Raw genomic sequence first — 72,089 nt, 5'->3', positions numbered from 1 at the left:
TTAGAACAGCTTAGTAATAATGAAAATGTTTTGTGTAAATATAAAAATATCAAAATTTTTGGAGCAGTTACATATTCTAAAATATGTAACTGTTGCTATGTACCTGAAGATGGCTTCAAGAAAGAAGAAATATTTTTTGGTTGCCTTAAATTATCAGTGTACTTGTAAGTTTTGATATGTTTGTGGATAAATATAAATATCCATTGATTTATATATTATTATTCTGGAAGAAAGATAAAATGGAAAGCAATGATATATTGCTACTTGATAAAATAGAATGTTCTCTCTTATATTTAATCCAGATACTAAAAATTATCCAAAAACTTATAAAAACGATGGAGTCAGACTATTTCACTTCTTACGTAATTGTAAAATACACAAAAAAAAGTACATTTTTCTTTCTTCTCTGACTTATGGATATCTTCTAACTTCAAAAAAATTCTTTAAACATTGTATCAAGAATGAATAAAAAAGAATTAAAGTTAAAAAAGGGTAAAAAGGAGATCAACTTGCAAAGAAAACTTTTATTTACATTAATAAACCTCCTAAATGCATTTCGCCTGTGGAAGGCCTCTTCAGTTGGTCCAATCGTACACAGTTCATGCTCCGACAAAAACTTAAGAGAAAACACTTATATAATTTACAAAGAACTCCCAGCATTCCGCTGTTAACATTCAAATCCGTATTCAAATTTACATTTAAAACCATCTCAAAAACACTTCAGTTGAGAAAATCTAGCAAAAACGATATTTGTAAAGATGTGTGGAAAATACAGAGGTTAATAATAAAATCAGTTATCAGGAAGAAAGGTAAATCAATTAGTTTTATATCTAAACAGATTAAAAACCTTAAAAAAGAACTTAATAAAAACAAGTTAACTTTAATATCACCTAAAAATAAAAATTATATAAGAAATAAAAATATTAAGTTGTCTAAATTATTTGATTATCCGTCAGAGGAAGAAAAATTGGAATGGCAGTGAAATTTGGTACTAGCTAGTCCTTGTGAGGTTGGTGCTCTGTTAAGCGCATGCGCCAATGCCTATAATCTGGCTGCTTGGAAGCTGATCCGGTTTCCACAATACAGCGCTTCCATTCCGCCACTGATATTCGAATATACAATAGTAATCTTATCGTTTATTTCACATGTAGTATAGAAATGTGTGATAAGATACATAATGCAATTATAATAAAATTTTAATTTTAATTAATTCAAACTACGTTAAAATATGAAAATTTATATTTTGGAAAATACAAGGAAAGCGGCGCTTCCACAGCTTCCAATGACTGCACGCCACTGTCGGAAAATATAATATTTAGAACCAAAGTCTATAAACGCTTTTCTTCCTTTGTGTTATTTTTAGAGTAGCGCAAATAAAATCTATTATAGAATTTTATATTTCTGAGTTTTTTAAGTTTAAATAAAACACCAACGATTCTTTTTAAAGCAATCTTTTAGGTAACAAATGTTTAATACATATGTAAATTATATGAATATGTTTCAATATAATCACAATTTTTGTTTTCATTTCTAGTAGGTTACCCAATGAAAAGCTGTTACGCAAATCACGTGATGAATCCAATAGTTTATTATTTTAATCTTAAACACATTGATTGTATTGTCGTATTAAGACAATTGCCTTTCTGTTTGGAATTCTCGACAGGTGTTAGCCACGGAACCACGCTCATTTGCACTAATCTCTTGTTAAACGTGTATCGATGACTCCCCAAAGAGCTTAATCTCTCCAAACTGTCAATTAAAGGCTTTATAATAATTAACGGGTCTCTCGAGAGGTAAAAGAAGTAAACTAAACGGTAAAACACTTAATAATACGGTTAATTGAAATTATTCCAATTATTAAAAGCTACATTTTTGTTTCTGTATCGTGCCCCATTAATTAATTATTATTTTAATATTCTATTAATGAAACAATACAATTATTCTTAATTACCACTATTAAATTTCCTAAAGTTATATAGTATTTACACTGAATAATACATGTTATAATCAGAGATTTAAAATATTGTGTGTTTAAAAATGACTTTTTCCTTCTTTAATCAACCTTAAATAAACATATAACTATTAAAGACATTTAATGGATATATTTATATATAGTATTTATATACACAGTATTTATATATAATCTAAAGAATCTGAATAAGGCTGCTTTTTGTAGGATTCATTTCTTTTAATCTCACTTCTCCTTATTACATTTTTCCAGCATTTTATTTCATTTTATTTCCTTCGTTTATACCGAAATAGCAAAAAATAAAATCATACTTTAAAATGATTAATATACAGTGCGTGATCGGTTAACGAACACTTTTGCGAAAGATTTTTATGTTCGGATAACGAATACCTGACAGAACAAACACAAGAAGAAGCGACGTAAAATAATGAATACCGATTGGTCTTCCCTTGTCTTCGGGCAACAATTCGAAACTTTTCGGAACGCGGGAGACGTCGACATCGACGATCAACCCGGTATATACTGATCGGATAGCATTCATCCGAACTTTGAAACTCTCTCTTCCAGCGTTTTATTTTTCTGGCAGAAACAATTTTTTTATCGTATTCGCGAGACTGTCGGGCGGGCACTCGTTAAGTTTTGCGTGAGTTTTTATTTCCGAAAGACTGAGAATATAATAGCAAAGGTATAGAGTGTGCAGAAGATGTCTGATGTCGCTGGGCAGTATGGCTCGAACAGGTTTATAGTAGGCCGTAGTTCAGTCTTATCTAAGAAAAATACAGCCTAATCAAGAAAACTGAAGCAGCTAAAGGAGTAACAGAAATCACATCTGAGAAATAAAGAACATTGAAAAGCTCATAATGGAACCTGAAACTGATCTGACGACAGAAGAACACCAAGAAACACGGCGAGATGTTTTCTTCTGAAAAAGAGTATTTATACCGACATCTGCTATTAAAAATCTTTTGAAGAAATGGCAAGATGTCAGATCAACGGTCTTAGAATGGCATCAAAACCAAGTTGAGGTTAATAGGCTTAGGGATCTCTACAGTTACAATGCTATTAATTACTTCTGAAAAATCCTGAAGAAGAGAAAAGAGCAATCGACATTAGACAGATTCTTTAACCCCCACAAACGGAAAAAACATGACTAATAAAAATGCAAGACTGTGTATATATGTATTTTTAATATTACATATAAACAAACGTAGTAAAAAAGTATATATTTTTTTATTTTTTGGGGGTCTCCAGAACGAATTAATCAAATTCCCATAAAAACTTATGGTAAATCGATAATCGGTTAAGGAACAATTCGGATAGCGAACAGTCTTGAAACAAATTATGTTCGTTAACCGATCACTCACTGTAATTTAAAGGGATATTCATCATTTAATACGTTAACAATCGTTTATAAAGTTCATTATGTGATCTCATAATGGAAAAGAGAAGCGTTTAGTTACGAATCTTGTAATAAAACAATCGAGCTTCTAAAAGAAGTAAAATTTTTATTGAATTTATTATTCATTAATAAATCCTTTAATGCGTCACGAAAGTATGGATTCATTACATTCATACTTTTATTTAAATTATATATATATATTTAAAATTCGGGTTTAAACTGAGAGAAAATTTAATTGGTAATTAAACTTTTTATTTACATAATAGAAATGATTAAAGCGAGAAGCGATAAATGGTACTATTTAATCTTTTACACTTTGTTTCCATTTTTAGACCGGTTCATTAACACCTGTACCCAAAATGGGTATGTGAAATATAATTGCGAGGGGTTCCGAACGAATTAAAATATTTTGGAAATATTTTTATCGATATTAAGTTATTAGAAATTCTTTCAGACTCATCATTTTCCTAATTAATTAATACACCATTTTAAAAATTTAAATATGCCAATTGCTATTATAGGGGCTCTACGTGATCCTCTTTCCAAGTCGATCACAACTCTTTCTTACACGTTCATTTTATAATTATTCTTCACATAAACAGCATTAGTTTTTGCCTGTAATTTTAAAAATGATCTTCAAATGTCAGTAAAAGAAGCAAGCCTCAAATAAATACACACACCAAAGTAACAGCAGTGTTAATTTTTAATTTTTCCTCAACCGTTTTCGGTCAAATTCACCATCCATCTTCAGGAGCTTTGATAGAACGACGAGATTGCCGTATATTCCGTTGCCATATCCTATCAAATCAAACAAATTAGGTAGTAAAAAGGGGATGATATTGAAATTAGACTTTGGGAATTGGAAGTTACAGTGTCCGTGGAAAGAATCAACTTTGGTATTAACCAATGAGCAAGGGCGCCCGTACATTGGGGCACCTGCCGCCCACTTTTCATAATCCCCCGAGGGAGGCCCAAATCACACTAGACTTCTAGCCTATTCTTCAAATATAAAATAAACTAATGAACGATATTTGCCAGTTGACCTAAAGCCCATTCCTTGTTTTCAAGGCCAAGTTAGCCCGAGTTCAACCAGTGCCACTTTATAGAAGCGCTGATCCAACGTTGAATCATGAGTTTGAAGTTCCTTGCGTAATGTACGATGACCTTTTTTATAGTTTGTGCCTCCCTTTTCATAGTCTGCAGGGGCCACTGCCAATGAGCATCGGTCATTGATCCCTTAGTTGTGGCAAGTTACTTCCCCTTTCTTCCTCCTTTGTTAAACACGTCACCGCCGTTATAAACAGGTCTAAAAGCCTTTACGTTCTGGTATCAGAATACGAGGAAGTTCGCTATAGTAGTCATTAAATGCACGCTATTAAAAAAATTAATGCAATTAACGAAAATTTAAATTAAAAAAAATCTTAATAAATTTTATCTAATTATGAAAAATGAAAAATCCAAATGAGTAATAGTTGAAAAAATCTTTATTATAAAATCTGTGCTGTGTAAAATAGCTGCAGGATAATATATCCCACTAGTGCTAAAAGTATGGCAATGCAAATAAATGATAAGCATAAATCAATTTCTTAACATTTATGTCCAGTTTCACCTGATAAACAATTAGATTATTCGTCTCTTCATTCGAGAAAAAACATCATGTAACAATCTCTTAAAATATTACGGAACAATACAAATACATTAATTTTATCTTAATAATAAAATACATTAAACATACAAATTATGGCAAATAAGATAAAATGCATTGTAAACATAACATTGTATAAAAATAAATACATCACATCTTTTTCTTTTTTTTAAAAATATTCAAACAAGAAAATGACAAATACTTTCAACGTTAACACACAAATACATTTAAATTGGAATAACTAAGATTTTTCACTCTTAAATGAGTGACTTTAAATCATTTCGTGCTTTTGTATTTGTTGTCTCCACCCCAATAATGATAAAGGAACTGTAGTATAAACACATTCATTAAACAAACAACAATATAATTCAAAGTGCAACATGTAATAACACATTGTTTTACGAATGTATTTTGTTCAGATAAAAAAGTTATTATTGACAATACTGTTAGTGATTTTTTTTTTTTTACATAAGTCATTATATTTTTGTTCTTTTGACTATTCTAAAATGATCCCAATCAGGGAAAAATGGGCTTGTAACTACATCACATTTTAACATGTACTACATAATGAATATACAGATAATGAAATTCTTAGAAGAATTCTATCATATTTTCATTATTGTCCTCTTGTCTACTTAAATTTAAATTCTATTTAATTTAAATAACTCTCATTTTGTTATTTTTACAAACGGTACAATATTAAATTTATCAATTTTTCTTTTATTAACAACAAATAATCATTAAAATAAAGAATTTTTCAAATAAAATGGAGTGAAGTGAAAAATACAAGTATTGGTTTTGATAAGAAATATAATTTTTTAAATCATTTTAATAAATAAATATATCTGTAAGTTAAATCAAAATCACAATTTGCCTTATTTTCTAACAAATATGAAACTTGGCAATCTTAATGTACTCTTATAGGAATTTGGACAAAATGTACAGGACGGTATAAATTCGTCTTTCAAATTAATTTAAACTTAAATATACTTTCTCGCATAAGTAAACCGAAAATAAAGAAATCGTGAAATAAAAATTAGATTAAAATCAAATTAAAAATAAATCTACCATCAAAACTTTGAATCATCTTGAGCTGGAACCATACTCTAAAGCTGTCCTTTAATGTGAAACATTCTTTCGATTGAAACTTTTAGTTTCCGCAACTTTAAATTCAATTTTCTAACGTTCCCGTTCTCTGCATGAATCTAATTCATGTCATTTGACAAAATGATTTTGTTTTTAGCCAAATTACTGATAACTTCATAAAATGGAGAGATTCATCTCGATAAGCTATCAAATGTTTCACATTAAAAACAGAACTTTTCTTTCAATATATCACTATTTATAATGTTGTACTATATTTATCACTTTAATTATTCTTTGAATGTTAACTCATTGAAATCTGAATAGTAAATATTTTGCTTTAATTTGGCAAATGCAATATTGTATTCTAATTTTTGGACAAGATTTACTTTGAATCTTTACTAAAAGCATAATACTTCAAGTCAACATAAAAATGAATTTAACTTAATTAAAAGAAATTATTTAATAAAATAAACATTACTTTATGCATAAAGAGAATATGAAATATTCTACATTTAATTTCTTAATAGGTTCTTAAAAATAAAGAAATGCTTACAAAATGTTATTAATTTAATGTAATTTTGATTTGAAAGCAAATGTTTTTGATTCTGGAGATCCAATCAATACATTCTAAGGATCCTCATACAAAGTTTAATGAAATAACATTTTTCATTATTCCTTGCTAAATGATTCCTAATTAAATTTATTAAAATGACTAAAACTAAATTATATTTTGAAATTTATTTTGCTTTGCGATATCAAATTATTTTATAACATTGACGGATATAAGACCACTTTATAATATGTAGTAAATATTAGATTAGTATTGATAATCTGGAGATTGTATTGTATGATATCTAAGCGCTGCTAAATTTGTCTGACTGCTCGTTATTATTGTTATTATTGATGTGTAATTTACAGTGACGAAAACGTCACATTTATTAATTGCACACAAAAGACAAGTTAGCCAATGTAACAAGTATATTTATGTATTGTTTAGATATCATACCATACAATAATCTTATTTGAAGACAGTTTTGTAACTAAGCTATTAGAGGCTAGAAAACTACTCACAAGTATCATATTGAAGAATTTTTCAATGTTTTTATCAAAATTAATATAACTATTTAAATTATGGATATATCTAAGCAAAGTGAAGTTTATTTGATATGTAGCATGCTTGAAAACTGTTAGTATTTTAGAGTTGTTATAATAAAAGCATGCTACGTCGAGTAATCTATTTTCCAGTCGGAAACAAAGTAATTTTCAATGCTTTAAATTAGTTTAATCATTGTATTATAAAATGCTAACTAGTTATAAAATGCATTGAAATAAAAAAAACATCAAATAATTATGCAGTATGAAAGAAAAATATATTTGTTGACACATTTAACATGATGAAAAATAAAAGAATCTGGAGTAAAAATATAAGTTATTCTTTTTGTTAGTAAAAAAAATGTCATTAACAAAGGGACTATCTATTAATTATGTATATAGTAAAGGAGGAAGAGGGTCGCAAATAGTATATTGTTACACATGTATATAAACAGCACATAAAGGGAGGAGGAAGAGGTCAAAGCATTGTCTATATAGACTTGTTTTAATGGCATATAAATTTGTTATTATAAGTCTACTTACTAGTCATGTTAATAAACTATCGAAATATTTACAGAACTTTTAAAAAGTCATTTCTTCAATGTCAGTGGGTCAATAAACTATTGTACAGATACTGTACGTGTAATTAAAGGGGAGAGAGTTTGTCCAAAAAAAAAAAAAAAATCACTGCACACAACAGGAGGTCAAAAGTGCCTCAAAAACTGTGTACACAATTAATGGATGGCCCCAAAGCTATAGTAGTATTTTCATTCCACATTCTTCAATTTTTATCAAATGATAATTAGACCTTTGAAATAAATACTAGTATTCTATTAAATTAATATTACAATAAAAAGCGTATATATACATATTCTTAAATGTACTCTTTTGAAATCTATTTTCATCTCATCAAACTATTTTTACTACAATACTTGAATGGACTGATAATATTTTTATCAAACAACACTGATAAATTAAAAATAAATATTACTGAAGAAAGAACAGAAAGTAGTTCAAATGTCTCATTAAAATTAAATTATTACTCTTTCATTTTTTCTGTTTTATTGTAATGTATTTCATTGCTTTTTCTGAACAAATAGTAATTACAAATCTAATTCTTAATGATAATTTTGTAAGTTTAAATTTAAAAAAAAAAAATTCTTTAAAAACTAATTATTTACAAAATTTTAAAATGGTAAAAGCTTCTAATTACATCTCATGACCTAATATTAATTATAATCAGCCTCTCACTAATTTAAATTAATTTCCTTCAAAGAAGCTTTTGTTATTGTCACATTTTAATTTCGTAACTCATAAAATAATATATTTTTGTATTTTTTTGGTTCAATAAATAATTTAATAATAAAAATATTATTATAAAAACATGTTAATAATGCATATTTGAGTATTGATGTACGTGTAAATCTATAATTAATATCTACAATTAAAATCAAATTAGTGCATGTGTTGTTTTCTATAGACAAAGTAATAATTTTACATCTATATTAAAGATTTTCTAAATGCGAAATGTTTTCATACACTTTTAACATACATATTTTAAAGCAAAAACAGTTTTGGAAATCTGTAAAATCTATTGTAAAAAATAAAAATGTTTTTATTTAAGTACTTATTTCAATTTGTCTGTATTCTGTTTTACCGTAATATTCTGGATAGACGGACTAATAAGATTAAAATTAAAATACTATAGATATTTCCTTTTTTCTTCTATTTTATTGTAACAAATTTAAAATATCGAGTCATCTTTCAACTCCTTATTACTTTAACTTAAAAAAATCTAAAACAAGCTCTTGATTAAAAACATTACATAATGAATTGTAAATGAATGAATGAGATTTTTCTTAGTTTCATACATTTTCTCATGAATTAAACATATTTAATAACTTATTAAAGTTGAAATGTTGCCAACATTTATATTATGTAGGCAATGACGACATTTAAAGACTGAAATTCTTTTAAGAACTTTTACTTCTATATTGTCACTGCCCACATAATATAAACATTCAACAATGACAACCTAATGACCAAGGCAGTTAAGGTGTCAATCTACTGTTCTGGGAATCCTGGATTAAATCTGGGAACCAGGTAGCTGAAAATCTCTAGGAATTTTTCATGAGTGGTCCATCCTGGATATGTTGGCTCTTTTCTTTCTCTCACCATCCGGTTTCCTTCATTGTGGGCCTGGCCAAGTCCACAATACTGGGCACTAAGAGGGTCTGGTCACAGAAACAAATCCTCTCAGTGCCTACAGGGTGAAAAGAGTAAAAAAGAAAGAAAGAAAGAAAAATAAAATCGGCAACTTTTCAACTTTAATAAGTTTAATTATTTTAACGATTCATAAATAAAGGACATGAAGCTGAAATAAATCTTGAAAACATTCATTTGTCTAATATAAGAAATCATTAACCAGACTTTAAAATTATCTAAAACACATTTTTAATATAACCTAATTCCTATATTTTTATTTTTAATTATATATATACAATATATATAATATATTGTAGACGTACTATTTTATATGAAAATAACCTACGCTATATTTATTTAATATATAATTAAGTACAAAAATTTTAGTGAATATGTTAAATTTTAGACTTCTTATTTAATAAAAACATCACAAACTATTTTACCTTTTCTATTTTTTTTTTAATTTTATTTAAAAAAAGTCATATCTGAATTGGAAAAATCCTACACTTAGGTCGTAACTATAAAAAATAAATTTCTAAAGACTAATTTTAACTCTATTTAAAATTAGAAAATAAAAACAATTATTAATTGACACTTATTCAGTACAACCTTTTAAGTCATTAGATTATTATTTATTTAAAAGACTATCTGTAATAAAAAAAATTAAAAGTTTAACATAATGATTATTCCAATCAGTGGCATAGTGAGGGTATGATCAATGTGGTCCTGTCATTATTGCCAATTAACTAAAGGTACCAATGTTTTTAAAATTTTATTTATTAAATATCAGTAATAATAATATGCAGCTTGAGAAAAACAATGTGATAAAAGCTACTTGATATATATTTACATATGATATAATCATATACAGGGTGGGTCAGCGAAAACGAAACGGCAGAGTGTTCGTGTTCGTCCAAGCAAAGCGCTCGGACAGGTCGATTTTACTCTCGAGGGGACATCTTTTGCAATAAAGTTTTTGCGATTCTGAATACTAACAGACAACAAAAAATTTTAAAAATTCATTTATTTTGTATTAACTAAACAAACATTTATTTCGAAAAAGAATGTTTGTTTAGTTAATATTCAGAATCGCAAAAACTTTATTGCAAAAGATGTCCCCTCGAGAGTAAAATCGACCTGTCCGAGCGCTTTGCTTGGACGAACACGAACACTCTGCCGTTTCGTTTTCGCTGGCCCACCCTGTATATCAAGAAGTATTTTACATTTTACTACATATGAAAGAGCTTTTTACATTCAACCATAAGCACAGTCCCAGATTTAGGGTTTTAGGCAACCTGAACAAGGGCCCAGTAGTCCCATTTATAAATCTGGCACCATGTGAGCATTAAATTTTGTCACTATGCCACAGAGTTCAATCAATATGCTGAAAAACTGTTTTTAAATATGTAAATGCCACTCAGATTAATTGTCAAAGGTAAAATAAATAAATAAACAAAACAAAAATGACTAGAATACAAATTCATTCACAAAAAACTCTTTAAAGTATTAAATAATTACTACAAAATATAACATAAAAAATAAATGTAAATGTTTTTATATGAATTTTAATTCTGTAATTTATCTTAGCATCTTAAAAACAGTATTTTAATGATGTCCTTTCGGTGAACATAGTCAGGAAATGGTTTAAAAATAAAAAAACGTTCTATAAATTTGCAATTTAAAACAAAGCTTATTGAAATTAACACATTCAATGCCAATTTATCATCATCAAAAATTTATGCCACCTGTTTGAAACATGATTAATGATTCATTTAAAATAAGCCAATTATTTACTTTGATGCATATAGTTTTAGATATCTTTATTTATATTAATTATTTAATATGTCCAATAATTTGATAAATATATTAATTTTTTACAATATCAATAATTAGAGTTCCATATTTCATACGTCAACTCTTGAACTCATTCTTTAATCATTTTATTCAATAAAAAGATATTCACAAATAACATTTTATAGAATAATTATTGAAAATGATATATTTCCTTTACTTAATAATACTTTTCAGAAAATAATACCTCCTAAATTCTTATTAAAAAATTATTTAGGTTACATTAAATTATCAGTATTTTATGTAAGGTCAGTCCAAACATGATTATGTATACACAAAAGTGTGTAGATGAACAAGGACCCCACTGTCAGCATGTTCTGTAAGTTTCTCTATGTTAATATGCATATACATCTTTTAAACTTTTTGAAGTGTTCTTTATAACTTATACAAATTCAATTTATAATCTCAATCTAGCATATCAATCACTCAGAGTTTTACAAATGTAGTTGTAAGTCTTATTTGTCACATAGTTGCTAGCACTAAACACTAAAAATCACTGATAGCATCATTAGTTTTATTAATTTAGTTTTATTTTTAAAATTAAATCCAGTATACATCAGTCCACTCGTCAATGTTTATAATTTAATTTTCTTTTTTTTTTTTATAAATTAATATGAAATAGTGAATAAAAAGTTCAAGTAACAGGCAGCAAAGAAATTCAAGCACTGTATGTGTTAAAATCATGTTAAGTCATAAGTCCTTTACATGACATAAATTTAATTTTTATGGAAATTTTACTTTAGAAGTTCAAGGAACATAGAAAATAAATGAGAATTTTGTGTATCAGAAATAAAATTAACAGTATCATGTCAAGAATTAAAACTAAAAATTGAAGAATTAAAATCATAAATACTAAATGTTGTTTTTAAATTTTAATATCAGTGTAATAAATAATATATGTATATATTATTTAATTTGTTAAATGATAATATTAAATTAAGTAATTGCTGTTAAATACCATATTTTATGGCATATAAAACACACCCCATTTCATCACTGAATATTTAGAGAAAAAGGATCTAGCGTAACAAGGCAATAAGATTCTATAAATCACTGATAGCATCACTAGTGTTATTAATTTAGTTTTATTTTTAAAATGAATTCTATGGCATTATTATTATATGGAATGGTGCACAGACAGGACATGAGAATATCTGGCAAACAGAGTAATTATGAATTTACAAACAAGGTTTATAAGAAAAGACAATCAAGATTAAGGGACTCAGACTTCCTCCCTAACACATGTAAATGATACAGGGAGAGGAAACAAGACAGCACAATCCACTCTTTTTGCTTTCTTCAGTTTAGTTTATTATAATTGAGTTTAAGTAAAAAATATTAACTGATTGTAAATGATAGAACTTTGAATTTTAATTTGAAAATGTTCAAATGTCCAATTCTAAAACTATCAGAATCAAATGTGTTCTGTATTCTAAATTCTGTTTAAGTCTAACATTTATCCTATAAACAGATTTTCTTTTTTTTGCTTTCATTTTAATGAAAAGTTAGTAAAAAATTAAACCTATCTTAGAAAATTCATTTTAATTCACTAAAGTCATTTACACTTAAAATTTTTCTACATTAATACATTCAAAAGCTGCTCAGCTATAGCAAAAATCATATTACAATTAAAATCCCTGGTAACCATGAATATTGGTACATGCAATTTGGAGAATTTGTTAGCTTATGGGAGATTGCAACTTTACATGTAAGGTGCAGGGTAATGTTTTGAGTCTTTTTTTGAATGTATATGGAATGTATTTCTTTAAAAATAAAAAATATTCACAAAAATTCTATGCCAAGCATATTCTAATAATTTTCCATCAATTTTTCTATTAAAATTTTTAAATGTTTAATCTATTAATTTGATAAACTTTACATATAATATTTGGCAAATATATGACATTTTATAGTTTATTTATATATGTTATAAATAATGGCATATAAGATTGCCAAATTACTTATATACAAAGTTATTAAGTTTTGATATTGCCATTCTACACTCTAAAATACAATTATTTCAACATTTCATATAAATTGAAATTTTCTTTCGTTATCTAGTTTTGTTCCTAATCAATAAACATTAACTGCTAACAAAATATTATTGTTCAACTTACTATATATATATATATATATATATATATATACCTTCCTGAATAGAAAGTAAATTTTTTTCTATTTTATAATGTTTTTAAATTAGCAATATAATGATTTTAATGAACAATCGGTTTTTAAAAATTATTACTTTATTTTTGTAAAATATATGATGTCCTTTAAATATTCAGCAAAACTTTGAGAATACATCACTAAAATCACCATCACCATATTAAAAAGATGAAAATATAACACATGGAAAATGTTTTCATGAAATATTGTGATACTGCCATTCATTATAGCAAAATATTCTTTTAATCAGAAACCAATGTATGACTTTAATGTATCAGATTGGTTGTTGTTTATATATAATCAAAAACCTTTAATTAGATTGGCTTTAAAAAAACAAAGAAAAGATAATTAATATAACATAGGTTACAAAAATTTGGATTTCATAGAAAGTATTCAATGTGACCAAATGATAAACTTCTCTTGGAATTGTTAACAGTCCTACTGATATTTTCTTTCCTTTACTATGTTGAAAACATGTATAGAAAAACTGGAAACAAATATACCAATCACACTACACCTTACACACTTTTCCAGTTCCATCACTAGTTTAATCAATGATTAAACTAATGATTGTTTTAATATGTTTTTAACCTGCAGCAAACCTCTGAATGGGGTCGAAAACATTTTCTTTGATTAAACCAGTGCTGTAAAAGTGTGTAAGGTATAGTGTGATTGCTATGCCGTGTTTGCCTAAATATGTGGGGAAAACAAACCTTACACAAAAAAGGAAACATCTTTAGATTCATGTTCATGTGAAAGGTCTTCCTTCTGTTAGTACAAAAAATGTATTCTCAAAGTTTTGTTGGACATTTCAATGATATTTTACATTAAAATTTTACACTTTAATGTGTTCACAAATTGCCAAATTTTTATAGTATATGATAAAGATCAGAAAATGTCGTGAGATTTTGCCAAAAATTGCTTCTTTTTTTTTAATTCACATATAAAAGATTCTTATATTTTGCTTATATATAATAAATTATTCAATTCATTTAATCATTTTTATTTTCAGTATTAAATTCTTAAACTTTCTTATGAACTACTGTAATATTAAAATAAGACATCAATTATGAATTGTAATTGATAAAATATATTTTAATTTGTCAACTCTATTGGCAATAAAGTTAGTATTTAAAAACTTTGATTTTTGAGCATATTTTACGATAGGAATCTTTTAGTTTAAACAGATTTTATTTTGAACCTGTCAAATAACTGATGTAAAGATATAAAAAACTTAATAAAAAATAGATATTCTTTTCTCTAAATTAATAATTATTGCTGCATAATTTTAAACAACAATCAAAGTCTGATTTTATATAATCTTATAATAAAATACTACTATTTGGTATATAACAATAATCATTTATTATTAGTTTTAAATATAAAAGAATTTGTATTAATTTTATTGCTAGAGCTTAATGAATTCTTATTTTTAAATTATATTTATATATGAATATATCTTAAATATTCAAAACTATTAAACAAATATGAAAGTCATATTTAACTTAACGATTTATTAACATTTATATTAAGATAGAAATGAAAATAAAAGAATAGTTTTAAATTGAATTAAAAGTATAAAATAAAAATAATTCCATCATAAAAATTTTATTAAAGAATGATTTATCACTGAGGGCTGGTTGCAAGAATTACCATTTAAACTACAGAATAACTATCTGTGGAATAAATTTAATCTTGCCTCTAATCTAAAACTACACTTATTGCATGAGTTACTTTGACTTGACAGATAGCTATTGGCAGTTAGCAGAAAAATTCTTACTGCACAGTCATGTTACCAAGAGCAAGAGTAAATGAGATGGGAGAGAGAAAAATGAGTAAGCAAAAAGTGTGAAATGGATTGATGTAGATGAAAATATATATTAATAGATTTGGAAGATACTATCTTCAATATTTTAATGCATGTACTCTATAACAAGAAATGATTAATTATAAAGTTATGATTTATTTAACTCTGACAATTAATGTAGAACTAGAGCTTTTTAAATCGAAATTGATTCTTGAAACTTACACTTACTGTAAAATGTTTTAAGATCAATCTTTTCTAAAAATATTCTGCCAATATCGGGATAAACTTCATTTAAATAGTTTAAACAAATGTTATCCATATCAAAATCAGGGCTGATCAGGCATCTTGTCTTTTCATTAATCTACAGAATAAATTTTATACATACAAAATCAATCAATTAACTTTTCCAGCAATTTACTCCAAATATTTAGACTTGTGCAATGCATTGAGGGTAATCCTGTAAAGTGCATTTAATCTTGAGATCAAAACTCATGCAACCGGCCCTAAAGGATACAAATGTATAAAAAGTGACCATGTTAACTTCTAGCATGATTTACTAACAGCAGTAAAAATGCTTTTAAAACATTGATATAGAATCCTAATCAATTTCATGAAAAATAAAATAATTCAAATGCATTTATATAAAATTTTTCATTTATCTAAGATGTAAACTATAAGTAGTTATTTGAAATTATAAAGCAATTTAAGATTAGTTTTAATAATTAACAGTGAAACTCTTATTGTGAAATTGATTTTTATGAAAAGAAATTATGATCTCAAAATGGCTATCTAAAATGTTTAAAGTTTATACAATTACCAAATTCATTTCTTATATTATTTCCAAAAAGCAATGATATACATGCTTAAGGACAATATATAATTTGGTAAAGAAACTACTAAAAAATTCTAATTCAATATTAATACAACCTTTTATTGAGTGTGCAGTAAAGTGTATGTATTTTAAACTAAGTAGTTAATAAAAAATGTGAGAATTTTTTTCCAAATTAGATTATCATTCTGCTTCGTTACATCAATAATTAAATCAAAATTTTTTGCTCTGTAAAACAATTCAATTATCACTTTAATAAGCTATAGATTTCTGAATTATAAATATCACCACGTCAAAAATTTATTTAATGATGTTAACTATAAATAGTGAAATTTTTCTATATATCTATGTAATATGTAACAAGTTGAAGTTTTATGGATAATTTTATATATGACAGAGAAATTAAATATTAGCAAGCAAAAACTTAGACAAGAATAACTAATGTATTAAATATTCATTAAAAGAAATATTTTCTTTGTATTTTGTATTGAAATAGAAAATAACTTATTTACTTAAAAAACTATAAAATTAAAATTTAAGTTTATAAATTTAGAATTAATTTTTTAATTTTTGAAAAAATTATATTAACAAAAAATCATTACAAATAGTTTTTAGGCTTTAAAGAAATTAATTTTTCATATTGAAAATAATAAAATTTAGTATATAAATTATATATTAGAAAATATTATTTTATTCTGCAATAGAATTTAAAAAAAAAAAAAAACAAAACACAACACTAGTGTTTACTAAGCCTAGAATTAAATATTAATATACATTTAACATAAACTTATATTTTAGTATGTAATGTTTATTTTATAAATTAACCAATAATTTTTATATTATTTAAGATTCTTCATAGTTAACAGTATAACTTCTGTTTAGTTTTGTTAATCTATAAAATCTATCATAAAAATGTATATTTGAATCATATAATCAATGAGAAAGTTAGAATTAATATTAGAATATGTAGACATTAATTCTAACTCTATATTGATAATTGTATATCGGCATAATTAAATAAAGCTTCAACTTGTTTACGAGCTGTTTTTGCAGAACTGCTGACATATACTAATCCTGTAGATCCTGTTTCTGTTGCAATTGCTTTTGCTTTTTCTTGACAAATTTTAATACAGTTTTCTCCACTGTACTCCAATGAGAATACTGGTCCTAAAATACAATACAAATAAAAAAAATTAAATCATATATTTAAGTGCTTTTTTACATTTTATGTATTTTATATGTATTCATTTTTAATATTAAATATGAATTATAAAAGCCCGATTTAAGTGCAGCATATGCAGCTGACATTGTGTTGCACACAAAATGTGTTGTTGATGGCTTAAACATTTACAACAGTGGTTTTCAATCAGGGTGCTGCAATGATATTCAGGAATGCCATGAAATAGCATTGAGCAGTACAATAACAACACTGCAATGATAACATGTATTACAAAATAATTTGTTTCCATTACCTTTCATCACTTGATTTCAATTTGAGACAAACCATTCTTATTAAAACATAACTCCAATAATACACATTTTTTTCCTATTGCATTAGCTGTATAGTAAATTATGTTGTAACCAAAAGTTCTTGTTGTTAAATATGGTTATATTCAATTAGTATAAAAAGAGCTACCATATAAACTTTATATATTTGTAACTTTTAATCCAAAATGGTTGTAGCTGTCTGTTTTATCTAAATTTTCAGTTATCTCAAGTAGCATCAGTTCACATTGCCTTGGATAATTAGAGTTATACTTACATAAATTGTTTACTTAATGCTAATTAAATATATAATGAAATACAATATTACTTAATTTATAAATTATATTTGTATGAAATTGAAAAAGAATGAAAACAATTTTTAGCAGTTTTGTACAAATTTTAAAATAAAATTTGACCTTTAGATATTGCAACAACATGAAGGAATGCATATAGCCACATGCAAATTGAGGGACCAGTTGAGATGACAGATATGCAAATGATTAAGTTTGCATATATATCAGGTCATGTGATACTCAGTTTTGAGCTATAAAGACCAGCAGTCAGCTTGGGACACAAATGCTATCAGTGATGGTTCAGTGCAGCCAAACTTTTGAAGAAGTGTAAAAAAGCCTCAGAGATGACAGTAAACTGAATACCAACAAGATCACATCCTGGAGCTACATGATCTCAATTTGTCAATGTGTCTGTGCAGTTCCCATGTGTGTTGTGCATAACATGAGTACCATCCAGAGATGTGTGGTGGATACAGGAACATCTGTGAACATGCCAAAGAGGGAGTGGATTGCACTAGCGCATGACAGATTGCACAAATTGGAAAATTTGCCAAATGGTCTGTTGGGACCTGTTCACCTTGGCACATGACATCTGAAACCACTTGTCACAGTCAACAGGTCCTCTGTGTCCACCCAAACCATTCAGAACAAGTTGCATGAAGTTGGGCTGCATGCATGGCAACCAGCAATGGGGGCACCATTAACTGTTCAATATGGAGCTGCATGCCTAACACGGTGTTGTCATCATCACAATTGAACCACTGAGTGGTATTGCGTATTGTTTACAGATGAACCCTGCTTCTATCTGTGGAGGTGTGTGGCAGTATTCAAGGAAATGCTTTGTGCCAGCCCTTTTTGCCGAGCATCACACTAACACCATACCAAGCATCAAGTTCAATCAGCAGAAAGCCCTGGTTGACATTTCTGATACTCTAACAGTGAACCAGTATGTCACAAATTGTGGAACCCATGATTCAGTCATTGGTGCAAGCTGCACCTGACAGTGTTCCAGTAGCATAATGCCCGACTGTCTGTTGCATGGTGAGCTCTCACAATCCTGAATGAAATTCCCATCCTTCTCTGGCTGGCAGCCTCACCGGATCCATCTCCCATTGAACACCTGGGACCTCATCCAATATGAGATGCATCAGAGACCACTGCCATATACCATAGATGACATTTGTGCTACAGTAGACACAGCTTGGCAAGGGATACCTCAGGCAAAAATTAATTGCCTCACTTATTATAGTATGCCTTGCTGTATAGCAACCTGTATAGCTGCCTGTGGGGGCCATATTTGTTACTGAATAAATAGGTTTCCGTTGCATATCTTTGTTTGCGCTTTTAATCATTTGCATATCTCTGTCACATTTAATGATTCTGCAATGTGCATGTGGAATTCCTTGCAATTTTCAGAAGTGTATTATCCACTTGTCAAAAAGGAACAAACTGTATTATTATTTAAAATTTAACAAAGATATATCATTAATTATAACATATTATAAACTGTAAAATATTGAAACTTACCCCTTATTACAACACCATTGTAAGAGTCTGTTCCAAATATCCTTTCAGCTTGACTTTCATCTAATTTAATTTCTTTTGTTCTGATTAACATATTCTAGGAAAAATATGATTGATTGTTTTGTATTGTTGATTTTAAATTGATACTTTATTTTGCAGTATTTTAAATTAATAACATTTTTATTTCATTTTTTTCATAGTAGTTTTATTTATTGCCAATTAATAACTTTGATTTACTTTTCTTATGAAATAATTACAATAATTTTTATTTAATTTTCTATATTTACAGAAAGAAAAATATATGAAAAACAAACTTACCGATGTTTTATTTAATTCTCTTATATATGAGAGTGCTCGCTTCTGTGCTTGTCCATCAGGAAAGAATACTACTAGACAACTCTATAAAAAGCAAAATTTTTATTATTATATTCAATTATATTTTTTTTTAAATTTAAATTAGTTGATATTTGGTTATTTCATATGAAAATACCAAATTATTATGGTAATAAATAAAAAAATCATATTTAAAAAAATGAATTCATTGATGACAATTCTAAAAAGTAAAAATGGTTTCAACAAATAATGAAACTTCATAAACATGCTGATATACAAATTCCAGATATTGGATTTTCAGCTTTTCATGAATTTGTTCAATCCATTAACAGTATCTTTTTGTGATAATGATAATGGAATATTAAAATGAATAATGAATCATACCATTTATATTCTATCATACTGACAACATTATTTTTAATGATGAAGAAAAAGTTTGAGAACTGTTGTATCATATCCATGTTTTTAATTTTTAATCACAAACGACTTTACACACAAATAAAAATGTAACGTAAAACCTTAATACAAAGTTTGAAATTAAAAACAACATTACAGAAATAAAGTTGCCAACATTTCATTTTTGCAAAAACTTGATCATTTCATATGAATCAATTTAATAGATGTTAATGATCAGAGTTAAGGTATTATGTCATGACATACAATAACATCATTGTTTATCATGTTATAACAGAGTTATGTAAAATTTGTAATTGAATTAGAATGGAAGAATTGCGCATTTTTCTGGAATTCAACCGAATAATTTAATTTGTCCCCTATTCAGCACTATAAAATTCAATTATTTATATTCCACACTTAAGTTCTAAAAATTAATACAATTTCACAAGTAATCAAATTTTATATAAATTTTTTCTTATGAGGGACTTAAAACTGAAATATTTTATGATGTGCAATCAAACATTTCAACTGATGTATTGATTTTATCTTTCTGCTTGATGTGATTGATTCAAATAGGAGTTACTTCAATAGTCTCCAATATGGATTACCTTAAAAATTATTTAAGATACTATAATTAATTAAAATATAATAAGAATTATCATAGATGCCAACACACTAATAACTTGATACTCATACAATGAGTATTGAGAATAAAATGAAAATTTAATTGGATTTCATTGCTAAAATTTGATAGAACTGAATTGAAACCAATGATTCACATGCAAAAACAAATACTGAATCTTGCCTATAAATTATACATTATAGTTTAGAAAAATTATAATGTCTTATGTAAAAAATATGATAAATTATACCAAGTCCTAGATTTACAAATGAGAATTATCTAATTTTTACTTAATTATAATTCTAATTTGATTATTATTATTTCTTGTGATAAAGTGCATTAAGCATATATTAAGTTTAATCAATTTTACAAAGTAGATTTCTATCAAAGTCATTATATTAATAAATTAAAAAATATAATTAAAATATAAGAAATTATTAAGCTTATATTAATATACCTCATCACTCAGGTTAGACTCTCCTATATTGTTTGTTTGTGGTACTACACTCAGATGTGGAGCCATGCTAATTTGAACACTTGAAAGCTCCTCTGATGATGGGAGGGGAAAAAATTCTTCTATTTTTCTGTTCTAGATTAAAAGTATAATAAACATTATAAATAATCATGTTTAAATACTACATGAAGAAAATTTTTACATCAATAATTATTCAAATTATATTAAGTTCAATATATATATTTATGTATAAAATCAATTTAAAAAATCCAGAAATGAGTTGCTGAACTTTCCTGGCAACATTTAAAATTTTAGTGGTGTCCTCTGTTATGATTTTATTTAATATTAAAAACACTTTTTATATTTTTAATTATTATAAAACGGCAAAAAGTTTAATTTTGAGGGTATAGACAAATTTTAGAAGAAATTGTAAACGCTAATAATGAGTAAAATCCTCATTAAGTCTGACATTTATCTCCCCATCCCTACGACCTTTAACCACCAAAATTTAATAGCATCAATCCCCCTAATACACAATCTCCCTGCGAAATTTCAGAAATTTTCAACAAAAAGAACAGGAATTATTAAGATTCAGAGAGTGAACAAAATTGTGCCCCCATACACACACAAACATCCATACATACAGAAAACACCCCCAAATTTTTTTGCATTTCTTGACATTTCAAGGTCCTGAGTCCAAAAATGTAAAAATCTTTGGGGGATGATTTTTTGACCAATCGCCATACTTTTCTTCTGTCATATATAACAGAACCAGAAAGTAAAATTAAGTTATCTGCACAATTTAAATTTTAATACAAATAATATATAGTAATTCAGGACAAGAATGAATATAAAATAACAGCTAATATTCATAAACTGAAATAATTTAAATTCCTACCTTTGGTAAAAGATTCCAATTTTCTTCTACTTCAGTAGGAGTAAAGTCATGTATATTATTCCAATTATTGTTGAATGTACTAAGGGAAGCTTTTTTGAATTGCTCTGTATAAAGTAAAACCGAAATTTTAAAATATGTTATAATTCAGTTAAACATTTTGATGTGAAAATGTTTATTATAAATTTAGAAGAGAAAGACAAAGTCAATCATACAAGAAGAATTAATATTTTTATCAGAATTCTGAGAGTTCAGAGTTTCAAATATTTTAATGTTTGCACAAACTCATCAAATTTCCAATAATATTTTTCATTTCCACAATGTGGAACATTTTCTTAAACTTATTTAAAGTTCGATGATGGCCTATGGCAGGGATGGGCAACCTGTGGTCATGTTGCACAAAATATTAATAAATACAGGTATACCTCACCTTACGTCGGTAATTGGTTCTAGGAGAGGCGACGTAAGTCGAAAAACAATGTATATTGAATATCACTGGGCTAAACCACAAATTACCATTCCTAGTTCTGTATTTTATTTATAAATGCATTTTTAATAATATATGGTTAATAAGAATCTATTTTATGCTTACAAACAAATAAATTTTAGTTTTTAATATAGTACAGAAAAAAGTAATCAATATTTACGAATACATGTACATACAGTACATACTTGTAAATGTACATGTGTACAATTTGGTGATGTTTACAGTACATCATGGACTCTATATTTGTGAATGTGGTTTCTCTAAGGCATTATAAAATAAGATGATTTTTTAAGGTTAAATAACAAATACAGTTATTAAAATTATTTTGTGATAGTAGAAATTAAACTAATTTATATTAAATTTACCAATATCGGGTGGCGCTGACAATGACGCCAATGGTAGATATTGGAACTAATTGGAACTACCGTAGAAAATGTCAATAATGAGCACTTAAAGACTGCTAAATAAGACAACATAAAAACACAGATGTTTTCATGTTTCGTTCTCTAGGATTTATGATGATTATATTAACATTTACTGTAAATGTACATATTTTAATATGATTTTATGTGCTTTTAACGCTTTTCTAGTAATATTATGACTTCAATATTTGTGGCGGACAGATGTAAAGTGGAATAAAATGACTTAAACTTGATTTTTATTTTTCTGTATACTTTTTTCACAAACAATGTATAATCTGAGAACGATGTAACTCGAGGTATACTTGTATATCAATTCCCCAATTTAAGAAAGTATGTAGCAAAAATTCTATCATTATTTTCTACAACTTAGTGAAAATTTAGTAAAAAGTAAAATAAGAAATCAGCTAACAGACTCACATCAAAACCAATTAAAACTAGATGTGACTAATATTTAACCAAGTATTTTGGTTGGTTGGTTTGTTAGGGTTTTTTGGAACAAGAGCCATTTAGGCTAAGCTCTGCCATGCCAAGAGATAAATTGTAAATAAAATTCTATGAAATATTAAATACAAACTCAATAACAATAATAAAAAACAACAAACAACAAATAAAGGAAACAAGTCAACAGTATTTAAAAATAGAATAATCAGATCTCTTTGTACATATTAGTGACTTTCAGAATAGTTCAATAGTATGTCAAGATTTGGTCTCTGGCCCAAATTCCCAACAAATTTGTATTTTTAAAATGCTGATGATGATTCCTTTCAAATACAGAGCAACTACACAGTATATGTTTAACACTTAAAGTACAATGCAGTGCTGGCATACTGGTTGGTCTTTGCCCTTCAAAAGGTATTGATGAGTCAGCTGAGTATGTCTGATTCTCAAACAAGTAGGAATGACTTCTGATCTCCTGTCATAAACCTCATTAATTGTCCAATTCTCTATCAAAGGCTTGATCTCATACAGTTTATTGTGGACTTGTTCATTCCACATGTTCTGCCATATCTCTGCCAGTCATTTTTTAATGACCGACTTCAGACTATTTGATCTATAATTAGATCAAATAGAAGACAAAATTATGATTCTATCCAAATTTAAAATTGGAATTTCTAGTCTTAAATAAAAATTTCAAAAATATAGAAATATGCAGATCATATCCTGGTTTTTAAATTCTTAAATTTATAATCACAACTAGGAATATCTTCGGCAAAATTAAAATATGGAAAAATGATAACTTGACTGAAATTATTATCTGAAAATCTAGTCCAATATCATAAAGATGCTCTACTGCAATTTAAAATATGTCATTACAAAATTATTACTTGTTTATCTTTTGAAATAAAATATATCTTACCATCTAATTCTTTATAATGAAAACAGAAACAACCAAATCGCATTTCTGTACATGATTCAATTATTGGCTGTGTAGAGCAACAGAGAAATACATCAAGATCTTTACAATCTCTAGCACGGAATTGCTGGCAAGCAATAACAAATCTACATTCATGACAGTCCCTCAGAAATACACTGTAAATAAAACATTTCCATATATGAATTTAATAAAAATATAATTATGATAATGTAAGCATTTTTAATATTATTTTTAATGTCATGCATTATGTCGGCATTACATTATACAGAACAGAACAAAAACATCTCAACAGTTTTCAAAATAAAATAAAGAAGCATTACTTTGTACTAATGAACTTTTAATGGTGTACTTATAATGTATAAAGAAAGGAGATTTATCTTGAACAGAAAATCAGAACAGAAATAGCTCTTACAACTGTTACATATACTTAAAAATTATCTTTTGTACAGTCTCCATTACACCACACACATTGCTGGAATTTATTTCAGAACCTAAACATTACATGCCATAGTATATCCTGTGGGATGTTTTCAATCTCGTGTTATGGATTATTTGAGATCCTTCAATGTGAATGGGTTTAAAGTGTATACCAAATTAAACATATTAAGTAGATTACTTTTACTTAAACAATAAAAATAATCAATAATAGAAGATGTACACAAATTATTGGATGATTTTGTTACATCGTAGGTGAGTCAGAAATATCCCAAGTATCATAAAATTGCTGTGTATTGTACACCATGAACATATGTTTGGAATAGCTTTATTGCTACTGCCATCAGACAAGAAAAGTGCACATCAATGATGGAGAAAATGGCTGCCTTACTAATTGACTATAGTGTGTCCTAGAATATGCATGAAGTAACAGTGTTATGGTTCAATGTTCCAATTGCAATTAGGACATTGTAGTCCTCCTGCATCATCAATCGAAAGGTGGTACAATTTTGCAACAGCGAATGCATCTGTATTCAAAGGAAAAGTTGTATGGGGAGACCAAGTGTTACCAAAGAAATGGTCAAGAGTGTGTGAAATTTTCATTGGAACCCTAGGATATCTCACACAATCAATGCATTTAATGTCAGTACAAAACTGCAAATATTTCTATTTCAAATGAGATAATATCACGTATTTCTGTTCAATATTGGTGAAAATATGGTCTTAAAAAATTGTCAAAAAATTATGTGCGCGCACAAATTATTGATGTTATTTAAATGACTTTTTAAACTATTTTATTATTATAAATTTTTGCTATTTTTATAGAAAGATTTCAAAAGTTTAATTGTCATTTAAGTCATAAATTATTAAATAATGTGTAATACTTTTAATAATGAATGCTAATGTAATAAATTAAGCCAATGTTTTATATTTATAAATAAAATTTATGTTGAAATTTCTTATAGACTACAGCATTCAGTATATTAAAATGATTAGTCTTTAAGTTATAAATTTGATTAGTCCTAACCGAATTAAGATGAGACATTGCATCAAAATGTTGTTTAATAATCTATATACAGTACATATATTTTCTATAAGATTTCACATTTCTCATATATTAATAAATACTTTGAGGATTATACAATAAAACTTCAAAATCTTAAGTAAATTTTAAAAAATAATGTTAAATTATATAACAAAATAAAAATCTATTAATTATTTGAATAAATATTTAGGAAATACTGTACTTGACAACAGAATATCAGCTATACTTTTTATGCTTCAATTATTATTTTAATGATTTTACTTATTTTCATTTATAAATATCAGAAAATATTGATAAATATATTTTTAAAAATTTTAATAATTATAGAATAATACTCTTAAAACATTGAAGTATAGCATCAATTTTTTTCAAAAATTTATCATTTATTCAGTTATTAATAAGGAAATTTAAAGAAAAAATTCTCAAAGAGTAAAATTTCATAATTCATTACACTGTATATGTTTTTAAATGTAAAAGAAATAAAAGGAATTTCAAAAACATTCTATATTTAAAAATGTTATAAATTTATCTAAAAATAATTAAATTTACCTTCCTTTAGTTGGACCAATAAAAACATTGCAGTTTTTACAATCATCAACTGTTGCTGTGTTTATATGATCAAATATATAAATATTGGAATTCTGAAATCAGAAATAAAATCATTTTAAATGTGAAAATTATAAATAAACTTCATAAATAATTATTTAATATAAACTTATAAAATACAATCTATTATAATATATAATCTATGTTATGTTTAAAGACTATATAGTAGTTAATTAAAAAAAAAAAAAAACTGAACAATAAAACTTATATGTTCTTGATGAAAGATATTTGAATTTAATAATGTATAAAAATTTCAAAAAATTAAGTGAGTGCTTCTGATAATGTGGTGAAAGGAAAGTGCACCACAGAGTTTGCAAAAAAAGTGCTTGAACAAAACTACAACCCGTTAGGGACTCAAACAACACTACTCAGATGCTGTAGTGACCAGAAACTCGTCTTTATATGGGAATCTCTCCTCACAATAACCTCGGAACAATGCAACACTCCCACGCTTGACCAGCCCAATGAATGGGTCACTCTATATATAAACGGTTAAACAGTGATGTACATCAACTGTCACAACTTTGAATCCAATATAAGTCCTCTATATAATTAATATACTATTTGTAAAAGTTTATTTCTCAATGCACTGTTTTTGACTGATTTTATGGGGTCATTAAAATAATATAGGCACTAAAAGGGGTTAGTAGTCCAAAAAATTTGGGAAACACTGATGTAGATGGTCGACTAAAATTGTCTTAGAGAGAACAGTGTATCTATAATTCAAAGAAGTGATAATACGGGAAACAAACTTCAAATTTCTAGAAATACAATTTTCTTTTTCACCTTATAAGGTTGTTACTAACAATAAACCGTGACAATTAAAGTTTATACTTATGTTTTAAGTTTTTGTTGAAATCTAAAAATATTTTTAATGTTATTAAAATAATTGTATTATTTTCAAAATATACGAGTTTAATAAAAAAAATAAATTAATTTAATATACTGTACTTCACAGTTCTGTATTATAAACTGTTGTCCATTTACACTTCCTGGTAATTTTCCAGCAGTCTCTCCTTTTAAGTTTTCAATTGTATAATCTTTGGGATTGACCTTTTCTTTGTTATCCCTAGAAAAATTACATAAATAATATTTTAATTACATTTTATTATTTCCTTTTAACATTAAAACTGTTTATTTAAATAAAACAGAAAAGTAAACACCACAATTTTATGTAAATTTGCAAATAGCAAGGTTGAGGTCGAAGTTTTAAACGTGAAAATGTGTATGTTGGACGTTCAGCGCCGCTTTCCTGTAAGCCTAGAAGTTTGACAATGGTGTTTGGAAAGTCAGTGGAATCGTGCTTGACATTTCAAACGCCATTGTCAAACTTCTAGGCTTACAGGAAAGCGGCGCTGAACATCCAACGTACACATTTTTGCGTTTAAATTTTCAGCCTCAACCTCGCTAATGTATTATTTAATTGAGATACTTTTTATTTGAAAGATAAATTACCATATTTTATGACAGGTAAGGCATGACTTTTTGTCACAAAGAAAGAAAGCTCAAAAATTGTCGTGCATCTTATATGTGAAATTACAGTCTCCCTTAGGCTAATGAATTTCCAAATGGCCTTCAGTAGGCTATAAGTAACCTCTAACAGATATACTATAATGAGAATTTTTAGCCCAATTCTTAAATAAAAATGTTATTGTTAAATTAAACACATTATTAGGTTTCAATTTTAATACTGCAGACCTATAAATTCAAACTAGCATCCATTTATTGTCTGTTTCTTTCCTTAATCTCTAGAATGGCGTTAGATAGATAAAAGTTGAGATCAGAAATGGAAAGCTTAGGAGCCGGAAGCCCTGATTAACTATATACAAACTTCCAGTTTGGACTAGAAGTCACGTAATTTCAATTAAAAAATTTTCTCCAGAACAGATGAATGACTGGTATGAGTCTCTTCTTAACAGGAAAAGTATGATATACAGGGGAAGACACTACTAAAACAACAGCACTGTGCGTTGAGATTCAAAAAAATTGCAGTCCGGCATTGTGACAATGTCACAATAAATAATTGCTCATTATTTTTATTATTCTTTGATATAATTAAGCAGCTTTTACATGTATTCATGTTGAATATTTTAAGGGTAAATTTTAATTGTAAATGACTTCTTTTAAATTTCTCTTTTCCCTGACAAATAAAAGTGTACATTCTAATTTTACTTTTTACAATCAGATTAAAGTTAAAAAAAATTGGGAAAGTTCCAAAGGATTTAAATACACTAAATACTATTTTCCTAAATATTCTGTGCTAAAATGGGAATGCCCCTTATATGGCCACATGTCCTTTATGCCTTAAAATACAGTACTAAAATTCTTTTTTTTCTTTCTTTCTTTCAAAATTTACAAAGAAAAATCAATGTTACATTAATCTCAAAAAATTTCAAAATACAATGATTTAAAATGATCCCATGATCATTAAATTAATGTAAACAAAACAATTTCAAATTCAAAAAGTTCTATGCTTTCTGTATTTTTTGTAATGTGAATTAAATAATGCAATAATCAATATTCAGATATTTTTGTAGCTATTTATTTAAACTGTTGAGGAAAAATAATGAATAAAAACAGAATTTTTTAAAATTAAATGTAAGTAACAGCATGCATTTGAATAACTTTATCTTGAAATTTATATTGCATGTCTCATTTATTTTTATTTTTTATCTCTAAGATTAATTATTTAAATTTAAATTTCATGTTTAATGGTTACTTCATTTAAAAAAAGATTAATAACTGTCAATTTTTCAGTATATACTTAAAAGATATAACACTAATTCTCAGTTCTAAGATGTGTTACGATTTTCAAATCAAATTTTAATATTTTTCTATGAAAGAAAATATTTTAAGATAACCAATTTTATTAATGTTTGGAAGCTTTATTCCATGCTCTTCTGTGTATAGAAGAATTTTTCATTTTAATGCTTTATCATAATGTTGTCATAAACACATTTTAAATGTTAAAATAGCCGATTACCAGCGAAATTGATTTGCACTGATGTGACCTTTTAGTAGTAGAAGTAAAAGTTTCTATTATTGGTGCATGACTATTATCTATCTATCATCTATTACTGGTGCATAATGCACCAAGTGGTCTACTCATGAAGAGTAATGACTTTTATTTTGTTTTCAATACAATAATCAGCATTTATTTGTTCAAAATAGAGGTGTGTGAAGATACACCTTTATTCTGGAAAAATAAAAATGTTTAAAAATGTGCATCTTAGAATCAATGAAATATGATAAATTTAATTTGAAGAAATATAAAAAAATTAAAATTACTTTCCATTTTAAAAATATAATCAGTTCAATTATGATATATACATATTTAAGACATTATATTGTTTTAGCTCTTCATATTCGAATAAACTAATAATTTTGGACACTAATATCAACTTAAAATAAACATATATCAGAAAACAAGAATAAAGTTTAAATGATAAAAATTAAAGCAATTGATCTAAATATAAAAGTCATAAATGCGTTTCAAATCCGATATTTATTAATTTGGACGTAACATAATAATAGATTTTTTAATAAATTCAAGATATTCTGACTAGGATAAAATGCCATGAACATAAAATATTACATTATTACTACTTTAACTTAGATTTGGTAAATATTTGATAAATATATCAAGCCATTAAAATCTTAATAAAAAATAAATTTAAAAAATTATTAGTTTTTTACACTTTTATAAGATATAAAATATTGGATTGATGGTTTAAAGCAGTGTTTCCCAACCTTTTTTCCTCGCGAACCAAAAGAAAGGTCCGAAAAAATTTGACGAACCCCCTATGTAGTCGTTAATGACAGGTAAAAAAAAAGCAATAAAATTTGATAGAATATATATTTTACATATTGCAGAATAATTGATTATATTAATCGTGAAACATTTAAATAAAACATTAATAAGACTAAAATGATGGCTATAAAAGTTGAAAACAAGATAAATTTAACAAACTGGTTCTTATGTTTTACATTTGGAAAAACTCTTAATGGGATATTTGTGGCTGTTTGATAGAACAAAGCAATTCAAAGTTAGGCTCAATATCTGACAATTTCAGTCTTAGATCAGGTTCTGCATTTAACCTGTTTCTGTATTTATCTTTCAGATAAGTATATGTTGAAAATCCTTTCTCGCATAGATATGTTGTGCAAAATGGTAATAGAACTTCAATGGCTTTTTTTGACAGAACAGGATATTCATTTTGTATACTGAGCCAGAAGTCAATTAAAGATTGATCTTTAAAAATTGCTTCTAGAGAACTGTCACAAGATAACTCTATGAGTTTTTCTTTTTCCAGTATATTTAGAGAGGTTTCTGAACTTACATTTCCTTGAAATGGATTACGTATCCAGTTGTTTGAGATGGATATATTGCATCTGTTGGGAAAATAGTCATCGAAAGTTAATCGAAGATAGTTCAGATGTTCACATATACTCCTTTTAATGTTTTCGTCAAGTTTAATTGAATTTTCTGATAAAAAAGTGCTGACAGAATCGAAACATCCATACTCATTCATCTGCAGGCATTGAATCCAAAAATTGATCTTTTTCAACATAGCCTCAATTCTATCATGTACACTGAAAATGGTGACACCCTCGCCTTGTAAAGACATATTTAATTCATTCAGTTTACAAAAAAATGTCAGCTAAATACGCAAGCTTTTGCAGCCAAAGAACATCGGATATACAAGAAGACAAATGAAACGGATGATCAATAAAAAATGCTTGAACTTCAGACTTCAATTCAAACAAACGCGTCAAAACTTTACCACGGGAAAGCCATCTAACTTCTGTGTGAAGTAGTAAAGAAACGTGGAAACTTCCAAAATCCTCACAAAGCGTACGGAATAGACGGCAATTTGTAGCACGCGATTTTATAAAGTTCACAATTTTCACAGCATCACTTAAAGTAGTAGATAACTCTGCAGGAATACGCTTACATACTAAAGCTTGTCTATGAATACAACAATGAGTCCATTGAATTTTCTCGTTGATCTTCTTCACCCGTGCCACAAAACCAGAAAATTTTCCTGTCATTGATTTTGCACCATCTGTACACACACCCACACAATAAGACCAGCTTATTCCATTCTTTTCAAAATACCCATTGATCATATCGAAAATCGCTTCTCCAGTTGTGTAGGTTTTCAAAGGTTTTGCAAATAGTACATCTTCTTGAACAATATTCGTAAAAAGATATCTAACGTAGACAAGCAAGACTGCGGCATTTGTTACATTCGTCGATTCGTCAAGTTGAATTGCAAAATAATTCAATTTTATTCTTTTTAGAAGTTCGTTCTCCACATAATTAGCCAAGTCATTAATTCTACGCGACACTGTGTTGTTTGATAAAGGAACTAGCTCAATTTTCTTTGCTGCCTTTTCCCCAAGCATACATTTGGCGATATCTTTCGCACATGGTCCAATTAAATTTTTGCTATTGTATGCGCTTGTCCAGATCTTGCAATTCTATAACTTACTCGAAATGATGCTTCAAGGGCCATTTTACTATCTTCGTTTGAAGTCAAAAAAGAAGAAAGGCTACACTTTTTGATATCTGCTAATTTTCTTTTGAAATATTCAAGAGGTTTGTCTTTGTGTGTCGGATGTTTTGTTTCAATATGTCTACGAAGAAGTGATGGTTTTAAACTGCTGTTGGCAAGAACTTCGTTACATATAACACAAAGCGGTTTAGGTTCCGACTCATCCCCAGTAAAATGAAAATCCAATTGTAGATAGTCGCTGTCATATTTTCGCTTTTTCCCTTTTCTATCATCATTTCCTTTGTTTTTCGTCTGGTGAAACGGTACCTCACTACAGCTTTCAGTACTATCATCTCGATTATCATGTCTCGTTTCTAAACGATCTGTTTTTAACCATCGATCCATAATAAAAATAAGCTGTAATAATAATTAAATTAATAATTATTAAATCATTTACACAAGAACTTGACAGTCACAGTATCACTATCACTCAAGCTTTACAAGTGCTAAGCCTATGTATGAACGTCTGTTAATACAACACTACTCTCCCAGTTTCCGGTTGTGAACAAGTATCTAATTCTAAAATCTGTAGTAAACTGCCTTAATTTAATATTTATTTCCAATTGTATTGTAAAAAAAAATATTACATAGAAGGGAAAATGCAATGATTTTAAACTGCTGCAATGATTTTAAATATAAAGCAGAACATGATACTAATCACATTGATAAAATGTTTTAAATATAAATAAATGTTTGTAATAAAAAGAGAATAGTATTTAATTACTTGAATAAAAGGAATAAATTATAATGTATAAAATTGTTGATATAATTTGATATTGATGAAGTAATTTTGAAAAACAAATAAGGAAAAAAGAAACGAAAATATTGAAATTTATTATAGATTTCTTAACAAACAGGCAGCGAACAATCTGTTTTACAGTGGGTGTGTTCTTTAATTTTTGTGTTTTTGTTTTGTTTTTTTTTTTGCTTTTGATTTTAATGGCATTTTAAAAAATCCGCCATTACATTATTTTCGCGAACCCCCTCTGCAAACACTGCGAACCCCCAGAGGTTCGCGAACCACCGGTTGGGAATCTGGTTTAAAGCAATGAAAGCAGAACAATTTGTCAAGGAAGAGTATGCTTCCCAGGACAGGAAATTGGCCCCTATTTATGTGTTATATATTTGAAGAAAACCCAAAAAACTTCACAAACCCACAACCAGCTACCAGTATTCAGTGATTTTATCTATTTGGCCAGTGGTGGTGCACACAAAATATCAACAGCACATTAAAACAAAATAACGTGTATTTTGGCAGATAAGACGATAGTTGAATCATAAAAAAAAATCCCCAAAATCCGGGGTCATCTTATAGGACAGATACAAAAAAAATTGGACTGAAATTTATATAAATTAAAACCATTATAAAAAACGGACAAACCGTAATTATTTACTAGTAGAGAGTAAGGTATGTGCACAAAACAGAATAGCCCATACGACGTTTTTGTGAATAGTCAAGGTCATTACCCTAATGCCGAATCAGTGCAAATGTTTGCAACAATCGCAAGGCAGTGCAAGAAAATAAAATTTGTTAATTCGAAAAATTACAAATAGGACATAATTCCGTATACGCTATACAGTATTATTATTTAGATGATGATTGCTGATCTAAACTAAATTCATAGGCCGTTGATAGTTTGGGGGTCGTCTTATAGGACAGATACTGTATATGCTAAAACTATAAAACTTTGACGAAAATTTATACCTTGTCTTATCTGCCGAAATATACGGTAATTTAAAATTATTATTTGAAATAAAAAAATCAATAGGTCTAATCAACCAATTTTTTAAAATATATTATCTTCTTCATTCTTTCAAGATACAAAAAGTGTCTTTTCCTGTTACAGGAGACAGAAAATTTACAAAAAGAAATGAAATAAACATTTTTATAAGGATTTGATAAGGCTTGTAAAAAATAATCATAAACTTAATACAAATCAAAAAACTTTTATTTTGTATACTAGTACTTTCTATATATTAACAGGACTTATTATACTGGAAAATTATGGATGCAGATATTTAGTCTTACAGATCAAAAATAATGTTCTTTATTTAGTTCACCTGAACACATGCACTTTAAACATGTGTTTCAGACTTGTTCATCCCTCCTCAACAGGCCTTTAATTAAACAACACTTTCTATAATTAACAATAATCAACAATAAAAACATGTTTCGGTACAATTATCACTAAAATTAGTTAAGAACACAAACATTTCCCGACAATAAATATTTAAAAATTCTTACACTTTCTGTATTTCCAATCTTCTCTACATTTCCACTTAAACTTACGATCCACAGCAACCATACAATTTTACACATTCCTAATTTTTTTACATTAAAATCAGTTTAAAACAATAAATTTAATTATTATCTAAAATATTATTTCAATTCACTTACTTCTTTTGGTTTGTTTGTTTCTACTTAATTTTGTTTCTAATACATTCCCATCTCCTCTTTTATACCTCTTCCTCCCCCCTTTTATAATGCTTAACCATGATTGGTGGATCTCTCTACCATTGTTGTTATTCATTTTATTAGTTTGCCTAATTATATTTAAATGCTCGTTCAGTTGTCTTTTATAATTATTTTTTTCCTTTTTTTCTAATTTTTACCGTATTTAGATCTATTGCACAACCTTCTGTATTACAATGGTCCGATACTGCCGAATTTGCATATTTTCCTTTGATTGCTCTGATATGTTCACTTAATCTTATTTTTAATTTTCTTTTAGTTTCTCCTATATATGTTTTCTTTGGATTACAATTACAATCAAATGAATATACTATTCCTTTCTCCTCTGTTATATCATATTTTTCTTCTTTTCTGTAACATAATTGTTTTTTAGTTGAATTTATTTTTTCCGGTAATTAAGTTGATTCTATTTTTAATTACATTTTAAATTCTTTCAAATAGTTTTGGAACATATCTTAATTTAATAAATTTTTTCTCTTTATCTATTGATTTTGGTTGTTTGTCATTATCTAGTTTTTCAAGCCATTTTTTTATTATACATTTTGGGTAATCGTTTAAAATAAACATTTTAATTATTTCTTCTTCTTCTTGTTTTTGTGTTTCTATTTCGCTTGTTCTTTGCCTTATTTTAGTCATATACATTTTAAATATATTATATTTCATACTGACCGGAATCACAGATTTATAGTTAATTATTTTGGGTATTTGTATTAGTTTAACATATTTCTTGTAAATTAATCTATTATTTTTTCTTTCTATGGTTATATCTAAATAATTTATACTATTCTGTTTTTCTTTTTCTAATTCAAATTTAATATTCTCTTTCATCTTATTGGTCTTATTTATAATTATATTTTCATTTGTTTTCATTTTATCAAAAATTATTATGCAATCATCCACATACCTGCTGTAAAATTCAATACCTTCTATATTTTTGATCTTTTCATCTATTTGTATCATTGTTATTTCGGCCAATTTTGAACCTATACATGTACCCATAGGTATTCCTTTTGTTTGGGTGTAGTTCCAGTGTAATAAGTCCTGTTAATATATAGAAAGCACTAGTATACAAAATAAATTTTAAATAGAGTTAGAAATGACAAAAAGGCATAATAATTTATACAAATCAGTTTTTAGTCATGTTAGTCAAACAATTTCTATAAATTCTAACTTGAAAAAAAATCTATGAAATATCTACATTAATCTAGTTCTCACATGGAAAGTAATTTATTACATTCATTCAGGGAACAATAATTTCTAAAAATACTAAACCAAACTATTGCCATAACTAGTTATTAATAGTAGCAAAAAATAGTCTTATTAATTAGATATTAAGTAATTTGGTATTAGAGTTAGATGTTAGGCACCATCCCTTAAAAATTAATAATTATAATAATTTAATATTTATTAAATAAGTTTTAGAACAGTCTGGAAGAAAAGAATCGGTCTGGAGCAGGATTCAAACCTACAACCTCTGCTTACCATGTGGTTCACTGCAAATGGCAATAGTTTGGTTTAGTATCAATACATTGGGTTTTGGGATGTTTATAAATATAATTTCTGAAAAGTTAGAATTATTTAAATTTTTTGAAAAAGTAATATAGTGATTGTTTAACAAATATGGAAAATTTGTTTAACTAATTTCTTCATAGAGATTTTTTTACTCATCTTTATAATAAAATATCACAGATAGAATTTCTAGTATATGATAATGATGAGCAAAAACAGGATTAACCAAATCTTCTTGATCTTTTAATGTAGAACAAAAAAAAAAATGTATTAAGATTGTAATCAATGCATTCTATTTACATTAAAAATTTTGACATCATTCAATTCTATTAATATTTCTCTAAAAACTATATTGACAACCAAGGATCAAGGAAGGCTAGAGTTAGAAGTTAACAAATTACCATTCACTTTACTTTTAGTATGTGAATGCTTATTAATTAACTTCTAACTATAACTCTTGATCCTTGGCTGTGAATACAAGCATAAATGTTTTCTGATAATGATAAGATGATCTTTTTTCCACAGTACCTATTGAACTATATACTTATCTTAATTACTTAATTATTAATATACCTGAAATTATTTAATTATAATAATTTATATGTGTATACCAATAAAAATTTTAGAAATATAAATAAAAAACAAAAAATTTTTTAATGAAATATTTATTTATTTCAAATAAGATAATGATAATTTCAACATCTTTGATATTAAATACAGCTAACAAAACTCCTTCAAAATTATATGAATATATAATCGTAAAGGAGAAATATACACCATATTTACTTGTGTATAAGACAAAGTTTTTATTCATTTTTCACTGCTTCAAAAACCTAGGTCGTCCTATACACGTGAGTGAAAGACTCTTTGCACTTTTGCAATAATTTTTGTGAACCGTGTATTTGCATTTTTTACCGAATGCTCACCCTCTGGTGTTTAAAAATAAAACTATTTTATCTAGATCATTTGAATTGTTCTTGTGTATTGTCAGGAGTAAAGATGAATAGCAATAGGAAAAGCAAAGCTTTGGAATTGAATTTCAAACTGAATTCCAAAATCACATGGGAGCCCGATATAAGTTTTATTCCATTCCTACATGAAAACAGATGATTATTCGGAAGTCAGAATTCAGAGAAACTCATAAGTGTCGATTCGACGGAGAGTGGATTCAACTGTTAAGAACTGTCAAAAAAGGTTCCTGATTGTCCAGCTTTACATTAACAAATTATGTTGTCGATCTTTCTTACAAGATTTTTCCTTAAAGTTTAAAATGCCAGTAATTTCTGCCGGACAATGTGTGCATTTACATGCATTTGATAATATTTTATTTGTGATTGAACAAAATAAAATTAGAATTGTATTAATAAATCAAATTTTCTTTATTTTGATCTTTAAAGTCACACCTTGTCCTATATGTGAGATCGTCTTACATGCGAGTAAATACGCTTGTCTCATAACTCACATTAAGTACAACTGTACTGTAGAAAAATGAATAAAATTATTATCATTCATATTTGAATATCTTATTCTCAAGAAACAGTCACAGTTGGAACTTGCATGTCAAATAGAAAAAGTTCTAAAAGCCTTTAATAATAATTGCAAAAAAGAAATATCTTATTTTAAAGGAGGGATTCATTGCTTATAAAGTGGCATAATCAGAGATATGTTTATAAACTCAGCACCAGTGTTGCCACCTTTTTAAAATTGCTGACCCAGACATTTTAAAATTAGAATGTTACACCAAGACATGTGCATTGTAGGAAGCCATACGAGGAATGTGCAATGTCATTTTACAGCCAAAAACTGAACATGCCAGTTTTAAATCAGTTAGGAACTTCTGTTGGAATGAACTTGATATTTCCAAAATACCCGCAAATATTTTTATAAATTTATTTTGTTTCATCATAATTTCGCAATTTCTTCAAAAACTGGAAAATTAATAATTAATCCAAACCATGAATTTAAAAACCGGCTTGTCCGGGTGAAAACCAGCCTGGTGGCAACACTACTCAGCACAAAACACCAAGCAACCATGACAATTGTTCAAGTGAGAGTAAAGAATCCCAAGGAAGAGATCTCAAAAAATAATCCAGACCTGATTCTTAACTATAACCTGAAGAAAACAATTAAGTGAATTCATATTTCTCATTCAAACATAAAACTCTGAAATGGGGAAAGAAATGCTTTTTTTTTTTCTTTTTCAATTTTTTATGATGTCAATGATAAATACTTTTATTCTTTTTAAAATGACCAGGCTACAAGATGTTTGCATGCCTATCCTGGCCAATTTTGTTCAACTGATTGCTACCAATTTGGCCAAGTCCATCAAAATCAAGCACTGCAGTATCCTCAGCCAGATCAATCAATTTCATGGAAGGCATTTCATCAAAATGATTTCTCTCTCAGAGAAGAAACAACGCCCTATCAGATGATGTGTTGTATGTAAAGACAAAGGAAAGCTAAACAAAGCTTGAAAGGAAACAACGTACTATTGTGAACTCTGATATTTCTTGTGTCTTGAAGAGTGCTTTAAACTTTATCATATAAGAGTGACTTACGCTTTGAACAGTTCCTAAAAGCTTGTGGCAAATATGTGCAGATTAAGAATTCTCTTAATATTTTATATCTCTTTATATAAGAAAACTTAAAAAAAAAAAATATATATGACCAAGTTTTAGATGTGTTTGACCAAACCAGAAAGGACATAAGAAAAACTTTGGAATGGAGAATTACTTCTGGTCCATGATTCCTTTCACTCAGAACCAGGACCAAAAATAGCTTATATGGGAGCCTGGGAATAGAGTGAATTCCTTTACCCATTTCTTTAAGCAAATGAAATATATAAAATGTTTATTTGTTAATAAAAAGCAGTCTTAAAATTTTGTTTTCTTACAAAAAAAAAATTTAAACTGAAAAAATATTCAAACAATATCATGCAAACAACCTTTTCACTTTCCAGAGCAAATTTAATAATTTATTTTTTGTTTTATTTCTGGAACCAGAAATAGAACAAAAATAAGTTAATGTATGGGTAAACCTGAAGTTGATCTGTAAAGCAACTCAAAAACATTTGTCCAATTATTAAATTTGCACTGGAAAGTGAAAAGGTTGTTTGCATGATTTTGTTCTCTGATAATAAAAAAAACAACATTCACTTTATAAGATAAGAACAATTATGGGTACCTAAATTTCCCTCAGACCTAGAAAAAAATCCCCTGTTCCCCCTCTCAATAGCTGTACCTATAACACTAGAAGGATGCTAATGACCAGAGAGATAGAGTCTTGCCTTGTTCATTTTTTATATATTAACAGAAATATCAATTTTAATTTTGCTTAAAATACTTTTAAAAAATCTTTTAGAAATATGATATTGAGATGACAAGATGATGGATAGATAGCTTTAAATAAAAAGTAATATGGTTTGATTTTAAATGTGAATTTCAGAATGTAAAACGAAATGGCATAGGGCAAGGCCATTGAGAAGGATAACTAGGGATTTTCCCCGCACCCAGAGAAACCTGTAGTGGTTCCTATCTCTATAAATTAAAGTTATTTTTACTAACAAAAAATAAAATTTTTAAAACTGCTTTTTATTAAGTTAATAAGGAACATTCTACATATTTAGATTGTTCAAAACAAAAAACGTTTTATTGTTTTAAATAATTGAAATATTGTTCAAAACAGTTTTTTGTTACAGTTATGCCACCCAGACCTCCGGGCAAAGAATTGTTCGAAGGTCTAGGTGGCATAACTGGCATTGTAACCTGCACAGTAAGTGAGAATTGCAGGTTCGAATCCTGCTCTGGGCCAATTCTTTTCTTCCAGACTATTCTAAAATTATTTAATAAGTATTAAACAAGCAATTATTTATTGTGACATTGTCACAATGTTGGGATGCAATTTTTAATCATATTTTAAATTTATTTAATTTAAAATATAATCTCACCCAAAACCTAATGTCCGGTGTTGGAAAAAATGCACTTCACGAATGTTTTCGGGCTCCTCCAGATTCCTGCTTCAGGTGAACATTGCCCTTTCATTAACAAAACACCAATTTAAAATAAAAATTCAATATTTCAAAAAATATCAAATTATATCAGTATCCATTGAGAATGAAATGGATTTAAAATTGGGAGGTGTCAGAGTGTCTGCCTAAACATTATGAAAAAGGAATACAATACCACAAGTCAGTACAGGCATGTGCCATAAGTCCTACAATAATTAAATATTATAACACTGGTTTTTAAAGGGCCTGCCAAGCTGCCAACAGAGAAAGTTCCTTCTTGTAATTGATACACATACTGTTTAAACTTGCCTTGAAAATTTTTTAAACCCTCCAAAAATCTAAAGCAGTCGGTGTATTGCATCGTTACCAGAACGCTAGCTTAGCAGACATTAGGTTTTGGGTAAGAATTGTTCAACATCTGGCATGAAGTGTTCTCTATAGTCTTAAAATATATGCTCTCCATCTCAAATTAGTAGTGGTTTGCCCCCGTACATCGTACTTTTCCTTTAACAATAGAGTCGTGCCAGTTTTCTGTCTAACACCTTTCAGGGGAAAAGTTCTGAATTGAAGCAATGTGACTTCCAGCTTGCATCGGAAGTTCGTATAAAGCTAATTGGGGCCTCCCGCCCCTACTGTTTCCATATCTGGTTTCACCTTTCATCTATCTAACTCAGTTATCGAGATTAAGGAAAGACAGACGGACAGATAGATGAATGACAGTGGGAATTTACAGGTCTACAATTTTTTCAAATTGCAGCGCAATCACTATAACTATTAATTTCAATAAGAGATTAACACCTAACATCTACATCTAATACCAAATTACTTAATATCTAATTATTAATAGTAGCAAAAAATAGCCCGATTAATTACAGCAATTGTATGGTTTACGAAAAAAAAAAAAAAGAGAAAATAGAAACGACCCAAGCCCCACACAAATTCTCAACAACCCCTTCACAAGAATACCAATTTAAAGTCAATATATAATTTCAGCTAATGTAGAGGGACCAGACATCTCCAATTTTTCCCTGTTTTTAATATTTGGTCATAGAATCAACTTTTGAATAGAGCAATTTTATTAACACTGTTATAAATAAATTTAAAAAAAAATTAACCAAAGTTCAATCAATTTCAGACTCCATTTTTACCGATTCTGAAATGTGTCTCCCGGTTGGACTGTAAAATGAAAAATTCTTTGCCAAATAATTACTAACTAAGTAATAAAGCTTCACTTCAAGATAAATATACGATTCTTACGTAAATAATTACATATCTTATCTTCAATATAATTAAAATTACAAAACCCATTTCCAGTTTCTGATGGAAAGATAAAGCATTTGTCAGTAGCAGTAACTTTTAGTTAGTTTACACGTATGTAAACACATAAGCAGGTGACTAAAAGTAACTCCTATCGTTTATTATTTAGACAATACTAAACGAAACACCGTTGTTTCATTAGGAAGACAATTAAAAAAATGCATGCAACATAAACGCAGGAGTTCATACACTTACCAAGAATAAGTTTTTGTAGAAGACGAATTCTTTCTTTTATTTTTAATCGATTCTGACTTGGAATGGAAACAACCCATATCAATATATGAAATTAACGTTATAAAAAACCAAATACAGCGATTATCCTTAAATTATCGACATTTCTAACGCTTCCACGTGTTGTTTTCTCAATTACACAAAAATTAATCAATTTCAAAATCGTAACAACACCGTCCAATTGTCATATTTACGATCTAATTTAATCACTTTCATAATACAGCCAATGAGGACGTCGCTAAAGACCGAAACGGTATTAATTCCGTTTTCTTTTATAAAAAAAATCGATCTACGTATAAAAAAATAAATGATGCGTTTACAAATTATAAATATCGTTCGAATTATCTTTTTAATAGTTTTTATTTAACGTAAATTTTCCGTTTCGTATCGCCATTTCGGTTACGTTGTTAGTTTTGCTCGGGGAGTGATACCGTTCGGCGTAAAGGTTATTTACTTCGGAATATTTTTTCTACGATTTCATTCATAAATGAGAGATTATTGGGGCCGCATTCCGCTCATGATATCCTTGTTAAGGTGTGTATTTATGAGATATTCGTTTAAATTTCCGTCGTTATTTTATAATTGCATCATACGTGAAGGTGTGTGATGTGTACAATTGTACTGTGTTTACAGAATTCGTCACATACAACGTTAACCTTAATATTGTCTTATGTTTTTAGCCAGACAACCCTTTATATGACGTCACAAATGTATTGTGTGATGATCAGGTGTATACTTGAATGTCATTGTAATTTGTAATTAAATGATAATTGATCCAAGTAAATTATGATTAATGTATTGTTAAAGATTCTGAATTAATTTTAATGTGGTTTATAAAATAAAATGTTTCATTATTTATCATTTTTCCATTCATTCCTATGTATTTTATGAATTATTTAATTATTCTTTTATTTTTTGTGTAAAATTGAAGTGGAGTATTTTCATATTGTTTCCAGAAAGTTGAGAATTTAATTTATGATAATAAAGAACTTACATTTTCATCTTACTTTACACTCATTTTTTTTCACTAAACAATAATAATAAACGACGGAGAAAAACAAACATTTTCAATCGTCTTCGAGGTAAAAAACTTATTCGTAAATGGATATTAGAATAGGACGGATGACGGAACATAATAATTTAAAATATAAAACAAACCTCCGATTGGCGAAGGTTGCGTGTTTGTATCGAGACGTAAAAGTAATATTAAGTATCCGAAAATGCCCTTCGAGCTGAGGACGACGTGTTGTCGTCCTTGTAGTTGACGGCTGTGTTGTTTTTTCCGGCCTTGTAAATTTCTGGCATTTTTGGGTATTTAAGTAGAGGAGGCTCCTGCATGATGATGCTTGCTAAAGGCGATTGAAAACAGTTTTCTCCGTTGTTTTGTGTTTCGTTTGGTTGGGTAAATGTTTTAATAATAATAATTTTTGAGCTGTAAGTGTTTATAGGTGATGTTGACGAACATCTGGATTATGGAATGTCACAAAATAAGTAAAATTATGGCTCTGAATAAGGCGGTTGGGACCTTATTGGAGTTGTAAACCGTGATTGTAGGAATATAAAAAGTCAAAGGAACTGATGGTCTACTTATGACTCTTCGTGGGATGTAGTCCCCCAAAATCAGCTGCTTGTTAAACGTGCAATAGACTTAACAGTGTATGTAGTGTGGCTCCGATCATTCCCCTGTAGTAGTTGGTGTAGTAGTGTTTCTCATGTTTGAGCTTTTAGCCATCTCTAGTAAATTGGAAAACTCTAGTTTATTTTTAGCATTGCTTTGAGAAATAGCTCTGGATTTTTTCGTTTTTAAATTTTACTCCATTTTTGAGGCTCTTCAAAATTCTAGATAGGTCAGTTTTGGGGGCTAAATCTCACAAAGAGTCATTGACTTTTTTTATACCTATGGCCATGCTCTGATAATCGTGTCCCAACTGCCTCATTCAAAGCTGCAATTTTGTCATACTGATAAAGTTGATTATTTTATTAAATTATAATTAATTTAATGAAATAATCAATTCATTTTACATGCATTTTTTGCCTGAAAATGCTCATTTACTTGGACAAAATTGTTAGCATTTCTCGAATCTTTTATCCACCATTAAAGGTGTATTGGTTACTTTATGGTTGTTCTATTGAATTCTTCTTAATATTGTACACTTTTTAATTTAATAAGTCTGTTTTTACTACAGGAAGTGTATTTAACCTTTGGATTTGAAGATGAGATATTAAACATGTCAACAACTGGTATATATTATTGAAAAATACACCAGTACACCAAGCCAATTAAACAAACATCAAAAATATTTAATGTAATAAACATTTTTGTCCATGTCAAATGGACATCCTCAAATTACTTAAGAACTGAACACTGACATTTGTTATATTAAATATTTTTAGTGTTTATTTAACTGGTTTGGTGTACTAGTGTGTTTTGAAGATGAGATGTTATTTATCTCAAAAAATATTTAATATTGACTTCTTAAACTTAATTTTTTTCTTTCTGACAAAACTTTTGATAACATTGTATGATAGAAACAATCCATGTAAAAATATTTCACATATCAAATGAAGTTTTTGCATAAGATTCAGCAATATCATAACATCTCCCAAGAAATTACCTTAAAAATAATGTAATACATAGTTACATACCATCCCTATAATAAAAATTTATTTAATTGCATTTTTGTTTATTATTTCATTTAAAAAAAATTGTTACCGCTAATAGTGTGAATCATATTTTCTATTGTGAAAACCACTTTGAATATGTGTAATTCTTACTTTAGCAAATACTGACATTTTAAACTATATTTTATGGATTTATTTGTTTATGCATGCAGTACATGCAGGCAAAAATTCTAACATTGATATAAAAAATATCAGTATTAATGTATGAAAACAAATAAAACTACAAATTATGAATTCTTATTGAGGAATATAAAGCTGACCTTTTGTTGTTGATTATTAAGAAAACTTTTTTGTGATTAAGTAAAAGAATTTCAGTATATTTCATTACTTGGGAATTTTAGCATTTTTAATAGTAAACATACTTTTTCATTGGGTAAAGAATTCTCCAGAAGATGAAAATAATGTATTCTGACATATAAGAATAAATTTAACAAGATGCCACTTAGTTTACTTATTTAAAAATTTTTAATATTTTTAAAATAATTTAATATACTATATATATTTTTCAATGAAAGTTTTTATCATCAAATTTTTGATGAAAATTGTTTTTCATAATTTTTCTAACAATTAACATTTAAAATATCAATAATCAAGAAATCATTCAAATTTGTTTGGTCACCATCATTTTTTGTACTGTGGTCAATGTTCCCTCTAAGCTGCGCGGCCACGCACTGCTCAAATTGTTGCCATGCACGAAAATTTATGTGCTGTGCAGGCGAGCATGCACACTGATTTGAATTGTTGTTTACTTATTTCTCACTCCGTCTGCAACATGATTATTGCTACGTATATTTCGATTAAATGCATTAAATCATTGACAAAAGATAATATTTTGTATGGAAGTATGTTTTAAAATGAATTTTAATCTCTACTTTATAATTAATTATTTTAAAAAATGGAGTAAATTAATTATTTTATTTTATTAATTAATTAAAATAATTAATTTATTTTAATTATTTTTTATTATTTATTTTAATTATATTATTTTTATAGGAAAAAATAAGATTTTATATACATATGCTCAGAAAAATTTTTTGCTCAGAATCTGCTCAGCAAAAATTTTTTTGCTCAGAGAAGTATATGTTCCGCTCATCTACAAAAAAAATTAGAGGGAACATTGGCTGTGGTACTTTCAAAATTATATGTCTTATGAATCTTAAGGTTATTTCTTTATTAGACTATTAACTTCATCATTATATTCATATTAGACTTGCATCATCATTGTGATTTATTCTACAGTTATATGTGATCAGAATGAATTTTTACCTACTTAATCTTCAAAGTTATAAATGACTAACATATTATCATTAGAATGTTTTAAAATAAATTGAGTTAACCTTTGTTCTGTTCAAAAGTTGAGCTGTCTTAACAAGTTATAAAAAATATAGTACATTGTACAGTACATAGTACATATGAGTACATGGTACATAGTACAGTGTAGTACATAGTACATATGATATAGTACATTATGATGATATGATTAATTTACTTACAATTTACTTTATTAATTTTCAAAAGAATAGAATTTCCAAAATGTTTGAAAAGTATGACTTAATTTTAACAATTAATAAATTGAGTTTAAGAGTTGATTTATTGATATCACAGCTGCTATTTTATGATTCCAGTCATAATTGCTAATTTGTAAAATTAATATGAAGTCAATCTGAAATATTATTAATCAATGCAATGATAATATGTATAGATATATGAAATGTATGTATATAGGGTAATCAGAATTAAAGTTGTCCTGTTCAGAAGATTCTGTAGCTCCAAGCAATAAGCTGATTAACATCAAAACTTGTTTACATGCTAAAGGATGTGGTAAAGAATTTTACAACGAAAAATGTTAGTCCCAAAATTGTCTGCTACAAGATAAATAGTGCTGCAAGCAAAGAAATGTGATATGCATAGCCATATAGAATATAGCCATATAGGCTAGCTACTTCTGTGCCAACATTTCACTGATGGCCAGGTGATTGGCTGTTGGTTTCTGTCCATCTAGTTCTTCAGATCTGAATCCACATGATTTCTGGCTAGGTTTTCTGGGCAGGAATGTTTTTCATTTTCCATTCCCAAATCCTGAGAAAATTGGCTCCTAGAACCCAGTAATACCCACAATGAGAAATAAATGTACTACTTGCAATGTATCTTTTAGACATTTTTCCTATTTATTGCTATGTAAACTTACATTGTGTTACAATATTACACATCACCAGAAATGCATGTGCGACATCAGAATTAAATAACACGTAACCAGCTAATTTTAACTCTTGTAAGTCAAGCACATTTGATCATGGGGAATGGAAACAGTTTGTATTTACACAGAAAAGTATTTATTTTCACAACTCAGGATTTGACTACAAAGTTGTCTTCAGGTAAATTAACTAAAGAAATCTAAGGTGAGCTACCTTAGATTTCTTTAGTTAATTTACCTGAAGATAACATTTTAGTCAAATTCTGGGTTGTAAAAATAAATATTTCTCTATGTAAACACAAACTGTTTCTGTTCTCCACAATGAATCATTTCCACAAAGTGACAACCAATACTACCAACCACATTCAATCAGTTTGTTTGCAGCTAATGATTGTGATGTACAGTAAAATCTTATTATTTTGGTGTCATTCGTTGGAGTTACAGACAACTTTAGTTATGATTACCCTGTATATTCATATTTTTATATATAAAATATTTTAAATGTAAACATAGTAGAAAAAAATAGGAAAATTTTTTCTTAAACATATAATTTATAAGATTATGCAAATTGTTGAAATATCAAGTTAACATGCATAAGAGACAATTATACAGCTGGCCATCACTAGTTTAATTGGTAGATTTAAGTGATTTTAAATCTATTTGGATTAGCATTTTAATTTGAAAATTTACAAGAAAATGATGACATTATTTTAAAATTTTTGATATTTTCTTTTATTAGGTTATTCTTTAATTGGGTTTACTATTATTTAGAATTATTGACTGCTTTATAATTAGAAAAAATGCAAACCGATGAACCTTATAAATGAAATTCCAGTTAGTTTAATGCAGATAAAATACAAACGGTTTAGATCTACTTAGGAGATCTTCAGGTTAATGTTCCAAAATGGAATGCAGAGAAAAGCTTTGCATTTTTTCTGATTTACTTTATTCCAGTTTTACAGTGTTTTAAACTTGCTTGTAAATTAATTGTTGAAAATAAAATGTCTGATTCTAGTAACATATATTTAATTTTAAATAAAATGTTATTTTTCATTAAATTTTAGAAACAGTTACTTAGATGATTAAATTATTCACAAATGTTTTTCTATAAGAATTTATATATAGTCAAATAAAATATTTTATGTAGTGTTTACATATTCAACAAATATTGTAAAAGATATTGTTTACCAAGAAGCTTTACTGTTTTCAGCTAACAATTCCTTTGAGAACTTACTTTGAACTTTCTTCTTTTTTAAATTGTAACACAGATTATAAAAGTAATCATTTAAAAATTAAAATTTTAATGAATTTTGCTATTATTATCATTTTCAGATATTTAAATTATAACCAAAAGATCCATATAACTTGGTATCAAAATTCAAATAACTAAAAAAAGAAAATAGGAAAACAGTTGATTAAGGAAACGAAGAAAACATAATTGAGAAAATTTCAGTGTTTATCTTGACCATCATCAGCTGTTTGGAAAAGAGAATACAGTAGAGCATCGATTATCCGACTCAATTGAGGACTGGAGTTGGTCGGATAACTGAAAAACGGATAACTGAAAAGTATGAAAAAATACATTATTAGTATAATATATTAGTATATCCTATGTAATTAGTATATTAGTATATCACTATTAACCTACTTTGCATTGAATTATCATCGATGTTAAGCCTAACAATTTTTTTTAAAATAATAATTGTTGCTATTGTATCGTTGAAAATTATTTCTTTATTTTGCACAAAATAAATACTGGCCTCCCTTTTATGGTCGAGCCAGTGTTACCAGCTAAAACACGCAAAAATTTAACAAAAATAACATTAAAGTAACCAAGACATAGCTAAATATTGTAGCACCGCATCACTAGCTGACATTTGAATTTGCCGACTAGAACGCGGTCGGTTAACCGATGTGATGGTTGATCAGGGGTCAGATAATCAATGCTCTACTGTATTAAAATGCAGAAAACATGCGGCATTCAGTATACATATTTCAAGTATTTAAATTTGTATAAATTTTTGTAGTTTGAAAATTACACAAAAAGTACAGGATAAAATAACAAATAAAAAATAGAATTTATAATAAAATAAATACAAATAAAAGTAAATAAAATTATAAAACCGAAAAGCTGCTAATTATCCAATTATAGGTTGATATGTTGAATGAGTTCAGTAACCTCCTCTATGTTTTAGAGAGTTCGTGGGCTTCATGTTTATTTATAACCTCTTTTTTTGTTGAATTAATAAATGTATAACTTCTAGTATTCTGAAATCCTAAAATTATGTTCTTTAATTATATGGGAATGATTCCACGTGCTTTTAACACTTTAAACATAGGCGCACCAAGCTAATGATGTAGTAGTCAAGGTATCAGCTTTACTAATCGAAAACATTTCTCTCCTGATTCCCTAAGTTAGCTTTTTTTTGTTCATTTTTGAGTTATTTAAATTATAACATCTTAATTTTATAAATTTAAAAAAAAATTATCAAGATGTGAAGAGTAGTAAAAATCTGTAAATGAATTACGGTAGACCCTTCATTAATGGACAAAAAGTTTCCATCCTAAAGGAAATATATGGAATTATGAATAGAGTAGAATCTGTGTTAAATAAAAAAATTTTTAATTTGCAAATACAGCAATCAAAAACATTGGGTCAGTGAGTATAAATTACTCAATGTGCATTATAACAATATTTTATTCTTACTTTTATATTATAACATTTTAATACATCTTCTATGGTACATTGTAAGCTTGTTATTAATATATGTTTGTAAAATACATCTGATTTAAGGACTTTTGGTAATAGCAGAATTCCTTCCTCTCAATTAGGCCACTAAATTAATGACCTTGAGTATTTAAAATAATTTTTTTTTCATTTATTCTTCATATTCTTAAAATTGCATACCTCTAATGAATAGTTTTTGTAACTGACTCTATTCATTATAGAAATTTGTTACAAAGCAACATTAAAACAGATTTTTGAAAAATTTTTTGCAATTATTTTTTCATCAAAATGTTTAGTTTTGACATTTTCTGTTATTTATTCATTAAATTATTTTAAATTAAATTTTGAATTTTCAGTTCCAAACGGAATATAAAATAATTTTTTAAGTAAATAAATAATTTATAATAATGCTTAACATTTTTTTAACATTCTGTTATATCAGTTTATGTGATATACCTGTACGTATTTTTATTATTATTCTATTTGCTTTTATAATTAAATTATTTTTAAAATTCAGATGAAATATATTGCATATTGTATTTATTCATAACAGTAATGATTTTACTTATAAATAATTCTTAGATATTCTTTATTAATTTTAGAAACTAAACTCAGCTGGCGAAATTGACTGGCTGACAATTCATGCTGAGTTGTGTCAATCCGCACTCTTTACCATATTTTAAAAAGGTATGTTATTTATTATTATAAAAGTTTTGAAAATGAAAATATTTTATCTAATGTTATGTTCTTATATATTAAATTTTTAATTTTACTTATTTTTAAAAATTAATGCTGGATTTTAAATGTTTACATATTTATTTTTACTATTTCATTTGGTACGTACAATATGTTTCATTTTTTTTTTATTCTATTCAAATTCAAATTTGTATTGATTTTTCTTCTGTTGTTTCTTTATCAGGTTACATTTCAGTATTCATTACAGATAAACAGCTTTTTCATTTTAGCACTTTACACTAATGTTTTTTTTTTTATATAGGAAATTATTGTACAATAAACTAAGAGTAATTATTTTTATTTTCTTTATTATAAAAGACTTTTCTTCAGAAGTTTTTTCTTTCTTTTGAACAATATTTCTAAAATTTTCTATTTTCATTTTTAATTTCTAAATAGTTCTCATGTAAAAGACTATTGAATAATAATAAATAATAAATTTCTTTCTATTATCATATTCTTTATGGATCTGTGAATAATCAAATTTTAGAATTACAGTATTTAAATTAAAAAAATGTCTTCTACATCTTTCCTGCTTTTTTTTTTTTTTAATCTACTTTCCATTCTTTGGGTGCTAACAGGATTTATTAATCATACCCATCATGGGTTCAGCCAGGCTTACATATGGGATCTCTGCATGGTTGTGGACAGGGATAAGGCAATTAAGTTACTGTCTAATTATTAAAATTATCATGCTGAAACAACTATACTTCTAGTATCATATTTATTTGAAAGTAAGTTTGAACTTAAAAATTGCTTGGTGAAAATTCAACAGTTTAGTTTCTATTTGGCTATATCACTAACATTCTAGTATCAAATAATTCTTTGAGAAAAATATTTGTTATATATCTTTATATAATTGATTATGTAAAAGATTAGCAAATGTAATAATTAGGACAAATGTTTAATATGCAATAAAGATTTCACTTTTAAATTTTAGTTATTTATATTTATCAGTAAAATAAGAATATTTATATATTTTCTTCAGCTAAAATTTAAAAGAAACTTTATGAAAATAAAATTTGCTGAACTGATCAAGTTTCGATCAACTCTTGTGTGAAAAATATATAAACAATCTTTCTTTTTCATTTTGTTGCGATGTATTGATTTAAACTAGTTACTGTAACTATGTTTATTGTCCTTATTAAATTATTTATTATATCATTTTTTTTTAAATTAAAATTTCAGTTATTGTAAACAATAATAATGATCTAGATAAAAAAATTTTAAATAATTTTGAAATAAAGAATTTTTTAAATTAAAAAATTATTTTTCTTATATTAAATAAAATTTTTTATAATAATAAAATTTTATTTATATTATGTTACTCTTTTTTTATGTTAATTATTAGCCATGATACATGATAATTTTGAGGAACACAAAGAAATAACATATGTCTATTCAAATTCAAATTTGTTTTGATTTTTCTTCTGTTGTTTCTTTATCGGGTTACATTTCATTTTCATTACAGATTAACAGCTTTTTCATTTTAGCTGATGCACAACCACCTTCAAAAGAATCTATTGGATGGTGATATATTTTTTTTATTGCTTGTATAGCTTCTGGGCACATTGCTGTAAGCCATCTTTTGTGTCCTGCAATGTTGCTTTTACCTCATTTGATGACTCAAAACATTGAAAGAATGATCTCAAGCCATTTATGAGGGATGGACTCACACAAATGCCACATTTTACACTCAGATATGTGGTGTTTGTGTGATTCTAGTTATCATAAATGGCCTGAGATCATTTGTTGCTGTTTTAAGTTGTAAAATGAGATAAAAACAGCATTGCAGGATGCATTATGGGTGAAGACATGCTACTATGTAAATCTTTTATATTCATAATTTTAAATCCAAAATAAACATGGTCATCTGTTTTATCTGAGTTTTCAGTTATCCAATGTAGCATTTGGTCCACATTACCTTGGATAATCAGGGTTCTACTGTATTTGCATCATTATTCTAGAATGCATTTTGAACTTACTTCTATTTGTAAACCCAGGCAGATAGTAAGCCTGGGTTTACAAATAGAATAAAAAACATAGCAGATGAAAGAAGGAAATGAGTGAAAATTAATAATGTGCTAAACAAAATTGTATAAAAATAATATTTGTTTTTGATCTAAATTTTGATATAACAGATTTTTTTTTAAAGTTTGATAAAATTATATAATTTGCAAATTAAGTGAAAAATGTGAAATTTTTTTAAATGATAATTTTATATTCTCTATAGCTGTTCACATCATTTGAAAAAATGGATGGTGTGCTTCAGCGACATCTATCACGTATCTATAAACGTGAATCACGAGATAGATTAATTGAAATTCCAAAAAGACAAGTTCGTTCTGAAAGAATTAATCATGATGGAGATATATTGAGGTACTTTATTTAATTAACTGAAATCTAATTTATAAATTATCCTATTACTATTTTAAAAAATAATTATTATTGATGGTATTTGATGTATCTATTAGCTATATGCCAGATGATGCAGAAAATGTTGGTGTATATGTTGCTGCAGAACCTATTCGACCAGACTGTAATTATTTTGAAATTGAAATTCTTGATAGCGGAATGATTGGAAATGTGACCGTAGGCCTTGTATCTGCTCGTCATCCATTAGATCAACAACCAGGATCAGTACCAGAATCAATTGGATATCATGCTGGTGATGGAAGGTATATTAAAACTTAGTATATTTAATTTCAGCTAATAATTATTATTTCAGTTTTAATTACATTTATATTATAATTTTAAATACAATATATTAATTTGTATCATTTGTAAACTAAATCCTCTTACTTTGCAAATATAAACCAAACTTACTTCATACTCTACAATATTTTCTTCTGTGCAGAACAGCATTGGTTTTATTGATTGATACCAAGCTTTTCTTTACTAATTTGTGTTCTCTCAAATGGTCTGGATATGCTATTTAAAACATACATAATTTTAACATAAAAATGTAATTATTTACTTCTCAATTACATCATAGTACTTCAATAATTTTAAACAATTTTTTTTTAATCAATTCCAAATGTAAAAAATTTTTATAAATGTTTCAGAACTTTTTGAATCTATTCATTTATAAAACTTTTTCTTGACATTTCTGTGGCAGAATAGGATGATCTTAAAATCTTTTTTGTTTCAATATAATAAAATTAAAATATATATATATATATGTTACAGTCAAAACCCGTTTTTAGTTAGAACACGTTTTAACTAGTTGAAACTAGTTTATACTGGATGTCTTTGTTAAAACCCATTTTGTCTACTTAAAACTAGTTTTAACTCAAATTCATTTTTGACTAGCAGTAAAAACTAGACAAAATGGGTTTTGTCTAGTTAATTTACTGCTGTACATGTTTTGATTTTAGATAAAACTAGTTTTAATTTTTAATGTTAGTTAAAACTAATTTTAGCTACATAAATATGTTTGGGGAAAATAAATAAAGTTATGTATAGTGATTCGGGGGAAGATGCCTAACATTTTGCTTATGAAGGAAATTATAGCGATAATTTGGGTTTTGGAGGCCTCTAACGAAAATATCATATTCTTGAGCATGTTTTTCAAATAAAAGTTTGGAGTATATGAAAAATAATTGTATATTGTGTTTGCAATGATGACCCTTTTACTGTCTGGCATTTTAGGCATCTCACCCTAAGTATCCAGGTGAGATGCCAAATGCCATTAGGGTAAGATAACAAATATAATTGCATAAAATTAATTTTTGAATATCTTAACCAAATTTAATTTATTGCATATGTAGTACAAAGTACTTCATAGTAAGTATAACAGCACAGTATAAGTACTGTTAAGTTTCTGCCCATCTAACATGCTCTATAGCTAGCTGAAAGCCTTTTTCAGTCCAAAAACCTTTTTGAGAAGTCCTTATATAATTTCTATGCATATCCTGCAATAAAACGAGAAAACAAAAATTTATTAAAAATAGGCATATTGGAATTCAATTAACAAAAAATAGGCATGTTACCCCAAGAAAAATGTGGCATCTTTTCCATTTGTCAGGGTAAGATGCCTACGTTGTACGTGTTCTAGCATGTCTGATTGGGATTGGCAGTAGCTCACAATGGAAACTTTAGAACCTTAACTACATCACACATTAATTCTGCAATTTTTAATAAATTCTATTTTAACTTTTAGTTTTAAAATGATTCTAGAAACATTTCACAACAAAAACTTCGTTATTATCTGGCTTTTATTCTTCTTGGATGCATAAAATGAGGTAACAGTAGCCAACTACAGCTTTCCGCACTCAATATTGGCTCAACGATTCATCATACAAACACATGACAATATCTGACGTCACCGATTTGAAAATATCAAAAAGTAGGCATCTTCCCCTGCTTATCATCTTACCCCGAATCACTCTATATATTACAGTCAAAACCAGTTTTTAGTTGGGATGCATTTTAACTAGTTTATACTGAATGTCTTTGTTAAAACCCGTTTTGTCTAGTTAAAACTAGAATTTACTGCTAGTCAAAAATGAATTTGAGTTAAAACTAGTTTTAACTAGATAAAACAGGTTTTAACAAAGACATCCAGTATAAACTAGTTTCAACTACAGTAGAGCATCGATTATCCGACTTAATTGGGGACTGGGGTTGGTCGGATAACTGAAAAGTCGGATAACCGAAAAGTATGAAAAAATACATTACTAGTATAGTGTATTAGGCCTGGTTTAAATACTAGCCTCTCTTTCATGGTCGAGTCAGTGCTGCCAGCTAAAACATGCAAAAATTTAACAAAAATAATATTAAAGTAGCCAAGACATAACCAAATATTGTAGCGCCACATCACTAGCGGACATTTGAATTTGCCGACTAGAATGCGGTTGGTTAACCAATAAGTCGGTTAATCGAGGGTCAGATAATCGATGCTCAACTGTAGTTAAAATGCGTTCTAACTATATATATATATATATTCAAAAAATTCTTTATTCTTTTTTGTTTCTTTATTCTTCTATATATAAAAATTCTTTATTCTTCTATATATATATTTTATATTTTTTTTTTAATTTAAATTATTAAATTATTACAGACTGCTGTATTTCACATACAACATTCTCATAATTTAAAAGATGAACTCAATACAATTTGCTGTATTGGAATATTTTTATTATATTGAAACAAAAAAAGATTTTAAGATCATCCTATTCTGGTACAGAAATGTCAAGATAAAGTTTTATAAACGAGTGGATTCAAAAAGTTCTGAAACATTTATAAAAAATTTTTACATTTGGAATTTGATAAAAATATATATATAATCAACAATAGCAACAATTTTCTTGCTTTATAAGAGCACACAAAAGTTAGCTTTTAAATAGTAGGAACTATTTAAGGAACATTTTAAAGTACTAGGAAGTTAAAATTTATTCAACTGATTTTCAGAGGTTCGTATTAAGTGTCAACTACTATACACCATCTAAACAAACTTTCTGGTTGCACTTTTTTCCAATCTATCTAATACTGTCATTTGGAAGCAATGAGGCAGAGTTTAGGCACAAGGTTAAAAGAACACAAGGAAGATTGTAGAAGAGGCAGGATAAATACAGTGCTAGTGGAGAGACCTTTCAGAAGTAAATAGAGATTATTTGGGAGAGAGTAAAAATATTAGAAGGTGAGGATAGTACAACATTGGCAGAAAGAGTATGGATCTCAAAGAAACATACAGAAACAGTATAATAGTTAATAATAGGAATGCAAACAGTTTGGTGACAACATTTTGAAGTTGCTAATAAAAGAAAAAAACTTAAAATGGTTCGAGAATAGAAAGATAAGAATTTTTAAAGTGAGAGGGAAAAGTTAAAGAAATAATTTTAATTTTGACAAACTCTTTAACAGCAATCAATCAGTTAGCAGGGAGAGCACCCAGAGTTTGTTTATACCGCTGTGTAGCAGTTGATATTTGATACAGACTGTTGAAAATGAGGTGAAGAAGCTTGCAATTATTAGAATCTATTTAAAGATATTTTTTCATATCATTGGTTGGCAATCAAAACCTCATAACTGTATTTTCTAGAGTTTTACAAGAGAGCTAAAAACGTGATTTGAAGGGAGCAAGATTTTGAGTACAAGGTTGTGAGTTTTTGAGAATGTCAGAGAGAATGCTTAAAAGGTGCAAACCACTTACAAGTTTTAGCAATATATAGAAATTGACTTTAAACACATTAATGCAAAAATGAGGTTTTGACTAATTATTGAAGATACAAGGTTTTGATTGCCAATCAATGATATGCTCTAATAAAGTAGAAAGTGGTGTTATCATTGTTTATTAAAAATTAGGGGTTTATTGAATTGTTGTATAAGTATAATAATCCATGCATTAAACACTTATGAAAATTTGATTAAATAATGATTAAATTTGATATAATTAATTAATGATTTGAATTAAAAAAACTATCATTAAAATATTTTGAGATTTAAAATCTCATCTCAATAAATAATAATTATTCAAATACATTCAGGTCATTGTAAATTAATAATATATTTATAGTTAGAAGAAGAACCATTGAGGGAGAGTGGAGCTGGAAGTTTCTTTTTAGAAAAATTCCCAGCCCTCTCCCTGGGTCCGGAGAAAACTTAGGAATTTGTAATGGTTTCTACTCTATAAATTATTATTCTTTTTACTAACAAAAAATACAATCTATAAAAACTGCTTTTTATTAATAAAGAAACATTTTGTTTTTAATTTGTTATAAAAAAAAACATAGCATTTGAGCACCTTTACAAACTCTTAACAGCCCTACTTAGATTGGAAAATTGAGTCTAATATATTTGAGGGAAAGTTATGATGGCTAATTCAATTTGTTATTGTTTACAAAGATTACAATTAAATTTAAGAGAGAGATTTTTAATTTTTCTACTTGTTAAGTTAGCTTTTCATTTGTTTTAAATTGAAAAGGAAAATAATCTAAAAATATATGATAAAAGTAATTAATTTGAATCATTTAACCTAATAACTTTGATACTATAGTGTCTTAAAATATTTCTTATAAAACAAAAAATAATAATTTAATTAAATTAAAATTGTTTAAATTTTTTCGAAAAGATTGTATAAAGGTACTCCAAAAGTTGAAGGATTAGCATTTGGTCCAAAATGTGAAACAGGAGATCGAATGGGATGTGGTATTAAATTTGAACTTTTACCAACACAAGATAATCAAAGACCATTAGTTCCAGTTTTTTTCACAAGAAATGGAAGAGAGGTAATCTATTTATTTATCAATGTGTTGAAAAATGACATAATCTTGACCAATAAATAAAAAATGTAATTTTAACTCAACAATTTCTTTTTTGAATTTTAGAATAATTCTATAATTGTGTAGAAAAGTATTAAATTTTTTAATTTCTTTTAAACTCAAATACTGTATTTACTCGCATATAAGACAAGGTTTTTATTCATTTATCACATTTTCAAAATCCTAGGTCATCCTATACACACGAATGAAAGATTCTTTGCATTTTTGCAAATAATTTTTGTGAACCGTGTATTTGCAGATGGATACTTATCCTCTTGTATTTAAAAACAAGTATTTTATCTGGGTCGTTTGAATCATTCTTGTTTATTGTCAGGAATAAAAATGAATAGCAATAGGAAAAGCAAAGCTTTTGAATTGAATTTCAGATTGATATTCCAAAATCACACAGGAGCATGATATAAGTTCTAATCCATTCCCACAGATGATTATTCGGAAATCAGAATTTGGAGAAACTCATAAGTGTAATCGACGGAGAGTGGATTTGACTGTTAGAATTGGCATAAAAGGTTCCCGATTGTCCAGCTTTACATTAACAAATTATGTTGTTGATTTTACAAGATTTTTCCTTAAAGTTTAAAATGCTAGTAATTTTTGTGGGACAGTGGTGCATTTATGTTCATTTGATGTTTTACTTGTGATTAAACAAAATAAAATTAGAATTGTATTAATAAAACTAATTTTCTCTATTTTGATCTTTAAAGTCACACTTTGTCCTATATGTGAGGTTGTCTTATATTTGAGTAAATATGGTAATTTTTTTCTGATCAGACATAAAATTGAGAGCATTTTTTTAAATAACAATGTGTGATATACTTGATTCACTTGTTAACTAGATTTCATAGACATAATAACATTAATAATTTTAAAAATTTTATATAAATTTTAATTATTAAATTGTTTAAAAAAATATATAATTATAATAATAATAATAACAAAGGATCACAAGCAGCTTAAACATAATAGGAGTGTACAAAGATTAGTAAATTTGTTAAAAAATAGAACAAAGTTAGCTGATTATATTTAAAAACTTTATTACATAATGTTGTATGCTACAGCAAAATATGTAAACTCAATACAGTATAATGCAGGCTCACTTAAATTATTCAGCAAATTTTTGGATTTAATCATTCAAATTTATTCTCGTGTGTTACTGAATTTCATTGTGCAGTTTAAATATTTTTCAATAGCTACAAAAAATATTTGAATTAAAACAAAAAAAAAACATTAAAGAATGTTATTATTATTGATTGAAAATTTTAATTTTCTTATAAATTTTGAATTTGATTATTCAATAAATTTAAATATATATAAAATATGTTAATTTTAATAAATATTTATAATTTATTTAATACAGATTGGAATTACTCGTTTTCTATGGCCTCCGGGAGGTCTTTTTCCAGCTGTTAGTCTTCGTTCTCTGGGCGAAGAAGTAAGATTAACATTAGATATCAAATGGATTCCAGAAGAAGACATGCTTATGTGTATAGATAGCAATGAAGAAGATTGGTCAAGACTACATGATATTCGTTTAAATGGTTCAGTAAGTATTCAATTATTTAGCATTAATTTATTAGAATATCATATAATGTTTCAAATTTGAGTTGGTTAGTGAATGTAATTTATTTTTTACATATATTAAAATATAGTAATAATTAAGGGCTGGATTTGTGTGCACATGCATGTTTCTCTCCTGAAATGCTGTGATGTCAAAACTTTAATAGAAACACAATTTGAGTCCAAGTAGATCAAATTAATGTTGTCCAATAAAGCTTATTTTCTATTCATTTTATATTTTATATACAATTTGACCATTTTTAGGACTAATTAAAATTTATATCTTGTTTGTATAATGCAACTGCTATTTTTTATAAATCATCTATAGTATGTTTTTGTAATCTACACAGTGAATGTTTTAAGCATGTGTAAGTTCTAGTAAGAAATATTACTCCATCATTCAACTGAGTGAGTTTATTTAAATGAAGTATATTAAGAAAATTTACAAAATTGAAATACATTATGTCTGAAGATAAAAATGTAAAAATAAAGAATATAAACATAATGTTTAAATATGAAACAAAAACTACAGATCATACAAGGATATTTTCATGTTAGTGTGTTTTCATTTTACTATTAGTACATTTTTTTTTATTATTACAGAATTTTCTATATAATCAATTTTCTGCATTTTACAGAGGCAGTTTGTTATATAATAATTTAACTATAAAATTTAAATATTTAAAAAAATAATTAAAACAAAAATCAATAGTTGATGATACAATTTTTTTATAATGATCAATTTTTTTGGTTACTAATAAATATAAATAGCTAAATTTTAATAAAAAATTTATGAAATTGGTGATCTAATTCATATATGTAGCAACTATCAATTCATCAACTTAGTCCAATCTTAAAATTTTTTAAATTAAATCATTTAGGATTAATTTAATCAAGCAAATTGAAAGTTAGATGAATACACAGATAAATAAAAATATTAGACTTTTAAGAAAAAGTTTATATGAAAAGTATATTTGTTTATATTCTTCATATTCAATAATAATCCCCATACTAACTTATTTTTATCATATTAAAATATCAAATAACTTTTGAATCATCTCAAACACTATTTTGATAAAGAGGCTTCTTTATTTTTGGTATAAAATGTTTTTAAAGTTTACTGGACTCATCTTCAGATGCAACTCTCAAACTCAATGATGATTGATTGAATTTTGAATTGTATCTACTATTATTTAATATATTTTTTCATATTAAATAAAGATTTTATTATTTTATTTGCTAGATTTTAGAATATGGAGGTCGTGGAAAAAGTATAATAGATGTTGGATTAGCTCAAGCTAGATACCCATTAGACACTACTTCACATTATTTTGAAATAGAAATCATGAATCCTGGTGAAAACTGTTACATAGCAATTGGATTAGCAAGGAGGGTAAATATAATTAATTTTTTATACATTTATATGTACATGTATGCACTTTATAATATGCATATGTATTTATGTCTTTTAAAAAATTTGTTTTAAATATATCATAAAAAATATTAAATCTTTCATTGGTTGAAATAATTTTCATTTTTACTAATTGTGCCTAGCAACTGTCTTCCAATATTGTGTCTAGAAACCTTGTCATTCCTTTGATTTTTAAACTTACATTTATTGTAAACTCTGAAGTTTTAATTTCTCAAGAAATAAAAAGTTTAAAGATGCCATAATAACAACAGATCTTATTGTATAAATAAATACATTTAAAGTAAATGTAATTATTTATATAATAGGATCAAATATAAAATTTTTCCTATTACAACATTATTTCATGTTTAAAGTTTTTCCTTTGCAATTTTTTAAAAATCTTTATTGCATAGAATTTCGGTCAATAATAAATATTTATTAATTATTCCTTTAGACGGGCTTGACATATACAAAATACCATTAAGAAATCCACAGATGCATATACTTTATATAGTAGCAGCAACAAGAACAATTAATTAGTGAATATAAAAATATATTTTTAAAAGTAAACTTCTTCAAATTATTCAAACTGTAATTGCCAATTGGTGTTAGCTCATCATTGGAAATTAAATATAACTTTATTAAGGTGTTCTGTGCCATAAACATTTTTTAGTGTCTGTAGAAAATTTATTGCAATATCTTTGCTATAACATTATAAATAAATGACAATTTTCATAATTTTTTCATCTATCTTGTGTTCTATTAATTATTAATTTATGATTTAAATATAATGAACAATTATTTATTGTGACATTGTCACATAGCCCAGTTGCAATTTTTAATAATATTTTTTATTTAAATTTTTTAAATTTAAAATGTGTACGCTTCACCTCAAATTAGTAGTGTCTTGCCTCATACTTTTCCTGTTAGCAATAGAGTTACGCTAGTCATCTATCTAACAACTTTCAGGGGAAAAGTTTTGAGTTGAAATAACATGACTTCCAGTTTGCATTGGAAGTTCATATATAGCTAATGGGACCTTCTGCCTTTAAGGTTTCCATATCTGGTCTCAGCTTTCATCTGTCTAACTCCTTTCTTGAAATTAAGAAAAAACAGACACAGATGAACAACAGTGGAAATATTTTCAAATTGCAGTCCAAAAATACTAATTTGATTGAAGACATTCTTTGATGTATAAATTGTATGACATTAACTTTTTTATAATCAGTTCACTTGATAGTAGTCACTTTTTTTTACAGTTTTGTTTTTATTAGATATCTTTAAATTTTTTATTTATAATTTATGTAATTTTAATTAAATTATTCAGAATTACTTTACTATATGTGACACTTAAAAAACTATATTTAACACTTTAGAAATTTTAAAAAATTTTGTTACACTTATCATTCTTGGCCATTTTATAAAATTATATTTAATATTTGAATAGTTTGTATTTGAATGTTCTAGTACTTTTATTACTTTTTAAGTCAAGAAGTGCGAAGAAGCAGAAATATTATAATTTAGTTACAATATATTTTTCAAATTCATATACTATATATTTGTGAAAATTAAAGTAAGAAACATATATACTATTTTGTTATAAAATAGTCATACATTTTTAAAAATGTTAATGTATTCAATAAAATGTAAATTTATATATTGTAAAGTTTTTTGTAAAGAAAGATTAACTTAAAATCTCTTACTTTAAATTAATCTAAAATGTGGATTTATTAGAGAAGAATAATTATTCAAATGATTTTAATTTGTTTCTTTTTTTTTATGAAGAACAAAACTTTTTAAACAGTTGTAATTTTTATGTTTTTAGGATTATCCAAAGCATAGACATCCTGGTTGGAATAAAGGTTCTATTGCTTATCATGCAGGTAAACTAGAAAATAAAATACTGGTTTTGTTTGATAATTTATCTTTGGAGTAAAATATAGCATATAGTAAATTGTTAAATTATAATAATAAATAAAATCTGGAAAATTATATATTAAATCTATAAATTATAATTTTTGATTTAATTGTGAAAAAATAAATAATATTGTAGATAACTTTGTTTATATTCTATAAGAGAGTTCTATGAATGGCTTTAGTTTCATATATTGTCAATATAAGAAAAGATTATTTAACAGATAATTGTTGTTAACTTTTTAAACTTTTATAATATAAGATTTAAAGTAAATGCTATCATTTAATTTTGGTGCCTTTTTATCAAAAAATAATAAAGTTTATTTTAACTTTTGTACTTTCACATTTTCAAATAATAATAATTTTAGTGATATGATACATATTTACTTACATTTTATAATTTGTAACATTAAGTTTAAACATATCATTATATAATTATATAAATTACTTAAAGTAAATTTATTATTATTTTTGTTGATTATTGAAAAACAAATTTCATATACAGGTGTTTGCAAGGTAGTGACTATATTTTTGTAGCATGTTCTAGAGTCCTGCAGATCCAAAAATGTCCTGTAAACATAACCCTTCAAACACATTGTTTTAGTGCTAGCTATCCCTTACAATTCTGCTTTGCAGCACTGCTAAGCTCTGTGGAGAAGTCAGTCTCAGTGACCTTTATGTTTTTGCAAAAATATAAGGTTCTGAATGTAAGAAGCTCAAGTGCAATGAACTTGAGGCTTTTCTAGTGTTTAGAGCTATTCTAAACTTTAACCCCTTTTAGTTCTGAGACAATGCATTTGAAGGGATTTATAAGACATTTTTGTATCTCCTAACCTTATAGAACATACTGTAAAAATATTGCCGCTACTTTTCAGAACACTCTGAATAACAAAATGTAAATATATCATAGCAAAATGCTAAAATTTGCCATTTTAAGAAGTGCTTGGTCATTTTTTGAAATATTAGCATATCCCATAAGAGACACTTGTTTTAGAGTCTATCTCATTTCACTTCTTGAAATGTTAATGATATTGAAATGGATGTATAATTCAGCATCTGTCTAATAAAACTAAACATTTCGTATAATGTCTAATGGCTTATTAGCACACAGGGTAAAACAAAATGACTGAATACCTCTGCACATCTGTGGGTTGTAACTATTTTGAATGTAAATTTTTTTCATAAAAAAAAAATATATCTTTTTTAATTAATAAATATCTATCAGTTATGCCAAAATCATTTTATTAAGTAATTATTTTCTATCAGTGTAATAACATTTTAAAGTTAAGGGTATTTAATAGTCAGAAAATATAAATGAAATAAAATATTAAAATTACTAATAGTTTTCATTCAAGGGAAAAGTTTCAAAGTATGAGTTCCTCCCAGAACTTTTTTCTGGCTATGTTACTAGATTATAATATTTTATAATGAAAAAGCAATAATGAATACCATTTGATAAATCCACTACTCAAAAGTCAAATTGCATAATTGTTTTTATTTAGTTAGTTTAGTTGCAAACTTAAAATAATAAATCAAACTAGCAATAAAAAGTAATGCTGGTAACAATGTAGCAAAACAAAGAACTTTTTTCTTTCACTTTGAAATGTTCATGAGATAAATTAACACTGAGAACACTGTTTTCAATATTATTCATGTTTAATGATGAAAAGAAATGTTTTCACAAAAACATTTCTTTTTGACATTAAACATGGATAACGTTGAAAAGAATGTTCTCAGTGTTAATTTACCTCATGAACAATTAGCATAATTTATTTTCTAATGTTTGCAGCATTGTGCTTTGCTGTAAATACTGCACAGATTGAGTGTTAGAAGTGAGATGGTTGGATGACCGTGGTGATTGAGGTGTTAACCTGCCTTTCTTGGGAAGATCCAGGATTAAATCTGAATGAGCAATGCCAGAAATTTTTTGGGCAGTAAGTCCTGGATACATTAAGTCCTGTCTTTCCCACCATCCTCATTGTGGGTCTTGCCAATCTCATGATGGGTATGAGAGAAAGGTCCTCTTAGTTCCCACAGAGCAAAAAGAGTAAAAAAATTAAAATATGTAAAAATTGCCATCAAAGACATGTCTTTAAGAATCTACTTGTTACAATATATAGCAATCACCGCACGATAATATGCTAATCTGCCACAGTGGAATCCAGGTTTGTACCCACTCTAGACACTCCTTAATTGATCATGTGCAGTAAAAGTCAGTTTAGAACAGACATTCTTTATTCTTCATGCATGCTGGCCTATCCCATTAAGATGTTAATTAGTTAACAATATATACAGAACATTGTATGGTACAATACTATGTACAATATATAGAAATAGAGAAACATTCAGTTATTTTGTTTTATGTCATGTGCTAATAATCCATTCAACATTACATGAAATGCTTAGTTTCATTGGACAGATGATTAAGTATACATCTGTTTCAACATTGCAGAAACTACGATAGCATTTCAAGAAGTAATCAGAAAGATTAGACTGATTCTGAAACAAATGTCTGTTAAGGAATGTGCTAGCACTTCAAGAAATGGCAAGGCACTTCTTGAAATGACAAATTTTAGCATGTGTCTATGACTTACATATAATTTTATAATTTAACTGTTATAGATGATGGGAAAATATTTGTTGGAAGTGGAGTTGGAGATCCTTTTGGACCATGTTGTCATAAAGGTAGTTAAAATTTACTGACATTTGAGATTTTTTGTAAAAATATTTTACAGAAATAGATCAATAAAATATTTTTAAAAATAAATATTGAATTATTAATTTTATTTTATATATATGTATACAGTATATAAAGTGTTTCAACTATCATTTTAATTTAACTTTTAATATTATATTATCAATAATGATAATTTTAATTTAATCTTCATTTTAATGCATTTCAAATTACACTTTAAAAATCATTAGTTTAAAAATATTAAATCATAAAAAATAAATTTTTTTTAACATTGGCTGAGTTTGTTTATATACTTTTCTTATATTTGTTTTTATATGGTACTTCAACATGTTTGTATATTATTAATATTACAATATATATCAACATTAAAATAAGGAATGGTCAGGTAGTAAATTGATGTTTGAAATAAAACAACCTGTAATGCATGGAAATGAAGTACAAAACTATGACAGTGTAATGCAAATGACAAGCCAAATGTGTTTTACAGTTTTCAATGACTGAATTACAGAAAACATACCTTTTCTGCTGATCTCCAACAAAGTCCTAGTTCTCTTTATCAGCACTTTGCCCAATTCTTCTGCTGCTTCTTTGCTGATTTTGTTGCATACATGCTTGAATCTACAAAGAGATTTTGGTTGGGACTTGTGACAGGAATACTGTGCTTACAAATCACCCAAATCTTTCAATATGTCTATCCTGGGGAATGTTAGGAGCATTCTCAGCATGCTTAACAAAATAATGCCAGAAACACTGAAAAAGTTAGTCACTGAAGTGGCATAGTGAGCAGAAGCAAGACTGGCTGGAGTACCACTTTCTTACATTCGTAATGCTTGTCAATGAAAGATATCAAATGCTTCTTCAAATACTTTTCATGGTACACCATTGCCATTGTAATCCCCTCAGAAATGAAAGGTTTTGAAACGATTCCAAAAGGACCCAGATATTGCTGTACAATCCATTTCTTTGAGAATTTTTACTATTAATGATATTAATAAAATAATGTATCACATCTGAATTTTTTCTGATATTCTAATGTCATTAAAAATATATATATATTTTAATTACAAAATCTTATACAATTTAAATTATTTTAGGAGACATTATGGGATGTGGAATTATTTTTCCTAGAGATTATATTTGTAATTATGATAATGGTAGTTCTCATGAAATGACTCCTTCTCCAAGTGATGAACCAGATGATGATTATGATGCTTCACAAAGTGAATCAGAAGATGAAGAATGGTGGAAAGAGAAAAATAATGTAGAAAATGATACAATGGTGCAAGTAAGTATTTTATTGAACAAACAGAAACAAACCTATTTTATGCATTTTTCATGTATTGAGTAAAAGAAATCTCAGATCATCCTTTAATTATTATTTTAGAATTGATTAACTTTAATTTTTATATTATTAAAATAACTTTTAAAACCATTCATCTACACTAGAACTATCATCATACTAGATCTAAAAATTTGAAAAATTAATTTTAATTTTGTATAAAACGTATTATGTATTTTGCTAGTTAAAAGAATTTAAATATTATTAGAATTATAGATTATTTTTATCAAAGAAAATTAAAATATTGTAAAATCTATATATATATATATATATATATATGTATGTATGTATATATATATACATACACAGAATATATTAAAGGAAAATCTATATTTCTAAATTGTTAAGGTACTTTCATATGACTTACATTTACATTTTATATATCATTTTCAAGCTTACTTAATTAGTCCTATTTCATCTATTTTACTGTTTAATTCTAATTAAAATAATTAGAAGGAAAAAAAATATGCTATTTGAATTATGAATACTGCCATAGTGATTTTCCAGTCATTTTGGCTATTGAACTTACTCCCATTCAATATTCAAACATTTCTCAAAATAACTTCATAACTTGAGTTGGCATTCCTTCATTGATTTCCAATTATTTTTTGATTTTATGTTATTAATAGAAACATCATTTTAAATTAAATTTTGGTCAGGAGGAATGATATTGTGAGGCCAGGACTTCACATCCCCCGTTGGGAAACTGGCTGTCGAGTTAGAGACATTAAATTGGTGACTTATTTTGTAAACAGGACTGGTGTGGCCAAGGAACGGGGTGCGAGATGATTTAATTGTCACATTCCCGACTTAATTGACAGATCCCTGATTGTACATTGTTAGAACAACTGAGGGATCGTCTGCCGGGATAAGTTTGGACGATCACCTTACAGAGAGTTCAAAGCGGGACCTGCTGACGCTCCTGTGGAGGGGTGGTGACCTGGACAGTTGCATCTTCTCTGGGATAGAAAAATACACATTAGAGTAAAATTTACAGGACCACCATCCGGGGAAGGGCTTGACCTGACTCCGGAGGGGAACGGCCTGGAGTTCAGAGATGTTTGGCAACCCTGTGGCCCAAATTGCATCTCTGGCAACAGACCAGGGACCAATAGGATTACAAGGGACCATTCTTCGGACCAACTAAAACCTCAGGATTTCAGGTAAAAATGATATAAAAGCCCGAGGTCCCAAGGACACAGGGAGGTTGGGAGTAGAATACTCGGTTCTGTGGATCCATACCCGAAACTCCCTCTGGAATTTATCAAATTGACTTATTATGTCATTATGAATACTGCTATCACCTAGTTGGGCAAAATGATAATAATACATTGAGGAGTGATCATCTGACATACACTAGCCAATCAGAACTTGCATCTTAGTTGAATTTTAAATTTATGTGACCAGTAGTTAATCTTTCTTCTTTGACAAAAGTGATGATAATGGAGGAATCATTAAGTGATATGAATAATCGATTCAACAACCGATTAAACGAGTTAATAGCAAAAAAAGGTGAGAACAATCAAATTTTTACAAAATCAGCATATTTGTCAATGATACAAAAAGTGAGCATCAAAAATGAAAGTTCCTTCTAAGTTACCGGAAGAATATCAGTTAATAGTACTTTGAAATAATTCACAAAAAATAAATATTTCTAAATGAAATAAGTGGAGTTTTTTTTTAATCAAATTTAAAATTCAGTACTAAACACGATATGCACATGCAACTCGTAGTGCCGATTGGCTGGCATATGTCAGATGATCACTCCTCAACTTATTATCATCACTTTGCTCGACTGGGTGATAGCAGTATTCATAATGACTGGTCAATTTGATAAATTAATCAATATTTATCAGACTGCGTGCCCTTTCTGGTCATTATTCATAATGCCTGATTAATCACTTTGTCCATAACATATATATATATATAGATGTGTTATCCAGTATGCGTAATAAATAAAATAAATATATAGATGTGTTATATCTGAATATCCTAATTAAACTTATATAATAAGTAATTTAAAAAGTTTTTTCTTTTTTCAGGTATTTTTTACTAGAAATGGCAAAACAATTGGTCAGAAAGAAGTGTGTATACCAAAAGGAGGATTTTATCCAACAGTTGGAATGTTGAGTATTTCTGAAAAAGTTAAAGTTGATCTTCATCCTTTAACTGGTTGAAAAAGTTGAAATATCTGTTATTGGTATGTTCAGCCATCCACTTCATATGGTGCTGTTCATGTTTGTTTGGATTGGTAAAATTTTCCATATCATGTCAACGTCTGTCACATGTTCTAAGGTTTACAAATTTGTTTTTGTTTCAATGAATTTACAAATTCATTAAAAAAGATAATAATTTAAATAATAGATAACATATAGAATTTGAACTGCTGCTATTTTAATTCCACACACAAAATCTGAAGTTATATTTTATAATATATTATTTAAAAGTTTTTTTTATAGAAATTGAATTAATTCAATGTGGAATTTGACAAAATTGACTTATTTTTTCTTTTTGCTAAAATGTTATAAAAAAAAAAGCTTAAATTTCATTACAGAGATTTTTGAGCTGTTGCATAAATGATTTTATGTTAAATTTCTGCTATGTATCAATATATCAGTTGTTTGTTATAAGAAATTCATTTTTTAAATCTATAATAATGAATTTCTTGTAACAAAGATTTATTTATTTATTTATTTTTTATAAGTGTTAATAGATATAGCCATAAATTTTGGGGGTATGTGAAGTTTTGAATGATAGCATGTTGTAATAATGTTTTTATCAATATTCTTTCAGACATTACATTTCAAAAGTTCTCTTTTAAAACAGTTGAAATGTTTAAAATTTTTATAAATTTCAAGTTAGGTGCCAAAGATTCTTATTATTCAGAAGAGCATAAGTGTATGAGAATATAATTTTATTTTTTATGATTTAATTCTTAATTTTTAAAATTCTTCCATAAGTATGGTACTTAAAAGACAGTTGAATGTATGCATAATGCCCAAATTTGAATATTTGCAGAACAGGTTCTCATATGTTGTCTAATTGTGATATTATGCAAATGACTGTAAATATGGTAATAACTTGGAATAATGCCTATCATAGTCATATATTAGATTGTCATTTTTTATAGAAATATGTCATTTAAACATTCATTGTGATATACAATAAAGTTATATTGATACTTTAGCATAGATCTAAAACATAACAATAAAAATATCAGATGTTCTCATAAATAAATTTACTAAATGTAGTAATGATGCAGCTCCATTATCATCTTGGCAGCAATATTTTGTTTATGAATCATGCCAATGAATTCCAGTTTGTATACCCGATTGGATTTATTTGAAATGTCCATGTGTAGAAATGTGTATATATAAAAAATGACAGATATAAGTGTTCCTATATTTCTTCCTATTTTATAAATCAGTTCTCTAGGATAAAATAGATCTCTTAGGATTTTAGTAGAGATGTTTTATATGGATCAGATTACAGAATATACAAAATAGAATGCAAGAAATTGATTTGGAACACTTCATAGGTTTTAGGGTGTTAACAATACTTTGTTATCAATTGATCTGTGTATGAAATGGTATTAGTTTTCATATTATTGTTAGTTATAAAATACTTTTTCAGTAAAAAAATCAAGTGGAAATACTCAGTAATAACTTATTAATATTTATAACTGAATACCTATTATTTTGAAGGGCATTATTGTCTACTTTATTCACAATCAACACCAGAGTTTTAATTCTCAGATATTGCTTGTAGTCTTAAGAGTTTTATTCTAGAAGATTTCAGCAATAGAAATTCGTGCAATGTAAATAATAACAGTTATTATCCACTTGACAATTACAATACATTGCAGATTGATGTAGTAAATTGAAGTACAAAGCACTATTATTTATTTATGTAAAAAGTAAGGCATTAATATTAAAATATTGTATGGCTGTTGACTAAATTTTGTTATATAGTACATGTATATTATTGTATAAATATTTCAGACTGTTATTTCTTAAACTTTTATAATTTTTCCTATCATAAAAAAAAATCATTCACTTAATCTAAATTTGAAAAAGTCAAAAAATCACCATCAATAATATATTTTTTCTAACCTACTATAAAAAATAACTATTTTAACAATGTAATTTTTCATAAAATTATATTTTTCTTGTTAATATATATCTGGTGATTATTAATTTTTGGCTATCTGTAACACCTTTTTTTTGTGAATAATTTTACTCATTAGTTTAATGGATAAAATAGTACACGAGGCAGGATTCATAATTTCATTTGTAATATATTATGTGAACATAAATTAAGTTTCCTCAAAACTACTAGTCAATTTTTTTTCCTTCCCTAACTTATTGGATACAAAGAATTATTGTAAGCAAGGTAGAGATAATGTTTGAGAACAAAAATATTTTGTTTATGTATATTATATAAAGTTTATTTATAGGTCAATTTTGCAACACTATGTACTTAAAAAAGTGAATTTTAATTTGACCTTAAACCAATAATTTAAACTATGTTAAAAATGATGAATTTGATTTTTAGATAAATTGCAATGTTGACTGGGTTAATGATAACTGTAAACGTAGGATACAAAAATTAACGACAGGTGAATTGTAAGTCAAAAATTTCATTACATTGAATTTAGTCATATATTATGTTGTTTTGATCAATGTAAAAAAATTTCCAAATAATTATTTGTTAATAAAGTGCAATATTTGTTTTTATCAATAAGATATTGCATTATCATTATCGTTGTAATTTTTTATATATGAAAGATTGGCATAATCAATCAATATTTTGTGATTTAAATAAACCTCATATTGGGGTAATCACCAAAAGACAAGCAATTGTTTTTAATGAAAAAAATTCTTGAAATAAATATTGTGTTGTAAATGGTAACTTTGTTTTGCACTCTTAATTTCTTTATTATTTATAATTTTTTTACTATTATTATTATTATTAGATAATTTAAGCTTTCACATAATGATAATTAAAACTATTCATTTCAGTGTTGTTCTCAAAAGTGTTCATTATTTTATTTTTCTATTGCATACACATTTATATTACTATTTTTTACAATTACAATTTTTAGTTTATCATCTTTATTATCTTCCTTACAAAAATTCTTTTTGGGTGCATATGTTTCATCAGAATACACTACATTATTATAGTAAAAGCTCTATTATCACCATACTTTAACCACCAGAGTGCTAAATTCAGTTTTGAGAAGTAGAGTTATTATATAATAATGAAGTACCGTATATCTCGGCAGATAAGACGATAGTTGAACCATAAAAAATGGCCCCGAAAATCCGGGGTCGTCTTATAGGACAGATACAAAAAATTAGATTTAAATTTATATAAATTAAAACCATTATAAAAAGACAGACAAACCGTAATTATTTACTAGAAGAGAGTAGGGTATGTTTACAAAATAGAATAGCCCATACAATGTTTTTGTGAATAGTCATGGTCATTACCCGAATTAGTGTGAATGTTTGCAAAAATTGCCAGATGCAAGAAAATAAAATTTGTTCATTCGAAAAATTACAAATAGGACATAATTCCATATATGCAATACAGTATTATTATTCAGATAATGATTGCTGATCTAAACTAAATTCATAGGTCGTTGATAGTTTGGGAGTCGTCTTATAGGACAGATACATGCTAAAACTATAAAACTTCGACAAAAATTTATACGTCGTCTTATCTGAAGGTCGTCTTATCCATCGAGATATATGGTACTGTACATACTGTAGTGTATGGTCCTCTGTTTCTGTATTATATGTTAAGGGATTGCATTGCATATGTCAGTTGGTTGATTGCATAGTGTTGTACATAAAGAATTGTAAATTAATTTTTCTGTACTAATAGGGAAATTCTATTATCTGTCACCATCTCAGTCCCTATCCCTGTAATAGTTTTTACTATACATCAATTTTATGTCATTTTATACTTTTCCGTTACGGAAGATAAAGGAGTGACATCAAATTGTTGTAAAAGTATATACTGTTCTGACAAATTGAA

At 27.1% G+C, this 72,089-nt stretch overlaps 2 protein-coding genes across 2 annotated transcripts; one reads left to right on the top strand and one right to left on the bottom strand.

Moving 5' to 3' along the window:
• Nucleotides 1–16,850: 16,850 nt before the first annotated feature.
• On the bottom strand, nucleotides 16,851–41,744 carry LOC136975780 (protein XRP2-like). Its single transcript, XM_067270900.1, has 9 exons — nucleotides 41,480–41,744; nucleotides 27,373–27,490; nucleotides 26,365–26,456; nucleotides 24,318–24,490; nucleotides 22,055–22,158; nucleotides 21,160–21,291; nucleotides 19,670–19,750; nucleotides 19,355–19,448; nucleotides 16,851–17,216 (listed from the first exon to the last, which is right to left on the bottom strand). The coding sequence occupies exons 1-9, from the start codon at nucleotides 41,554–41,556 to the stop codon at nucleotides 17,035–17,037; spliced, it is 1,053 nt and encodes a 350-aa protein (XP_067127001.1). The 5' UTR covers nucleotides 41,557–41,744; the 3' UTR covers nucleotides 16,851–17,034.
• A 169-nt stretch (nucleotides 41,745–41,913) lies between these two features.
• LOC136975775 (SPRY domain-containing protein 3-like) lies at nucleotides 41,914–68,552 on the top strand. The gene is made up of 11 exons (XM_067270893.1): nucleotides 41,914–42,049; nucleotides 49,722–49,806; nucleotides 52,085–52,230; nucleotides 52,326–52,529; nucleotides 56,924–57,080; nucleotides 58,489–58,674; nucleotides 59,932–60,081; nucleotides 61,925–61,982; nucleotides 64,636–64,698; nucleotides 65,803–65,993; nucleotides 68,090–68,552. The coding sequence occupies exons 2-11, from the start codon at nucleotides 49,762–49,764 to the stop codon at nucleotides 68,222–68,224; spliced, it is 1,335 nt and encodes a 444-aa protein (XP_067126994.1). The 5' UTR covers nucleotides 41,914–42,049; nucleotides 49,722–49,761; the 3' UTR covers nucleotides 68,225–68,552.
• Nucleotides 68,553–72,089: the final 3,537 nt, after the last annotated feature.

The sequence above is a fragment of the Centruroides vittatus genome, unplaced genomic scaffold (genome assembly GCF_030686945.1).
Source record: "Centruroides vittatus isolate TY-2023 unplaced genomic scaffold, ASM3068694v2 contig_388, whole genome shotgun sequence".
Classification (NCBI taxonomy): domain Eukaryota; kingdom Metazoa; phylum Arthropoda; class Arachnida; order Scorpiones; family Buthidae; genus Centruroides; species Centruroides vittatus.
The sequence above is the reverse complement of the archived record's forward strand: the minus strand, read 5'-3'. Positions and strand labels throughout refer to the sequence as shown.

Bases quoted from the DNA above. Each gene is read 5' to 3' on its own strand.
- LOC136975780 (XM_067270900.1), bottom strand. From the start codon at position 41,556: ATGGGTTGTTTCCATTCCAAGTCAGAATCGATTAAAAATAAAAGAAAG. The intron at 26,457-27,372 runs GTACAGTATATT...TTCTGATTTCAG, and splicing joins TTATAATACAGAACTGTGAA to AATTCCAATATTTATATATT. The intron at 21,292-22,054 runs GTAGGAATTTAA...CTTTTAATCTAG, and splicing joins ATTGGAATCTTTTACCAAAG to AACAGAAAAATAGAAGAATT.
- LOC136975775 (XM_067270893.1), top strand. From the start codon at position 49,762: ATGCTGAGTTGTGTCAATCCGCACTCTTTACCATATTTTAAAAAG. The intron at 57,081-58,488 runs GTAATCTATTTA...TATTTAATACAG, and splicing joins TCACAAGAAATGGAAGAGAG to ATTGGAATTACTCGTTTTCT. The intron at 61,983-64,635 runs GTAAACTAGAAA...TAACTGTTATAG, and splicing joins TTCTATTGCTTATCATGCAG to ATGATGGGAAAATATTTGTT.